Source organism: Cucumis melo, chromosome 10, assembly GCF_025177605.1.
Source record: "Cucumis melo cultivar AY chromosome 10, USDA_Cmelo_AY_1.0, whole genome shotgun sequence".
NCBI lineage: Eukaryota > Viridiplantae > Streptophyta > Magnoliopsida > Cucurbitales > Cucurbitaceae > Cucumis > Cucumis melo.
Window position 1 is genome coordinate 20621035 of NC_066866.1, and position 72089 is coordinate 20693123.

The following is a 72089-nucleotide window of genomic DNA, read 5'->3' on the forward strand; positions in this document are numbered from 1 at the left end:
GTAAAGGCATTACACTCTGGCCAAGCCCTTCCATTAAATAGGGAATAATCGCAAATCATCTTGAATCACTATAGACAAGCATGCTCCAATCATGCCAGCAAAAAGAAGCAAGCTCATCCTAGTATATCAACTTAACATTCCACTCCCTCCTTGCTTGATGCTGAGGCATGGTACTCCAACCAAGAACAATCATACTCAAACTACGCCAACAACGGGTGCAAGCATTATCTAAGCAAACTCATCTAAGTACGTCAACTCAACTCAACATTCTACTCAGTCCCTGCCCAACATAAGAACATGACACTCCTCACCCAATCAAGCATATGTGCCCATGATGGTGTTATTGAAAAATTAGGGTACAAATATAGGGTAAAAATGAATAAAAGATTAACCGTCCTTGTACTTGCTAAAAAGTTTTGTAGCATAAGCATGATAATATGTTATTTCCATACATAATTTATATAAATTACATCCATTCAAAATGCTCGTAATAAATATTATTATTTGATCATTGAATAATTTTGTTTCAAAATTTCGAACTAGGTTTATTGTTTATCCATTAATCTATTAAAATTTAATAGAATTTTCATGATTAATTTACAAATGAAATAAAAAAATAATTTATTCTCATACATTCTTAGCAACATTATCATAATATATTTAATTTTCAGCCATCTTATTTCCAAACATAATCTCCGATAATCCTACTCTCTCGAAATAACTTGTTTCTCTACAGACCCTAAAAAACTACTTATTTCAAGAAGCAAATGTGAGGTAAAAGGTAGAATTATAGGGAATATATACCCATAAATCAAAATTAAAAGAATGAACAAAACAATGGCACAACAATAGTCACTCAACTAACTTCAGGAAAAGACAGTGGGGAAGGGGAAAAAAGTGATTTTCTTACGTTTAGAAGGAAGTGTGATAAAATGAACAACTTTTGGGGAGGGTGAATGAAGAAAGAAAAAAAGAAGAAAAGAAGAAAAACAAGAGTGCAGTAAAAGAAAGATTGTTATCTACAATCGGAGGATAGTTCTAAGTGTATCACAAAGATTTTGAATGGTTTGTTGTTCTTGAGTTGCCTGCAACTCTTGAAGTGGCATATCTTCGTAACACCTGCAACAAATTTAAATTCAAATTCAAATTCCCCTCTAAAATTATAAGAAAAAGCAGATGAAGGGACTGTTTTTGACCACCTCGTTGAAACCTTAAGAAAAGATCAGATACATGCAAAACAATGAAGCATAAAGGACCTTCTTTAACTTCAACAATCAACCTCCCTTTTAATATTTAGTTTTTTAAACGTGTTGTTTTTGGAATTTGGCTTAGAATTCAACTCGAGTACTTAAGAAGATGCAAATCATGGTAAGAAATGAAGAGAACAAGTTTAATTTTTAAAAAACAATAATTAATTAAAACGAAATGGTTAACAAATGAATTCATTGGGATCAATGAGTGCACGCCGATGTAGCAACAGGTCAGGACTGAGGTGAAAGAACTAAAGGAGTGATAAACAGCAAAAAGGAGAGACAGCAGGTGGATATTTCTTCTGAGTGCTTCAATTGTTAGGAGACCAGATCACCAAATATTTGGTAATTCTTCAAGTTTATACTTGTAAAACAGAAATAATAACAATAACAATAAATATGATGACGTACATTCTGTGGTAAGCTAAAGCCTGGGCGAGGTTCAATAGTGTTGGACTTGAAGTAAGTCTTTGATAAACACTGGGTGGAAGAGGCATCTGCAGTGCGAAAAACGAAAAGAACAAATGTTTTAGGAGTTCAGGAGATAAATGAACACGGAATCAGAGAAGTGCATGAAGAGGGAACCTCATTTTGTCCTCTACGACCCTTTTTTGATTGTCCATCACCGGTGAAAAGTTCCTGAAGCGTTTCTACAGCTACAGTACCCCTATTGTCGTGCTGCACGCCTCCAAGGACGTTGTCAGATAACAAAGCAATGGGGGATATGTCAGTAGCCCTCAAGAACGGAATGGGCACAGTATTACCCGCTGCATAAATGGACCAGAGCTGCAAAGACAAAAGGTCCACTTATTTATTTACTAACGAAATTGTAATAGCGCCAAAGGAGCAAAACAGCTTAGGGGCTAGGGTAAAAGGCTCATTTGAATAACAAGAAAAACCCTAAAAAATATAACTAAGAGATTATATGATAAACGAAGGCTTATGATTGTGTTAGGATCTTCCTAACCAGGAAATACTCAAAGAACACACGAGGAACACTAAAGAAGATTATATTGCAATATTAAGAAGAAACTACAATATACTTCGAGCACAATCAAGAGGGCTGAGAATCCTCTCCCAAATTCCCCAATAAGGAAATCTCTCGTTCTTGGGAAATTTGCACACTTAGCCTAAAATAAAAGACCCAAATGAAAAGTAGGTACTTTTTCTAAAACCAATGAAGGCATCCTACTGTACACTTCAACCTTAAATGTTGTCTTCTTCTCTTTTCTTTTTTTTCCTTTCTTCTTTTGTTACGATTCTTTTCTTTGCTTTTCTTTTTTGCAGTTCTTCCATTTTATTTCTTTTCTTTTGTGTCTTTTTCTGGTTCCATTTTTCTGCATTTCTACTCTTTCTTTTCTTTTTTCCCTTTTTAATTTTTTGTGTTTCTTTTAAGTATTGAACATCAAATGGAAAATATATATAACATAAATAAAACGTCAAGCATCAAGCATCTAGTATGGAGGATGTAACATAGAGCATTTAAGCATAGAGCATAGAGCATCAAGTATCGTGCATCTAGCAGCGTTTCTCAATTGCAAGTGTGCGGGTGATTTTGAGAGACGAATTAGTAAATTCACAAGGTGCTGACCCAAGCAAGAAACCACTTTCTATTCACTTTTCAAAATTGGACCATTTTTCATTTGGGCCTCTAACTAAAACTCTAACCGACTAGCTAATTATTTACTAATTTGTCCCCTCTAATTAACATACTCATATTCTACTAGTAACTCCCATACATCTCTAATTAGCTCCCCTATATTACTCACCCTTTGAAAACACACCTTGTCCTCAAGGTGTGGGTACCAAACAAAGAAATACAATTTTCTTTTACTGAACCAGATCAGCTACCCGCATTTTCTTCAACCTTGGATAAAATTTTTTCCAATCTGCTGCTGTGGACATACATGGGCTTCAATTAATTCATCAAATAAAATATTAGGCCCATTTTCCAACCCATTAAGCAGACGAACAACATAAAAAAAAAGCAACTTAATTTTAATGCGGACCCACTGTCCATGTATTGGAGAATTAACATATTGAGCCCCTTCTTATTGGGTTGGCAATCTTTACTCAACCTCATAAAACCCTAATCGTATGCCATACTTCCCAGTTTCTTACATATCCCTCCCTCTCCTCCTAAGAACATTGCTCCTCTTGAACGAAAGGAAATAGGTGAGCCTGCAATCCCAGCCCAAAGACCCTCACAAAAATTAGGGTGGTTTGTTTTCCAACTGGAACTGGTCCCACTGTCTACGACTTCACGTGGGCATGGACATTTTTTTCTTTTCACGTAAATTTCCTCTTCTCCAAGCCTCCTCCCATTTTATTCTCCATCGACAGCTGCCCCCATTGTTTGACATCATTAGCACATCCAACCTCTCGCGTCTTCCCCCTTACTTCACCCACGGCCACCAGTGTTTCTGTCCCTTGTCGTTTCTCCTTTGCTGGTCTCCTTTCCCTCCCAATCAGTGAATCGTGGGTGTCTTCTCTCTCCATTGAGGCCAACTGTCCTTTGATCTTTGGGAAACAATATTTTCTTCATGCTGACTGCTGATGACCAACTTTTTTTAACAGTATTTTCTCTTTCTTACATTCCTTTTCTCTCCAATTTCTTTGTTCTTCCTTCAATTATTTTCCCACACTTATCACTTTGTCTCATTGTTGATACTACTCTATTTGATCGATGTTTCCACTTCCATCTCGCCCTTCGCCGCTGGCCATGGACACCAACGATCAGGTTTTTTGTTCTTTGACTTCTCCTTCTTTGAGTCAACATTTATTCTCTTTTTCTCCCCTGCTGCTGTGGATCCCCCAATCACTTCCCTCCTTTTCTTCCACCGATGGCATCTTTTTGTCGTTCATTTCACCTTCTCTTCATTCAACGAAGCTTTCTGTAACAAACATCATTTCTCCTACATCGATGCATTTCAGCATTTGTCCACATTAGTCTACGGATGAAATTTTGATCATAAGCTCAATGGACTTTTCTGAACCGGCTAACACCACCTGCTTTGCTTGTTTTTCCTTACGTTTTTTTTTGTAATTTCTTCTCTCTGTTTTCATAACTACTATTCTTCTCTATTCTCTTTCTCTATCTCTTGGATAGAATCCTTGATCCTTTGTTGCAATGCTCTCGTATCTCTCTGTATGTCCTAGACTGTTTCATTCTCATCTAGTGATCTTCTCCTTCAGTCTTTTGCAACTTCTCTCAGATTTGTCTTTCAATTCTTCACACTTGCAATCTCCCATCCAATTCTACATTTGCTCTGACGTCCATGGAGTTTCTCCTCATGCGACCACCTTACATTTGCAATCAGCCATCCATTTATGCATCCACTCATGTCTGTGGTTCTTACCTTGATAAACAGAACATACGCAAGAAAGAAAAGCTCCAGTACCAATTTGTACCAATTTGTTAGGATCCCACCTAACAAAGAAACACTCAAGAACAGGGCACACCAGTAACACTAAAAGATAGATTTATATTGCAATATCAAGAAGAAACTACAAAGTACCTCGCACATTGAAGAGGACTAAGAATCCTCTACCAAACTCCCCAATTAGGAAATCCCTCACAAAATTCTTCACCTCTCCTTCTCAACCCACTCCTTCCATTTATAATTAAAACCCTAACCCACTAGCTAGCTGTTTACTAATTTTCCCCCTTTAATTAACATACTAATATTTCACTAATAACTCCCATATATATCTAATTAGGTCCCTTGCAGATTGTTTTCCAAGAACTGTTATTCAAAAAGTACCGTGAGTGGGTGGTAGTGGTGCAGTACAATACCAACCCCAAGAAGACAAAGGATTAGTACTCAAATAATTAAAAGCCAAAGGATTATAGAAGGTTTTTCCAACTTGCATTGACCAAACGAGAATTATTACTTTTTATTTGGAAACAGAACAAAACGAGAATTATAATTGGCAAGATACACACACACACAACTCATAGACACAGTTGTACTACCTACCAAGATCTTTACCGTCAGGAAAAATATAGTAATAAGATGAAGCTAAAAGGGGAAACCTTGGAATGAAAAATCTCCCACTTCATTGCTTTATCTAGAGTTATCAACATGAAACTTGAGAAACAATGTAGAGAAAACGCACTTGTAATTAAAGTTAACGTTACCTTGTCCTGCAGAGCAAATGACTTCCGGCTGACAGTTTCACTCTTCAATGTGCTAAGCTCATGAATACCCAAAAATGAAGGTATAGATGCAGGCACGGTGAGATCCGATCTTCCATCAAGAATATTATTTACAATTCCTCCTGTACGCACACTACAGAAGATTCACAAACATTAGATTTCAAATGATACAAGAGGTAGCAGAATTATGAGATAAAGCGATAATACATTGTTTCTTATAACCGATAGCAAAATCATTGAGAGTGAAGACAATTAATCTACAAAAAAAGAAATGATACAACACATCAGCAAGATCAGAAAGAGAGTACCTAGAGTCAACTCTAGTTACGTTAATGGATAGGCTCTCATTGCGTAAGGAACCAGTTGGTGGTTCAGCAACGCCTATATCCAGTTGAGAGGTCACCTTATCATTCTCATCTCCATCATGGACTATTACAGTGCCAAAAGTACCTACAAATACACATAATATGCATACCTTAGAGGTGTCAATTTCAAAAGACCTATTGGGAAATGCTAACTTATTACTAAAATCAAATGTTTCAGGCCCATCGAGGTGATAGCTTTCTTAATAAACCTTCATTCTTTTAAATTAAGCTTATAAACACTAATTCTACCATTTCTTTATTTTTCTATCTAATTTTCAGGAGTGCTTTCATAATTCAAGGCATGTTTTAGAAACAGTAAAAAAAAAAAAGAAATTTTGAATTTTGTTTCAAGAATTTGGCTAAAAATTATTCTTTTGCATCTTTCGCAGTCAAAGTGTCTATGGTACCAGTTCATACTTGGTTACCCAAAGCTCATGTAGAGGCAGCTATGACACTATCTGTCATCTTGGCAGGAATTCTTTAAAATTGGGAACCCAAAATTTAAATACTTCTTAGGAAATATGAAAACCAAGATATGAAAATGGTGAGAAAACATAGTTCCAAATAACAAAAAACAAAATACAGATTAACTCTCAGAATAGCTTGATTTAAGGGAAGAATTACTTTAGGTGCTAATACGAAAAAGTTGAACTTAATCTTTGATGTATGCACTCTTTTGGGGTTGCTGAAGGGGATGGGTAAGCTGATAACTAGAGCCAAGTAAAGGTTGGAAGCAGGGGGTGGCAAAATAAGAAGGAAACTTGACGAAGTCCAAGTAGGATGAGGAAAGAGATTAACTTGGCTTGATCATCTCACACATGATGGAAGTAGGAGGTGGAAAAGACTTATTAAACATGATTAAGACACTTCATATATACCGGGAGGTGCAGGGTTAAGCTTAGAGGGTAAGAACACCTCAAGGTGGAGCTGGAAAGTGGTTGCAGTCACGCCAAGAGGAAAAAAAGTAGGTGCTGGTGCTGTGTGAACCGTGTATAAAAGATAGAAAGTAACCTTTGGTTCTTCTAAACCACTTGTGCCATTCACATTTTAATGAAGAGGCTTGTTTCCTTTTTTGAAAAAAAAAAATTAGGGTTTTCTTGATATTTTACCCAAAATTTGATAATTTGGAAGTAAGGGTGATTTTAGATAATTTTGAAATAATTAAGGGGCTGTTTGGGGGGTTAGGGATATGATAAACCTAGTGTTATGATAAACCTAAGATTATGATAAGATGTGTTCGGGGGAAGAGTTATGGAGGAAGTGTTATGATAAGATGTGTTTGGGGAAAGGGTTATGAAGGAAGTGTTATGATAATGTTGTGATAAGATGTGTATGTGGGTAGGGTTATGATAGTATTATAATAAGATTTGTTTTGGGGAAGAGTTATGTAAGTAGTCTTATGAATTTTTTTTTAATATATATATATATATATATATATATATATATATATATATATATATATATATATATTTAATTCATATTATAAATCCAATACACAAATTTCATATATTAACTTACCAAATTGTCATAGTTTTCATAGACCAATTTGCCTTAATGTCTAACTACGACGTTCATTTTTAACCTTTTTCAAGTAATCGTTACGTGCGAATAATTTTTTTTTGTTTTTAAAATTCATATTCTAAATCCAATACACGAATTTCGTATATTTAATTTACCAAATCGTCCTAATTTTCATAAAACAATTTGCCTTAATTTATTTAACTACAATGTTTATTTTCAACATTTTTTAAATATACGTTACGTTTCAATAAATTGAATTTTATGAATATGACATGCACACAACCTGTAAACATGTAAATAAGTGCAAATAACAATTGGAAATACGAAATATTGGAAACAAAAAATAACAATCAACGCTTTTACCAACTATAGTTTTGTTTTCTAGTGAAAATTACAATAAATCTAGTTTTAGGTTTCTCTTCAATCTATTTTAGTCTACTTTTAAAATATTAAATTTAATTTTTATTCTTTTAACATTGATTTATATACTTTCAAAATATTTATTTCAGTCATTCTGAAACAATTATCGGGTAAAAAATTCACGATCCTACTGCCTCTATAACAAAATATTTGTTATGTTAATTTAAGTTTAATTTAATAACCAAAATAACATTATGAAAAATATAGACAAACCACCTCTAAATAATAGGATTGTTGAAATTACCACTAATTGTTAATTTAATCAAATAGTCCTTATAATTTTTTAATTGTTGTAATAAATTTATGGTAGTTTGTTAAAATGTTACCATTTTTTTTATTGAATGGACATTTCTTAGATATTTAAGTTAATTAACAAAACACATTGAGGTTGAGATTGATATTAAAATTTTAATTTCACAAGAAATTAAAATTTTAATAATGTAATTGTACCAAATTCATAACTTAAAAATAAGCAATGATTTTAAAATAAAAAGATTAAAATTAACAAAACTCATGAATATAAAAATTATAAATGAGAAAAAAATGGATTAAGGAAGAGTTGAAGAAGAGTCAAGGAAAAGTTGAAGAAGGGTTAAAAAGTGTTGAAGAAGGGTTAAGAAGTGTTGAAGAAGGGTTAAGGGGCTAAAACTAGGGTTACATAACCCTTCCCCAAACAAGGGTTAGATTACATAACCCTAACCCCTCATAACCCAACCCTTCCCGCAAACGCCCCCTAAGGGATTAATCTGCAAAAGCCTTAAGTTGGGGAGTTAAAGTTAAAAGGGGAATTAAGGTAGAATTGATTATCCTCGAGGATTATTGAAGGTAGATTGAGTTGTGATTGATTAGGGAAATAACCAAGTGACTACAAACCCAATTTCAAGTTAAGTGGTAACCAGAGGAACTTATATACCAAATAGCTATGAAGCACCAAAACCTCATTTTGGATGGAGTGTCAATGGCGGACATGTGTCCAACACTGACATGCTCCTAAATGTTTCAGATGTAATTATTGTGTCTTTTTTTTTAATCCAACATGCTAGAATACACAAGGACACATTTTTCTTTATTATTATTATTATTATTATTATTTTTAGAAATAAACAAGTCTCGTTTGTTAATTTTAATAATGAGACAAAAGCTCAAAGTACAAGAGGTTTATACAATGAGCATAAGAACCTAGGGATCCACCCAAACATCTCAACTAGGTTGACACCCCTTTAACGTACTCATCATATCCATATGAATTATTAAGAACATATAAAATGATGACAAATGAAGGCCTCTAGAGCACAAGCAAATCGAAAAAACCAAGATTCAAGATCTAATACAACTGTTGGAAAATTTTTAGTTAATTCATTCCTCTAAATAAAAAGCTGAAAAAGTCATTATGGAAATACAAAAGTCAACGCCTCGAATAGATATTCTAATTTCAAAAATGGTTTTTGGAGTTCTAAACAAATTAGAGTTAAAAAAGGAAGATGTATACTCACTGTTTGTCTCTCTCAATTTGCACTATATGACTGCCGCAAGGGACTCTTCACGATATCTATTTGAATTGCTCATTTACAACTTGTTTGCATTATAGTTTGAATTGTGTTTGGAAAAAATCTAGAGAATTTTCTAGAGCAAACTTCTCAGCGGAAGACGCCGTTGGAGCCAGCAAAATTTTAGCCTCCTCGTGGTGCTCCCTTACCGAGGATTACGAGAATCACTCTGTTCGAGATATAAGCCTAATCTGTTGTCTTTTCTTCAAATGGATGCTTAGTCTTTTTATTTGTATTTCTTTGTACTTTTGTGTTTTGTTTTTGGTTACTTTAACTTGTTTGGATATGATGGAGGTGCTATTGGGGTGTCAACCTAGTTGAGATGCACAAGTGCATCTCCTGATCCATAGTTTACATGCTCATCATATAATTCTGTTGTACTACGAACTTTTGTCTCAGTATTAATATGTTAGTAAGGAGGTTGTTTCCTTTTCAGAAAAAGATAACCAAACTAGACCAACCAAAAGCACCCATACGTAAGAAAGGAGATCGAAAAACTCTAACCCTTGATTAGATTGCTGAAATGAAAGCACCCCAAATTCAAATTTAATTCAGAGATGCTGTACATGTCGAATTCCTTAGACATAATGCATCACAAGGAGGCATTTCAATGGACATTTTCAAAACGATCAAACCAACTGAGAGAATCAAACAAATAATAGGCCAATAAGGCATTGACTGCGTTGAACTAAAGAATCTGCAGTCTTATTAAAATGAGGCCCTCCTTTTAAGCTGTCTAACCGATTCTCTACTCTCAAAGTGAGACACTCGAGAAATTTTATTTATTTATTATTATTTTAATGCTAATAAAAGACCTTTTGAAAACTAAAACCCTAAAACTATTAGTTCATAACCCTTGATTTTTTCCTCCCTCACCATGCGTCAACCCTCTTCGAACGACACTGCTCGGACGATCACCACTAGTGATTTTTTAGGTTTTGTTCCTTTTTTTCCTAGACATTTCAGTTCTCTCTTTTAATCTCTAGATTTTTTTTTTATTAGGGGATTTCTTTTTACAGTAAGGATTGAAAAAACTGTAGGTCATTTTTTAACCAGTCCATTCAACTTTTTATACTAGTTGACATCTTCCTCCTCATTTACATCTACAGTAGTAGTCAATCATCCACAGCTTCACATCCTCAAGTGTTGAAGACGATTCAAATCCACTTTGGAAATACATGACCAATAATCAAAGATGGAACGAGGGAGTTGGAAACATTTCCCAGAAATGCAACTTTTGTCATTGCTAGAAAAAAAGAGTTCTTATACTAGGGTTAGAGTTCATTTATAAGGCTTAGATGGTTATGGAATTGGAGTGCCCAGTAAAGTCACCCCCAAGATAAGGCCGACATACAAAAATTACAAAATGAGGCAAAAGATTGTATGACTAAAAAGACTTCTAGAGACATTCATTTAGACTTTCATTTAAGAAATGAAAGAATACAAGGCGCACAAAAAATCAAGCCCACAAACAACAGGGACCCCACTACAGCAAGGGGGCCAACTAGAGGATAATTATTAAAATCTTCAAAACAGAAGCCTAAAGAGAAACATGATACCGAATAATCAACCAAATCTCCCCACTACACCATTCAACTCCCCTAAACACCCTCCTATTCATCTCATCCCATGAAACCCATAAGATGGCACAAACAAAAGCACGCCAAAGAAACCAGCCTCTTTCCCAACAAGGCAAATTGAAGAGGAACTCCCCGTTAATCCCTCTCTATGATGAGCATACGACATTCCTCTCCTTCAATTTTTGAGCAAAAGAAAAGGGAAACTGCTCCAAGTGCCATAGAAAGATCATTTAATATGGCCTCAAGAGACCAATTACATTCACTTGCACGGATGTTATATTCTTGAGGATTGTCTTTTTGCTTAGCAAGAAATTTATACTATATAAACTCATACACTTATGCTGCAAATAATTTATTGTTTGGATATTTACCTCTGAGTATAATTTGTTGGAAAAAGTTATTCTTAGAAAAAACAGAAAAATATCGAAAGATTATTGAAACCATGTATAGTACATACTCCTAATTTTGCCTTCAAGAATATACGTACAGTAAAAAATGTCGAAACAATGTGCTAGTCCAGTGTTTTAAGAAGCCCTCTCGGGTGAGCACCTAGACTCAAGGCACAGGTCTAGCGCCTTGCCTTCAAAGCGAGGCTCACAAAATAAGATGTACATTAGGTGCAAAAGGCGCCCCAAGGCTCAAAGCCCTGGGCTTTGGGGCTTTTCCATGTTTTTCAAAAATAGTAATGATTAAGGTGTTTTCTTCCTTCTTAACTAAAAGAATTAAATTCATTTTTTTAAAAAATAGTAATAATTAAGGGTTTTTCTTCTTTATTACCTACAAAAATCAAGTTTACTAAGCTTAAATGCAAAATTTCTTTTGTTTGTCTATTTTTTTTTTTTTTTCCATATTTCCACTTCAACTATGCTCTCTTTTTAATGTAATATTTTTATATGTAGTGTCTAAAAACAAAAAAACCCATACCTCTTTGTGCACCTTGGGCCTATGCTCCAGAGTATCACTGCACCTTAGTGCACCTTGGCATTTAAAGACATTGTGCTTGTCTACATTGTGCTTGTCTACGCCTATGGGAAATGTAGTTGGATTTCGGATATTGCTAGTGATGTAATCGTGGTGAAGAATTTTAAAGGTATAATTCAATGGGACTTACTATTTTTAATGAGTTCATATCTCTGAGATTACTTTACGTGGAAGAAACACGTTTTGCATTCGTCATTATCATGCTTAGAAGGTTAAAGCTTATAAAAGGTGGGTTGAAAGTTATGGCTGTTAATGAACATGCTATCGAGAGATGACATAGAAAAAGTGAAGGGATTGATCTTGGACAAAATTTGGAGCGATAAATTTAATAACATCCTATTCTTCACTAAGCCTATATACAACATGATTTCAATTTGTGATACGGATGCACCTACCCTTCATTTGGTTTATGACGTGGGATAGTATGATTGAAAAGGTGAAGATTGCAATACATAGGCATGAAAAAGAACATGGAGATTAAAACTCTTCATTTTATAAGGTCATCCATAATATTCTCATTGATTGTCGGAGCAACAATAATATTCTACTCCTTAATTTGGCTCATTCTTTGGCTCATCCTTTGAACCCATGGTACTTTATAATAATTATGTCTTTCTATTATAATCGTATTCTATTTGTCATATTTAAAAGAAAAAGTTCAACATTTGTTAACTTGTATTTAGGTACTATAATGAGCAATGGCTTTAGGAAGATCCTCATCGAGTATCTCTACATAAGGGCACTGAAGTAACTCGTGAGAGAATGAAATGTCACAAGTGATGTTTTCCTAAGGCAGAAGATAAGGCCAAAGTGAACTTGGACTTTCTTAGATTTTCAACAATTAATGATATTGATTCTATAATTGCTAGGTATAGTGAGGATGTATGATTGTAGTATGCATGGTGTCTTTGCACTTCAATCAATTGCCTCCAAGCTACTACATCAACATTCCTCATCTTCATGTTGCAATAGAAATTTGAGCACGTATTCGTATATTAATTCAATTATGTAAACAAGCTTCTGCCACAACGTGCACACGATCTAGTTTTTTTTATAAAAACACCCTGCCTAAAAGAAAGGGGTCCAACTAAATAAAATGTTACCAATTGAATAGTTACAAAAGGTCTTTGAAATCAAAACCCAAAGAGAAACGTGAAATCTAATCAAAGACCAAACCTCACTATGAATCTATGACCTCTTTCTCTACCATGAAACACCGATTATTTCTTCCCGCCCCGCCCCCCCCTTCCCCCCATGTCCCATAAAACATGCACCGCTACAAGCCATAAAAAACTGCCTCTCTCTCTAAAGGGCGGATGAAGAAGGAACTCCTCAATCATCACATGGATGCTCCAAAGGCCAGCATAGCTAACGCCAAACTCCTGCAGAAAAAATTCCACATGACCCGTGCATACTGGCAATCTCAAAAAAGATGATAAATGTCTCCATTCGCCTCCCGACAAGGCAAGCAACACAAGGCCCAACAATTGAAGTCCTCCTAACAAGCCTACCGACAATGGTAACCTAATCAAGCAAGACTAATGGGTCGAAACTCCTCAACCTTGTCGGCATTGTCCTTTTCAAGAATAAAAAAAAAGAAAGTTTACACCAACAAACTATTCAAGATTCCTCCTTCAAAGAATTCCTAAAACACCCCCTCCAAATCTCCTTTGATAAGATTCCAATTATATATAAAGAAAGTCACAGAGAAACCATCAACACCTGAAAATTTGTTCTCGTCACAATTGAATACAACCTTTTTAAGCTCGTCCAAAGTAAATGAAACCACCAAATCCCCATCCTCCCTTGTCAAGATAGGGCTCCAATCAATGCCCTCTAATAATGGCTTATCCCAAACTTTCGAGCTATAAAAATTGGAGAAAGACCTAATGATTTCTTCATCAATCTCCATTCCATCTCTTGTACTCTTTCCATTGTCTAGAAGCAAGAGGCCTAAATGATTCTTGTTCCTTCTATCATTCGCCGCTCTATGGAAAAAACTGTTATTACAATCTCCTTCCTTAGTCCACTTAATTTTAGACTTTTGGCTCCAACTAACATTTTCCTTCCTAATCATCTGAGCAAGGTCCCCTTTTGAACTAACCCTCTCCTCCTTAAGAGCACTATCCAAGGGTCCTTCCAACTCCAGGGCATCAATCTCATGAATCCTAGCAACAACTTCCTTCTTTTTAATTTGAATATCTCCAAAAACATCTCTATTCCACCATCTAAGCTGAGCGTTTAAAGCTCTCAACTTATCCATAAACCGATAGCCCTGCCACCTACCTTGGACGGGCACATTCCACCAAGAAGAAATATTAGCTTTGAAAGAAGGATGCTCAAGCCAAATATTCTTAAACCGAAAAGGATATGAACCCCATTTCAGATGATCAACCAATAAACCAAAGTTATTCTAGACCCTTTGACTGTCTTAGATTCCCAAACCTCCAACTATCTGTCAATTCTCATAGCTGCCCTAAAGTTAGCCAAGATCAATTTACCACCAACAAGAGAAGGATCAAATAAGCCACTATGAATGATGAACTTATTGAACATTCTCATGGATCTAGTAATTCTCCCACCAGAAGCCTTCTCATCGAGGAAACAAAAGACATTAAAGTCTCCAACCACACCACCTCGGCCACAATAACCATAAAGATCCCCAAGCTCCTTCCATAACAACTCTCTTCCTCTTATCCTCAGAGGACCCTAAACCCTACGCAAAACTCTTCACCACCACTATCCAAGAAAGCAGTAGCAATGGAATGTCTACCCATAACCACACCAATTGCAACACACAAACTCGAGTTCCACATGATAAGAACCCTGCCAAACAACCCCTTAGCATCCAAAACCCCTTACTCCACCCTCTTGCATTTCCAAATGTTGGCAATTCTCCTACTATAAAACTTACTTCTTTTAGTTTCAAACAATAGAACAATATTTGAAAAGTCTTGGCTGAGCACCTCTTTAACCATCCTTTTAATTTGACCCTTCAGGCCCCTAACATTCCAAGAGACAATTTTAAACATTTTGTCGAAGATGCCCTTACCTCCTTAAAGGCTTTCTTGCTCCCGTAATTCACAAAATTATCCAATTTCTTTAACTCCCTAGATAGCTTAGCACTACGCTTACGTTTTCTCTTATCCCCTCCTTCCTTCACCACCAACCCCTAATTCCCTTTCCAAATTTGTCTCCCTTGACCTCCACTTTGTTAATACCAGAAAAAGCCAACGCCTCCCACCTTAACCTCTTTATTCATATAGTATGGAACACTAATTACAAAGAGGGATTTGATGGCCTATAGAATTCCTAACAGAACCGTCATTGGGAAGAAGCACCCCACCTACACCTGATCTGACACCCATGGCATGAAACAATATGTTAAACACCAACAACCTCTTTCCCAAAGAGTACACAGACGATAAGGGTAAGGCACAACCCAAGTATCCCTGATAAGAATAAAGATTCAAGAAGACAAAGGAAGAAAAATAACTCAAAATTCCAGCTGGCTTGACTCGCCCACCCAAATTGTACTGAACCGAAGACACGATATTAGGTGAAAAAACACCCACTCTGCTCTTGGACACACCCAAACCAACTCTACCCTTAAACATACCTAGACCAGATGGATGACAAGGAACCAAAGAAAGGGGACTTACTTGATCTGTCGAGCCAGCCAGACATACCTCCAGATAGGGGTTGGGAGATGTCCCCTTTGCCTAACCTTTAAGAGAATTTTTGTTCATAGGCGAAGTTACCTTGCTTCCGGTAATTAAACTATGCGATTCTAGATTCTCCATTGTGCTATCAACAAGCTTCAAAGAATCTACTCGAAAAGTAGTGTTTTCAAAACAACCCTCTGAACGCAGCTCTTTAGCACTCATCAGCAAGTGAGACTCCTTTGCAGATGCCGACGAATAGAAACCCTCGCTAATTTCTTCTTCTTCCTTGAATAATTCTCCCAATTCCACCTCCAAAGACTTCCTTACGACCGAAGTTGACAAAAAGTACTCATCTTCAGAGTAGCTAACTATCAATGGATTTGATCCCAAAGGCCCATCTCCACTCTCCATCTCCACTCTCCATCTCCCAATGCATCCCCAGAGTAGCTGACTATCAACGGATTTGATCCCAAAGGCCCATCTCCATTCTCCATCTCCCAATGCATCCCCAAGTGCTCGTCAAAATCTAGAGAAGAAAGGTTTTCAAGCCCAGAGGTGTTATGAAACGAAGGAGGGTCCAACATTTTTTGACATGACCCTACTCTTTGGCCTCCATTTTTGACGTCAGCGGCCCACTTTTATATTTCCTAGACAACAAGGAATTTCTGAAAGATCCCGATAGATGTTCTAAAGAACCACTGCTGCTTGATCCAACATGGCCCACATTTGAATTACTCTCACAGCCCGCATCCTTTAAACTCCCTTTTTTACCCTTGACCTCTTCAACCCACTGTGGGCCTTAACCCCCTCAAGCCCAACGCTTCTAGAGGTATTCAAATTGATCACGTGACTCCCCTTTTCATCCCTATTTTGACTTAACGACAGACTAAAGGACCAACGAACAGCTATGGCCCCTTCTGAGTCTCTGACTTTTTCTGATCATCACCTTTTCCACTCCAACCAACATAGAACCTCCCTGTAGTATATATTCATAGTAATTTGCATCTTTTGTCAGGAAGAATTTCAGAATATTTACAACGAGATACAAAATTTATGATATGTTGCTGGAGATTCTTTTGATTCTTTTGAAGATGTTGGGATGCTTAAAATGGCTAATCTATCGTTAGATGAACCAGATTTAGAGGCAGTGAATACAGATGATGATGGTGGAAATGGGGCTAACAATTGCGAGGATGAAGATGTTATGGAAGTTTGAGAATGGTGTTTTAAGCTTCTAATTTTTGTTTTGGATGAAAGATGTGATCTCTATTTTGGATTTTGTATTTGTATTGTAATTTGTAACCTTTTAATTGAACTTCAACTAATGTTCTCTTTGTCTATGTTTTAAAGAAGTATTGTCATGTTCAACATGTATGATAAATTTATCTACAAGTATTATCCCATATTATATTTTATAAAAATAAAAAATATAATGTATCCCGGGTGTTTTAAAAGGCTCAAGGCGCACTAAGGTGCAAGACGCACAAAAAGGTGCGGGCATTTTTTCCTACGCACAATATATAAAAAATATAAATATATCCAAGTGCTGTCAGCTGTGATCGTGATTTGTGTGAAGAAGGGTGGTCGGTGGCCCTAGTCGGTGTCAATGACACATGACAGAGCTCCATTGAAGGCAGAAAAGGAACAGAAACAAGAGAGCAACGTTGAAAACACTTCAGCTTCGCTTGGTTTAAATGGCAGAGAAGACTAAGAGAACGGAAACGAAATGACAATCTTTTCTTTTCTTAACTTTGAAGCCATGCAATTAGGTCTAAAAAAAGATAATAATATTTTCTTTTTAATTAATAAAGCCCAACCCACACATGCCATAAAAGCCCGGGCCTAGACGTTTTCTTTTTGCTCCTTCACGCCTCAAGGAAGGCATGCGCCTAAGCCGCGACTTAGGCAGCTCACCTCACCTGTCTAAGGAGAATCCTCCACCACGCGACTTGGAACTAGGCGCGTGCCTTTCAAAACACTGTGTATCCCTCACATGTTGTGTCCTACATTTCCAAAAATTGGCATATCGCAGTGCCGTATCATGTCACATGTTGGTGTTCGTGCTTCTTAACCGAAAAGGAGTTGGTATACTGGGGTGGTTTACTTTCAATTGTTTTGAGTTATTAATCATCTATATAGTGCTATAGCAAGTATGCTTTGTGAAGAAAACCTGGCATGATCTATTTTATCTGTATCTTTGCAACTTTGAACTATTTTGGATTTCCTTTCGTTGTTTTATATATGATTTCTATAAAATGGATTTGGATGGAATTGTAATCTTTGAGTTCAGTTTCGGAAACTCATATTTAGTGGATTTGATGGAAATGAATTTCAAACCATTGAATTATGTATCTGAGTAATGTTGGTGTCCCTCTTGTTCTGGCTGGAATTGTCGATGCTGTGTATGTATAAACCAGCGGGGTAATGGGTTCAAGGTTTGGAGTCTTTGGACTTGGAAGTGATTTATACTCTGATATGTTCTAAATGTCATTTTATTGATTTAATATGTTTCAAAAGTTATTTTACTGTGGTCATATTTTGGAACTGGTTTGGATATCTTAATAACTTCTTGTTTATTTATATTTGTTTAAAAAAGAGTTATAAAAGGGTTTTCAAAGGTAAAACCCTATGTTTCAAATGCACCGATTCCCAATGATTATGAAAATCTACAGCAATTATTTACACATGAATTAAAAAACCTTACATTCGGAAATGAGAAATTTCCAAAAGGAGGAAAGAAAAGCTTCAGAATTGGGCTAAGGATGTTACAGAAAACAATTTATGGAAAGCCTACGCAAGTCCAGTTAGCCATTGAACTTGTAACATGACAATACCGCAGTTTCAACCACTCAAATTTTCAAATTTAAACTATTGGAAAAATAATAGCAGTCTTAAGCATATGAATTACATACCTTCTGCTACAAGTTCAGCGCCTGATTGCTCTTGCTTTCTCCAAGTGCCCCCAGCTGCCATTTCACTAGCTACCTGAAGTCCAATATTCTGAGGCTTTGAAGGAACAGTATCTCCATAATCTTGATTCAAATTTGCAGCTACTATTGTCTGTTTTAAATAAAAACATTACTGAATGAGGAAATTCTTAACCAAACAATATACATGCACAGCAACCAAAAACCGGAGGGAGAGTGGAGAGAGTTTAAGCCCTTACACCATCTCCTGATGCAATTGGAGCAATACTATGTGCTTGTTGAGCCATTAAAGTCCTGATTTTCCTAGCTTTTTCAATCTTGGGCAACATTGCCGATGCCCCACATCTGCATTTCTCAATGAATTTGTGCTGTGCGTGCAAAACAAAAACTAGTTATTAAAGAGAAATAGAATACAAGAAAATTTAACTAGATATTTCAACTATAATATACACAAAACCCATGGAAGTGAAAAAAATAACTCAAGCAATGTAGGAAATAACAATTCTAATCCAATTTTTTACAAGCAAGAATGTACAATAATTTTAGGTTACGCTCCTGCAATTTGGACATAAGTGACATCTTTTTTCTTTTTATTTTGGGTAATTGTTTTAATTGACAAAATTGTTGGAAGAGTTCTCAAATATAGAAAAATGAAATTGGGTAATTATTTTAAATGACAAAATTGTTGAATGTAGTTTCTAAGTATAGCAAAATATCATAGTCTATCAATTAATAGATGATAGTAGTCTATCAATGTCTACTACATCCTATCATTAATAAATAGTGATATTTTGCTACATTTGTAAATATTTTGGTCCATTTCGCTATATTTGAAAACAACATTTTTTTTTCTCTCGAAAAGAATATCGTGTTCTCCATTAAGAAAATGAAAAGAGACTATTGTTTCAAAATACAAAATAAATTGAGAAAAGGAAACCTAAAAATCATAGAGGTAACAACAAACAATAAACACAAAGTAAACAAATACCCAGTGTTTTAAAAGGCGCGCCGAGGCGCGCGCCTAGGTGCAAGGCGCACACCTTGCGCTTAATTGTGGAGAGGCGAGGCGCAGATGAAGAGGCGCGGCTGAGGCGCGCGCCTCCCTCTAGGCGCAGTAGGCGCAAAAGCCCCAAAGGCGCGGGCTTTATTATTTGAGCTAGGCTGTAATTAAAAAAAAAAAACTATTATACCTATTACGTGTTTTACATATGGCTATAAGTCCAACGAAGAAGATACCGATGGCTATAAGTCCAACGAAGGAGTGAATGAAGATGAGGATCAATTTAGTGATGATGAGTATGATCTTTAGGAATGAACTTTTATTTCGATTGTTGTTGAATTCTGACTAGTTTTCTATTGTGTTTTGTTTTTTGGGTAGAAAACTAATATTATAATATTTTATACATTAGAGTTAATTCTCATTTCCACATTGGTTATTTACTTATATTTTATACATTGTTGTTCTTTCAATTTTGTATGTATGTATGTATATATATATATATTTCTTTTTTTTTTATACAGTGCGCCTCATGAAGAAAAGTCTGCGCCTTTTTGTGCGCCTTGCGCTTAGGCCCCAAAGGACCATTGCGCCTTAGTGCACCTTGAGCCTTTAAAAACACTGCAAATACCAAGGGAGAAACTATTAGAAAGGAACCAAAATTTATTTCTCCATGACTGGCAATGAAGAGAGATTACTGAATAAAACCACCTCTGTAAAGCTCCAATGGAATTGATGACCACTTTTTTTTAAAGGAAAAGGACTCTTTATTAATGAGTAAAGACTAAGGAAATCAATGACCACTTAATAGTATATTATCTAAGAACTTGATTTTGACAAGCCACCTCCGTAAGACTAGAGGCACCAAAAGGTACCTAATCATTAGCCAAGTTCTGACCAATAGACTCTGAAGAAGGTAAAATTTTCTGTTGAACCATTGCCTTCACATTAACATAGCTGATATTATAAAGGAGACACCCATATAGCAGCTCAGCCTATTGGTTGGTGTATTTGTAAGACCCCCTATCGTAAATACTTATAAACGTAGGGGAAGGAAATCCAATATCCATATAGACAGCCCGGCCGAAGACAAAAACGAATAATGAATAGGCTGAGAGAAGGGGAGGGACCCACTGGAGAAAAGGGTAATATTTAAGGAATGTTTAGGGATTGCTGAGGGTATGTCTTTTTTAGAGAAAAGGCTGCTGTGGAGGCTGAAGGGAGACACCAGCATCTCAAATTGCTGGAATTCTGCTACCGTTTATTTTGTTATTATTTTTCCTTTTGTTAGCTAGCTCTCTGTTTGTGTTGTTTAAGCTTTTGTTGTGAATTTTTCTCCCTTTATATAAATAAAGAATCCACATAGTGCTGCCTCTGTTTATTGCAGTTTGTTGGGTTTTTCTGAGTGCAGGGAAAGGTTTTTAAGTGGAAAGTGAAAAAGAAGAGGAATGGGAGGAATCCAATCTGCCTATGATCAGAAACCTGTTGGCAAAAAACAGAACCATATTTAAGTTGCCCAAGGGATTACCTCCGAAGAGAGCAGTGGACCATCGAATACTAATTCCAGAAGGACAAAACCCAATCAACGTTCGGCCCTACAAATATGGATATATACAGAAAGGGGAGATAGAAAGATTGGTATCAGAAATGCTTCAAGCGGGAATTATCGACCCAGTCGAAGCCCATACTCCAGCCCAGTGTTATTGGTCAAAAAACAAGTCGGAGGATGGCGATTCTGTGTTGATTATCGCAAGTTGAATCAGGTTACTGTCGCCGATAAGTTTCCCATCCCCGTCATCGAAGAACTGTTAGATGAGCTACACGGAGCGGAAGTTTTTTCAAAACTGGACCTACGCTCCGGTTACCATCAAATTCGGATGAAGGAGGAAGACATCGAAAAAACGGCTTTTTGCACCCATGAGGGACATTATGAGTTCTTGGTAATGCCATTCGGGTTGACCAACGCGCCAGCCACTTTCCAATCCTTAATGAATCAGATTTTTCAGCCATTCTTGCGGAGATTCGTACTGGTATTTTTCGACGACATACTGATTTACAGTAAGGATATTACAAAACATGAGAAGCACCTGGGAGTAGTTTTTAATGTGATGAAGGACAATCAGTTATTTGCCAACGAGAAGAAGTGTGTGATCGGGCATTCAAGAATTAATTATCTGGGTCACTGGATATCAAAAAAGGGGTAGAAGCCGATGGCGAGAAGGTGAAAACCATGGTGAATTGGCCTCAGCCCACTAATGTCTCGGAACTGAGAGGGTTCCTTGGGTTGACGGGATTTCATCGAGGGTTTACCTAAGGCTAGAGGTTATGACAGTATCATGGTTATAGTGGACCGGTTGAGTAAGATGGCCCATTTCATTACCTTGAAACACCCCTTTTCAGCTAAGCAAGTGGCAGAAAAATTTGTTGAGGAGATCATTAGTAAACATGGGATACCGAATTCAATAGTAACTGATCGAGATAAGATTTTCTCAAGTCATTTTCGGAAAGAACTGTTTACAGCCATGGGGACATCTTTAAAAAGAAGTACGGCTTTCCACCCGTAGACCGACGGACAAACGGAAAGGGTAAATCGCTGCCTAGAAACCTACCTACGGTGCTTTTGTAACGAGCAACCCACGAAATGGCATAAATGTATCCCTTGGGCAGAGTTGTGGTATAATACCATTTTCCACGCATCGGCCAAGACAACACCATTCCAGGTAGTATATGGCCGACCACCCCCGCCGCTGGTACGTTATGGAGACATAAAATCTAACAACAACAGTGTCGAACAGCTGCTGAAGGAAAGGGATCTGGTAATCAGCGCCTTGAAGGAAAATCTGATGATGGTGCAAAATAGAATGAAAAAACAGGCGGATTTACACCGCAGAGAACTGAAATTCCAAGTAGGAGATGAGGTTTATCTGAAGTTGTGACCCTATAGGCAGCGATCATTAGCTCGGAAACGTTGTGAAAAATTAGCCCCAAAGTTCTATGGACCTTACCGGATTGTTAAAGAGATTGGAGAAGTAGCTTACCGCCTAAACCTTCCACCCGAGGCCATAATCCACAATGTATTTCATGTATCACAACTTAAATTGAAGCTGGAAAATTCACACCAAGTGCAGCATGTGCCACCCGCGCTGACCGAAGAATTTGAGTTACAAGTCGAACTTGAAGCAGTTTTGGGAATCCGTTGGAATACAGATATTGGAGCTAACGAATGGCTAATTAAATGGAAGGGGTTACCGGACAGTGAAGCGACGTGGGAATCCGTTGAGGCAATGAACCAACAATATCCTTCTTTTCACCTTGAGGACAAGGTGAATTTTGAACCCACCGGTATTGTAAGACCCCCTATCATAAATACTTATAACATAGGGGAAGGAAATCCAATATCCATATAGACAGCCCGGCCGAAGACAAAAACGAATAATGAATAGGCTGAGAGAAGGGGAGGGACCCACTGGAGAAAAGGGTAATATTTAAGGAATGTTTAGGGATTGCTGAGGGTATGTTTTTTTTAGAGAAAAGGCTGCTGTGGAGGCTGAAGGGAGGCACCAGCATCTCAAATTGCTGGAATTCTGCTACTGTTTATTTTGTTATTATTTTTCCTTTCGTTAGCTAGCTCTCTGTTTGTGTTGTTTAAGCTTTCGTTGTGAACTTTTCTCCCTTTATATAAATAAAGAATCCACGGAGTGCTGCCTCTGTTTCTTGCAGTTTGTTGGGTTTTTCTGAGTGCAGGGAAAGGTTTTTAAAAGTATTCTACATGAAAACAACCTAGCACACAGCACCACCTCTAATGTCATAGGTTAAGGCCATCTCTATGTTCGACCTCCAATTGTGTTTCAATATAGCAAAAGAAAGAAGAAAGAAAATGCACATGTCATCCCACCCTAGATTTAGAAGATAGAAGCAGTTCACTCGAGATTGTCTCGAGCCCACCTCGAGATTTAGAAGATAGGAGCAGTTCGCCCGAGACTGTTTCGAGTTATTGAGCGTGAGTGGCTGCTGGGGAGAACGGACGAGGACAGCCAAAGAGGCTAACCGATGCTGAATTCCAATCTAGAAGGGAGAAGGAACTTTGTTTTGGTTGTGAAGAAAAGTACCACGCTGGCCATCGTTGTAAGGTGAAGGAACAGAAGGAATTGAGAGTATTGGTGGTGCAAGAAAATGGAGAGGAAGTAGAAATAATAGAGGAAGACTATCATGACAAAGAAGCAGAAATGACAGCCATTGAAGTGGGAAAAGGAGACAAACCCAATATAGAGTTATCTATCAATTCTGTGGTGGGTTTGACCAATCCGGGAACTATAAAGGTTAAAGGGAAAATCATGAAACAGTGATTATCTTTAATTGATTGTGGAGCAACACACAATTTCATTTCTGAAAAATTAGTTCACTCACTGAATTTACCAACCAGAGATACATCAAACTAATTATGGGGTGATCCTAGGCTCGGGTGCAGCCATTAAAGGAAAGGGTATTTGTGGGAAGGTTAAATTGATGGTGGGAGATTGGAAGATCAGTGATAGCTTCTTACCAATAAAATTGGGAGGTGAAGATGCAATTTTGGGGATGCAGTGGCTCCGCTCACTAGGAGCGACTGGGGTAGACTGGAAGAAATTGATCATGATATTCCAACATGAAGGTAGAAAGGTAGTGATAAAGGGGGATACGAGCTTGACGAAGGCCAGAGTAAGCTTAGAAAGTACGATGAGAACTTGGTCCCAAAATGATCAAGGCTTTTTGATGAATGTAGAGCTCTGGAAAGAGTTACCACCACACGAAGCCACATGGGAAAATTGTGATGATTTTGTACAACAGTTTCCAAATTTCCACCTTGAGGACAAGGTGATTTTGGAGGAGGAATGCAATGTTAGACCTCCAATTATGTTTCAGTATAGCAAAAGAAAGAAGAAAGAAAATGCATGTCATCCCACCCCGAGATTTAGAAGATAAAGCAATTCACCCAAGATTGTCACAATCCTGCCCCGAGATTTAGAAGATAGGAGCAGTTCACCCAAAACTGCCCCAATTATTGAGGGTGAGGGCATATTATGTGTTATTAAGGGGGAAGTTACAGCAGGTTAGTAGATAGGAGCAGATAAATAGGAGGGGAGTGGAGAAAGAGGGGGTTGTTCAGTTTTTTTTGGGTAGTTTTTGGTTTCTGCACTCTTCCTTGAGAGACAGGATAGACAGAGAAGGTTAGGTGTCTTTTACTTTTACTCTTCATTTTCTGTATGTTCGAATTCAGAATTGTTGTTCAACAATTCTACTTTGTAAACTTTGAAGTAATTCTCAATTAAATTAGAACACAACTACTTGGTGTTCTATCAACCTCCTCCAAAAAACATGGATTCAAATTCCCATCCCATCACAAAACAGTCTAAGCAGACAGCAAGCACCTCCACTTTTACCTATTGTCTGAACAAATTCTTAATACTTATACACATATGAGATTCATTACCAAAACTACAATATGTCGAACGCAATAAGTGAATCAAAACTAGTTTTCTAACCCCCCACCAAAAAAAAAATCCCAATGATTGAATAAATATGAATGGTATTAGCTAATGGGACATGTCCTCATCTACTTTGGCACACATAATTGGAATGCATTACCTTCAACATTTCAGAAGCAGCAGGACGTGAACGGGGATCTTTTGTCAGACACTTTGCAACAAAGTCATGGAACAGCAAGGACCTGAAAGGAAGATTCACCAAATGGTATAAGCTGACGTAGCAACATATCTCAAAAACAATAAAAATGAGAACTAGAGATCAATTCAGCGACAATGATATACAAGAACATGAAAATTTAGAAACACACTTAAGAAAAACAGTAAACATAATTCCAATCCTTAAGAGGGTGTGGCCCACCAACCTCATAATTTAGTATTAAATAACTCTAAATAACTCAACTTTAATAGTGTTCATTATTGAGTTTGCACGTTTATTCGAGGAACTTAATCTTACAACGCTACATCCCAAACGCAAATTTCTTAACTTCAAAATTCAACTCAAACGACCCCTAACAGAAAACCAAGTTTACACATGAACAAAATAACATGGCCCCCCTACCAACTTAACCACCATGACAGAATGAGTGAAGCACATCAAGCTGTGAACTCCTTTGGTACAGGTTACAAATATTAGGTAAATCAATTTTTTAAGAGACAACTTTAATAATGCAAACGGAAGTAAATTTGTGACTACGAATCTGTTGATCCAGCCTTTGAATCTTTGGATCAATATCTATATCTTATGAAATACATCATCAAAGGGGCATAGACACTTTAATTTGGCTAGTATCAGATACTTGTCAAACACTGGACACTCTGATACTTAATGGACATGTATCAGATACTTGTCACCCTAATAAATACGTGTAAGACAGTAGCTATACAATTTTGTGAGTGAAAATACATCAAACTCATTCTTTTAACATATAAATGCATAAACTGATTTTTTTCCTTTTTCTTTTTTCTTTTTTTTTTTTTTTTTTGAAAGGGAAACAAACCTCTTTTATTAGATAAAAATAAGAATTAAGCTCATAGTACAAGAGAGTTATACAATGAGCAAAATAACCTAAGGATCAGTAGACGTACCAGAACATTTCAACTAAGTTAACACCCTATAGCGCCCTCATCGTATCCAAAATAAGTAATAACAATCATGACTAAAAGGGCCAAACAAACAGTTCTACAACATAAGATATTAATACGACACGACACAGACATGGGGACACCATATTTTAAAAATCTCAGGTACGACACAAGGACACATTTATTAAAATAGTCATTTTAAAAAATATATATCATTTTTATAGACCAAGAAAGTTCATAGTAAATGAATTGATGCATTTATAGGCTTAAAAGACTTAGCTATTAAAATATTCATTTTTAAAATATATATATATATCATTTTTATAGACCAAGAAAGTTCATAGTAAATGAATTTATGCATTTATATGCTTAAAAGACGTAGCTTAATGTACTCCATGCTAAAAAATTATTATTATTCATATATATGTCTTTTTAGTCCACTCAATAAGTGTTCTAGGCATGGCTAACAAGCGTCCAATAGGTGTCCACCAAGTGTCAGAGTGTCCAAGTGTCCGACACGTGTCCGACATAGGACACGCTATCCAAACTGAAGTGTCCGTGCTTCTTAAGTTGACACCCCCATAGTGCCCTCATCATATCCAAAATAAGAAATAACAAGCATGACTAAAAGGGCAAAACAAATAGTCTCCACAACATAAGATATTAATACATGGAAAACAAAGAGACAATCTTTGATAAAACAAAAATTTATCAAAACTGGTAAAGGGCAATCAAAAAGCAAGCGAGACGACCCATCTACACCAATTCATGGTTAAGCTTAGGATCAAAAGGGCTCCAATTCAGATTGAAATCTGAGATGTAGTAGCTGTCAAAATCTTTAGAAAGGATGCACCACGATGAAGCATGTCCGTGAGCAACTTCGTAACGATCTAGCCATTTGAGGGATTTGTCATGAAAAACCCTTTGATTTCTTTCAAACTATAATTCCACCAAAAATGCTTTTACCGTATTAAATCAAATTCATCGTTAGGTCTTATTGAAACAAGAACCTCCTAGAAGTTGCCTTACAGAATCTCTACAATCTTGTTTAAACACCTAGGACATATTGAAAACAGAGAATAGAGTTTGCCAACACTTAGCATAGTACAGGCATAAGAAAAAGAGATGAATCAAATCTTCTCCATGTTGATGAAAAAATGGACAAATCGAGGGAGAAAGGCAGCTGAACAATAATTTGTGCTGCAAAACTAAAGATGTATTCAAGTGACCAACCAGCAAAATCCAAACAAGAATGTTAACTTTTCTTAGGCTGCTAGTCCTCCATAAAGCCATATGCAGCACCTTATTCAGTGGGGAGGATGGGGAAAGATGAGTTGTGAAAGATTTTACCGAAAATCTTCCACTAGTCCCTAAGAACCAAACTCTTTTATCAAAATCCTCCGAGATTCTTCTTGCTGAACTTTTACCAATCAGATTCAATTCGGCTATCTCCTCTTCCTTTAGAAGTCGACAGAAATTAATAGCCCAAGAATTTAACTGAGAATCCCAATGCTTTGCAATTGAACCTTTCGGAAGTAAAGCAATTATAAACAGTCTTAGAAACTGAATATTAAAAGGAGTTGCATTCTCCCAAGTGCCTAACCAAAATGCAATCCGACTCCCTTTTCCAAATTGAATTTGGCCAAAGCTACCACTTTCAACCAAGTTTGGGAAATACTCAAGGGCTTCATAAACTCTTTCCACCTTTTCCAATTGTGTGCCAATTATACATATCCATTCCATGAACGCTACTGACCACCTTGTGCCACAATGAATCCTCTTCCTCTAAGAACCGCCACCCCCATTTAGCAAGAAGGGCCAGGTTTTTTTTCTTTCAAACCACCTAACCCAAGCCCATCATCCGTAGTAGATTTATTAACTATTTCCCACTTAACTAAGTGGGAAATATTACTACCATTATGACTTTTCATTTCGAATGTTGAGATGACATCTTCGGGCATTAGGTTGGAAGGTTGGATAGGACCAATTTACATAATGTGGTTCTTCCTCCTCCGGAAAGGTTGAATCTCATCCATTTAGCAAGTTTGGCTTGCACCTTATCAGTCACTGGTTGCCAAAAGAGATTTGTTTTGGGCACCCCAATGGTAAGCCAAGATACAGAAAAGGCACGTGTTAGATACCTAGATTAGTATACATGGGTTTATCTTGTATAAGGGTAATTAGATTAGTATAGGACTAGGGGTATAAGGGTAATTCGATATTTAGGAAGTTACTAGTAGTTATTGTGTAAGTATGGTTACTAGTAGTTATTATGTAAGTGTCGTTACTAGGGTGGTTACATCTTGTTATAAATAGAGGGAGGGTAAGTGAGAGAGGGAGGTTATTCTGTAGAGTGATTTAGGGCTTGGTTGAAAGTACTCAAAAGGGAGGTTCCAAGTGTCTTATACTTGGGTTTATCTTGTATTTTCTTATAGTTCATTATAATAAATTAAGATCTTGTTCTTGTTGTTGTTAGTAAGTGTTCTAACAGTAATCTTTCAGCCTCATTGCAAACTTGCAGCAATGGCAGCAAGCTCATTTTCCTCAATATTAATGCTGCACAATGCCAATTTGTCCAAGTTCACCTTCTGACTCGATACCACTCATAAAATTCTATAACTTGCTTGAGCTTGGTGAGCATGACAGTCATACTTACAAAATAAAAGGGTGTCGTCTGCAAACTAGAGAATGAGAACGTGAGTTCTTTCTTCACCGACTGTGAATCCTTCATATAATCCATTTTGATGAAGTTCGTCCACTACCGCACTCACAAGGAGGAAAAGAAATGGGGATAGAGGATCTCCTTGTCGGATTTCTCTAGTTGCCAAAACTCTCCCTCTCAGCTTACCATTAATGAAAATGGAGTACCTTGGATTCTTTAAGCAACCCAATATACACTTAATCCGTTTTTGCTCGAACTGTTTTTCACATGATTTTTTCTAGAAAATCCCGATCAACACGATCGAATGCTTTTTCAAGGTCGAGCTTTAGTATCCAACCCTTCTTCTCTTTAGCCCTATACTCCTCTACCATCTCATTGGCAATTAGGAATGGATCCAATATTTGCATTCCTTCGATAGATGCACTCTGAGTCAGAGCAATGATGGATGGCATTACTTTTTTCAGTCTCTTGGCTAGATCCTTGACAATAACTTTGTAAGACAAAGAAGTTAAGCTGATGGGTCAGAAATCCTTCACAACAACTGCTAATTCCTTCTTTTGAGTTAAACAAATAAAGTTCTCTTGGACACACGCGTTCAATCTCCCATTCTTATAAAACTCTTCGAAAAGAGAAAGGAAGTTTGGCTTCGTAAGATCCCAAAATTTCAATAGAAACTCAACTGTAAACCCGTCTAGACCTGGGGTTTGCTTTTACCAAGCGTCTTGATCACCTTCTAAAAACTGTCCTGCGCGTGCAGAATTCTGCCTTGGTGAAACACCAATCCATTCGACATTCAAAGGAAGGTGTCTTGAACCCAGACTTTTGGTGTAAAGATTTCTGTAGAAATCCAGGATTAAACCTTCAATTTCTCTAAATGATTTTTTTTTCTTTTGAAACGGAAACAAGCATAATGAGACTAAAGCTCAAAGTACAAGAGTATTATACTAAAAGCAAAAAGAATTAATGGAGAATACAAACTAAAACTTAAACAAAGACTATACTCGGTTTAACATAAATATGAGGGAAACCTAAAAATGAACCCGAACACAAAACGAGCTAAACAAAGCCTATCAAAGACAATACACCAATATAAAGCTAAATACAAAGAAAAACTTAAACTCTCTCTCAAAATTAGCCCACTCAAATCTAAAATCTTGCACACCCAAATCTTCAAGATGAAAGGAGAAAGAGAAAGCTAAGAAGATGCAACCAGCTGCCTCAAATATGTCCTGCCAATGCAATCCAATGTCAAAGAGAAATCTGCTTTAGCAATGTTACTCTCTGAAAAAACCTTCATCCTACCTTGTAAAAAGCCCCCGAAACTCTTTAAAGCTTCCAACAAAAGTCCAGCCAACATCTTTTCATATCTGAATGCTTTATCGAAGCTGTCTCTTCTAAATTCTTGAATCAGTACAATGTCCGGATTAATTCTTTTGTAAACTTTTAAGAATCAGCCACATTGATTTTTGTCCAAGTCCTCACCTAATTCAAAAGCGAATCTTCATTTTTCAACCCTGAAGGATATCTACTGAATTCTCTAAATCATTTAGTTTGCACACCTTGTTCATTAACCAATTAAGTGATCAAATTCTTTCTTTTCCTTGCTGCCAGAAGTCTACGAAAGAAAGAAACTAGCGTCTTCAAAGTTCTTAAATCATTTTCATATTCTGAAATTTGCCTCAATTCTGCAAGAGAATCCCACCTTTCAATTTCATCAAGCAGCTCCTTTCACTTTTTTTTTTCTCCTGAAAATCAACAAACCAAATCTTAATTGCTTCTTTCACCTTTCTCAACTTGGCAATAAGAGCAAATCCAGCCAACCATCAGCAACACTACTCCTCCGTGTTCTTTCAATCAATTTAACAAATGTTTTATCCAACAGCCAACTGTCGCAAAATCTAAAAGGTGAAGGGCCCCAATTGAAAGATCCAGCTTCTAGTAATAGGGGGAAATGATCAGAAAAAATCCTTGGCTGTCTGTTAACCCTTCAGCTATCAAACACCTCATCCCAACCTTAGTGATGGAAAATCTAACAAAGATCTTGCAACCGAGCTTCCTTCACAAGACCAAGTAAATCTTGCCATTACAAAGAGGAATTTCCAATAGGTTAGCTTGATCAATGAAATCATTAAACTTCCTCATACCTCTGGTGGTTATCCCCACGGGAAACCTTTCATGAACCCATCTTGTGATGTTAAAATCTCCCCCAATACACCAAACTAGTGAACAACAGCTTGAAAGAAAAATTAGCTCAGGCCAAACAAATTTCCTCTCCTTGTAGCCATTGGGACCATACACATCTGTAACCCAACAACTATTTTTACAGAATGTAACTGATTGACTTTAAATTTCATTGCATGGAAATGATATAGAATTATAAAAATGTATATTATAAATAAGTACTTGTCGGGTTTATTTCCTAAATATTCAAAATATGATTTTAAAGTCTCATTTTGTGAACTTTCTTTTTCGTCTATTTTTTATATTCTTTTTCTTCTTTTTCTTTTTTTTTTTTCTCTCTCTCTCTCTCTCTTTATTTTCAATTTTTATGAAAGCTCAATTTCTTACCCAAAGACATCATATTGTGTCATATTCATGCTTCCTTTCCTAGTAGGATACAAATGTGAGAAGAGATAAGAAACCAAGCCAGTTGAGTTGGGTGGTCTAGAGATTGGAAGCGTGAGATTACTTAACTTGGGTTTGTTGGTGAAATGGTTGTGGTAGTTCTTCATGGAGCACTGTGCTACTTTGTAGTATAAAATAATTGTAAGTCGGCATGGCTCATGCCTTTTCAAAAGGGTTGTAAAAGGTGGTGCCAAAGGGTGTAATATAAAACTCTAGAAACCAATTACTTGGCTTCCCATCATTTTCCTCATTTGTTAAATGCTATGTTGGGGAGGCCTAGGATGTTTAGTTCCAGGAGAACTATTAGGTGGCCTTTTGACCTCTTCATGAGTTTTTCTTGCATTTATATCATCTTTTAAGCAAGAAGTCGCATTTTGTCTGTCCTTCGCCTTTTTGTTGTTAGGTTTCATAAATGAGGGTTAAATATTGCAATTAGCAAGTCTTCTTTCAAGGACTTCTCATGCAAATCTTTCTTTTCAATGGTATTTCTCTCTTCCACATTCCAAACTGCCTTTGTTTCTCCTCTATATAGAAGGTTAAAACCCCTAGGAAGATAAAAAATTCTGAGGCAGATTTAACAAGAAAAAGTCACAACTATGGATCGTGTTCAGAGACAGTTTCCTCTCTGTTGCACTTGTAGTGGTATATTCTCTGTAGGTGTCTGCTACAGAACTTACATCACTTGTGGCTAATCAGTTTCTCCAGGCTCTCAGGCTTCGTTGGATGGGAATAAGCCTTTAGCTTATCTCTGGCTTGGAATCGCAACATGATATGAGCCATGAGCCAAATGAGTTGCCACTGGCCATTGATAAACTTAAGTTGTGTTTAATTAATTTCCAGCTTGTAAGTGTTAAGTTTAAGCTAGAATTTATAATTTTAGGGGATACAAAACTTGATAATTATTTTTTTTTTTATTTTAATGAAAATAGACAACTTTCATTGACAATACTTGGTAATTATGAGCATGACTTTGGTATCTAGATCTTGAACATTTCAAGGGCTGGGAGGTTCTTTTTACCGAAAATAACCAATTGAAAAAAAAATGAAAGAATACATGGGTAAAAAATCAAGCAAACAAAAAATGGAGACTCCCCTTTACAAGAAGGAATTCCAACTATCTATAAAGTAATTACAAAATGTCTTTGAAATCAAAACCCACAGGAAAAAATGAAAACGAAAACGAACAAGCAACTAAAACTCCCTAGGATCCCTCTCCACTCCCCTAAACACCCTATTGTTCCGCTCACCCACAAAACCTACAAAGTCACACACTTCAGCAAGCCAAAGAAATAGCATTTCTCCCAAAACGCAGATTGAGGAGGCTCAATCATAGCACTAACACTATGACAAACACTCATCATACCAGACATCTGGAAAAAAGATTCCCAGACACCACTAGCTAAGCTACAGCGCCAAAGAACATGCTCCAGGTCTTCCACCGCATTCTGACAAGGAATACAGCAAAAAGGCCTAACAAGCAAAGGCAACTTGCTAACAAGCCTGTCCAATGTGTTAGTGTCTCCTTTTGACAGATACCTATACAAAGCTTTGTGGAAATCTAAACGCCCAAGGAGAGTAAACATCATCATATGGGCTATGATTTTTGGACTCCTGAACTGCTCCAGTCATGCAAAGAAAGTTACCAAACAGTTGCTTATCACCCTCAATATGCCCACTGTGCAAGCAAGAAGGAGAAGATTTACAGCATTTGATTTTTACTTGTTCCTACTCTGCAAATTGTCTGTGGAAGTTCTCAATTTTTGAAGTTGTTTGGGTTTTTGGAGAATCTCTTAGCCTAAATGTACATCAAGTTTTGTTGGGGCCCTTATTAAAAAAACCGAGACTAATTTGGGCAAACTTATCAAAGGTTGTGTTTGCAGATATTTGGTTTGAACAGAACCAAAGAATCTTCCATGGTAAGGAGATGTTTTGGTTAGACTGCCTTGAGATAGCTAACAGAAACGTGCAGCTTGGTGTACTCTACACAAAGATTTTGAAGCATTCTCCATCCAAGGAATCAGTCTCAATTGGCAGGCCCTCATTTTTCCAGAGCATTAGAAGCCATCATTTTCTTCATGACTCATGTTTTGCAGATATCACTGAAAGATTCTTCTCTACACTTCTTCAGGCCATTCATACCTCTTTTGTGCTGCTGTTTTTTCCTTGTTTCTTAGTTTATTGGCTTTACAGCCCATGCTTGTTGTATTCTTGTAAGACTTCATTTTGTATCTTGGCCTGTATTTTTTTTTTTTTTTTTGGATATGATGAGAGCATTAAGGGGGTGTCGACCTAATTAAGATGTCTAGGTGCACCAACTAATCCTATGGTCTCTTTTTGTTTAGCTCTTTGTATAAAATTTTTGTAATTTGAGCTTGATTATTATCAACAAAGAGGCTAGTTTACTTTTCAAAAAAAAAAAAGTACGACCATGAAGAACCTGCCAAGTAAAGAACCTCACCTTTCTAGGGACCTTATTCCTCCAAAGCAACAAAAAGACCGACTCACCTAAGGGGGAAAGATCAACCAAACAAAGAAATAAAGACTTGCACAAGAACCCTTCCAAAGGATTGGGGGTCCAAAATCTAACATCCCTTCTCTCTAGTCTAAAGGGGTGGCCCTCGAGTAAAGAAAGAAGACCAGCCACATCCATTGTTTCCCTATCAGAAAGAGAATGAACCTTGAGAGACTTCAAGTGATACAATCAAGGAAACATAACACAGAGAGGTCTCTGCCCCACCCAATGATCTTCTGAAAGTAAGTATCTCTCCCTTGACTCACCACCCAACGAGCCAAGTGGACGAAAGAAGGAAGTTCTTACAAAATATCTTCCCACAAAATTCGATGAGTACCTTTAAAGGGTTGGGAGTTACCTCACGTAATGGCTATACAAGGCCAAGAAACTGAGTGTTAAATGAAAACTTTTTGGATCTCAATGAAATATATTTCTCATGTTTGAGACCCTTTACCTTAGAATTCAGCTACTAACTTTGCTTTATCTAAATTATTCTAGCAATTCTTGAGAAAGAATGCACATGAGCCAACCAAGCCTTTATCAAGTTTGATAGTGGAGGGACTCAATCTAGAATAAGATTCCAAATCTGAATTTTAAATCTTTGATCGAAGAGGTAATCTAATTCGAGACTTTTTTTTCCTCTAGGTTAATCTGAATTTTGTATAAGGAGGTGTTGGTTTCCTAGATTCAGAGGTTTTTGCTTCAACAAAAGCTTGGATCTTTGGGTTGAGGATTAGGGTTGCCTTACCACAACAATTATGCTTTTATTAAGGAGGTCCTCTTGAGTTTAGGGCAATATTTTGCTACGGACAAGTTTCTTCTCTCCCTTCTAGACATCAACAACTATGCCTTTACGTAACTATAATCTTAGTGTTTTTTTTTTTTATGAACCAAACAGCTTTCGTTGGGAAGGAATGAAAGAATGCAAGCGCATACAAAAAACCCAGCCCACCAAAACACCCTACTAACGGAAGGGAGACCAACTAAGAAAAATGTTACAAATTGAGTAATTACAAAATGCTTCGAAATCAAAGCCCAAAAGGAAACATGAATCTAGCCAAAGACCAAATCTCACTGTGCTCCCTTTCCCTACCCCAAAAGATCCAATTCCTCTCACCCTAAATGTTCCAAATAACAGCACACACCCCGGCCAACCATAAAAAACCCCCTTTGTCTTTGAAAGGCTGATGGAGGAGGAACTCCTCGATCGTCGCTCTAACACACGAAGAGCCAGCAAAACTAACACCAAACTCTTGAAGGAAAAAACTTCACACTGCCCTTGCATAATTGCAGTCCCAAAATAGATTATCAAGATCTTCCTCTGCTTTCTGACAAAGCATGTAGCAAAAAGGTCTGACAAGAAAAGTCCGCTTCCTAACAAGCCGATCCATGGTGTTAACACGACCAAGCAAGACTAGCCAGAAAATGAACCTAACTTTCTTAGGAACCTTAGCCCTTTAGACCACGTCAAAAACCTAACTTTCTCAGTTCGATGTTATTGGATTTTTTTTTAAATGGAAACAAGCCTCCTCACTAATAAGAGCTAGAATTACAAAGGAACAAAAGATTAGGAATGCACCCAAACATCTCGACTAGGTTGACATCTCCTTAGCACCCTCATCATACCTGAAACTACTAAAATCGATGAAATAAGCATGCCCTACATAAGACCAAGACTCCCATCTATCCGTACAAGTGAGTAAACGAATACAAACACAAAAAGAGACAAACAAGTTGAGATGCTTGGGTCAAAGTAAAAAGAACTTCAAAAACTCCAACAAAGAAAAAGAAACAATGGTCTAACTGGAAATAAAACAAATTAAACAAAAGTGTTGCAAAAGTCCAGAGCCATAGAAAGTAGTATCCCCTAAACTCCAAAAAGGAAGAGCCAAAGTTTTACAGACATGAAGATTTCCCTTGTTTTGTAGCAGTTTTTGTTGGAAGGTAGATCATCATATTTTATGGAGATTGGACTAGTGAATTTGCAAGATTTGTTCGAAGTTGCTTCATCCAAAGTCCAAACACTTGGTTTCATGCTCACCTGTCATAGAGATACCAGCGAAATGATTAGGGTGTTCGTCCTCCATCCACTTCTAGCGAAAAGGATTGATGTTTATGGCTTGTCAAGGTGTGTTATTTTGGGGGATATTCGAAACCAGAAGAATAATAGAGTATTCAGATGTTTGGAGAGTGGTCCTTCAAATCTTTGGTCCCTCATTAGATTCTGTATTTCTCTTTGGGCTTCAACGTCGAAGAACTTTTGTAATTAGTTTATAGGTTTCTATTTTGGACAGCTGATGCCCTTTCCTAAAGAGGGCTTCCTTTCAGAGGCCTGTCTTTTTGTTCCTCATATTCTTTCATATATTCTCAATGTAAAGTTGCTTTATATGTATGGTTGTATTAAGATACCAAAATTGATATGCAGTGTGATTGAGAATAAGCAAATGACTCTAATAGATGATAACAATCAAGTTTCAGTTCAAAAGAGATTATGATGAAAGAGTAGATGGTGTAAAACAGTTAATAAAACCATTTTTCTTTGTCTTCAAGCATTGGAGCTGGCTCAATTGATATCATGAATAAAACCTGTTACACATGAGAAACCCCTCATAAAAAATCAACCTGGAAAAAAGTTAAAAAAAAGCGAAAGAAACACAACCATTCCAAAATTTAATGCAAATCATACAGATTTAAGTTTTAGTCTATTTAGAAAATATATATATTCTACCACAATTTCTTGATCTACTTTTCATCTTGGTTAAAAGTAGGCAAAAGACAAGTTTAGTCTCTACAAGGAATATGTTTTTGTATAAGAAGGCAAAACTTGGTGCAATGTGTCTATTTCATCACCTATGTGTCTAATAGGTTCTAGGTCCCCGAAGTTTCACTATTGTGACTAATAGTTTCATGAAAAATTTTGATCTCTTTTAGCGAAACCATTAGTCATGAAACTATAAGAAGACAAAACTTGGTGCAATGTGTCTATTTCATCACCTATGTGCAATGTGTCTATTTCATCACCTATGTGTCTATTTCATCACCTAAGGAAGCAAACATTGTCTTTTTCATGAAACCATTCAACACAACATTGAAATTACAATCTATTAGATATAAATTTAAATACTGTCCAAAGGAACTCTGAACTTTCAATTTCTGTATAGGAGATTAATGAATTTAAAAAATTAATTGATGCACTATATATAAAAATTTGAAAATTCAAAGATTAAGTTTGTAATATTGAAAGTTTAGGATCTAAAATGACACAAACTTCAATGTTAAGGGATTAATTTGTAACTTAACCTTAAAAACACTTTGGATTAATTAGTCAAATTTCAGAAAATAAAGGACAAGCTTATGAAATAACTGTTTAGAAAAAATCGGCTAATTAGAAAGGACAACTGAAAGTAGTAAAACACAAAAAAAAAGTTAATAAATATTTTTGTTAAGAATAGTAGGCTAGGTTGCCCAAGGGTAGTCGTGATTTACTTTGCCCTAATTTTTTATTATTTTAATTAGGCTCGTAATACCTATAATTATTTTCCCCTTTGTACCTTTATCATCATAAGAAAATAATAAGGAATATTAAAATCGTGGTTTTTCTCCCTGTACTAAGGTTTCCATGTAAATATGTGTTTGTTCTACATCTCTACTTTCAATATGGTATCGGAACAGGATATCGAAGAAACCCTAGACAATCAAACACTTGACGAAACCCTAGCAAAATGGACAGTCGTCGACATTAGTGGAGCCATCAACACAATAGTTGATGCCCGAATCCACGCTGCAATGGATGAGTGGTTTTGACGTCTTCAAAACCCACCGGCCATCCTTCCTGCCCAACCGCAACCTTCCGACAACCAAAAACCTTTACCTGTGACCCTGTTGGAACTCCAACTTCACGTATGAATTTCCTTCTTTATTGATTCAATTTCAGTAAGATATTAAGGATTGAGAACAATGCTCAGTACAATCTAATTTTTGTTCTTCTCTCTCTCCAGAAGAATGCAGAAAAACATGTTCTAACCACAAAAAAACACACAATGTTCCCGCCCAAAAGACAACACTCTTATATCACTTTTCCCGTTCACCGACCTACTTATATCCCACGTGCTTTTATTAAAGAAAAAATCTATTTCTTCCTTCTACTGTACACTTGCCTAATAAGGGGTCTAACATTACTTTCCCCTTTAAATTCACCTTGTCCTCAAGGTGAAAAGTTGGGTACTTTAACTGCATTTCATCATAAGACTCCCAAGTAGCTTCATGCTTAGGTAAACCTTCCCAGCACACCAAAACTTCCCATTGCCCAGCCACGGTCTTACGATATTCAACAGCCTCTTCCGGAATAGATTTCCACACATAATTCTCATCAACAAACTGAATAGTTGGTTGTGAATCCTCATGCTGTCCGACTACTTTTCTCATGAAAAACAGGATGAATTTTGGAACTTTCTGGTAACGGAAGACGGTAAGCAACAGGCCCAACCTTCTCTACAATTTTATATGGCCCAAAAAACCGAGGAGCAAGCATTTCATTTCGTCTACTACGTACAGTAACCTGTCGGTAGGGACGAATACGCAGAAACACATAATCACCCACACAAAATTCTACATTTCTCCTTTTACGATCCGCATACACTTTCATTTGCTCTTGTGCTAAGCGCAAATGTTCACGCAAAGAAATCAAAACAACATCCCTTTCCTGCAACATTTCTTCAGCAGTTGAATTCTTAGAAAGCGAGCTTCCATAAGACAAAATAGTAGGAGGCTGTCGTCCATAAACAATCTGAAACGGAGTCATGCCGATAGACCGTTGGAAGGTGGTATTATACCAATATTCCGCCCATGGCAGCCACTTAACCCACTCCTTAGGTTTCTCATTACAAAAGCACCGTAAGTAAGTTTCCACTCCTCTGTTGACAACCTCAGTTTGGCCGTCTGATTGAGGGTGATAGGCTGTACTTTTATTCAGTTTAGTGCCTGATAATCGAAACAATTCAGTCCAGAAATGACTAAGAAATATCTTGTCTCTATCCGACACAATGGACAAGGGAAATCCATGCAACCTTACTACTTCTTGCACAAACAACTCTGCCACCAGCTTAGCAGTAAATGGATGTTTCAGGGGTAAGAAATGTCCATATTTACTCAATCTGTCTACCACAACCAAAATCACTTCAAATCCACTAGATTTTGGAAGGCCTTCCACAAAATCCATTGAGATATCACTCCATATGGACTGAGGAATTTCCAACGGCACCAACAAACCAGCCGGAGATAAAGCCAATGATTTACTTCTTTGGCATGTTAAGCACTCTTCACAGTGTTTTTTAATATCAGCCTTCATCCCATCCCAATACAATTCAGCAGCTACTCGTTTATAGGTTCTCAAAAATCCAAAGTGACCCCCAACCACAGAATTATGGAAGGTGTCTAAAATTACAGGTATTAAAGAAGAATGCTTTAAAATTACCAGTCGGTTCTTGTACATCAACAAGCCATTCTGCAATGAATATTTGCTCTCAGTCGGTTCCTCAATTTGCTTAATTTGCTCTACAATCTTCTCATACTTTGGATCTTGAGATACTTCCTTTTTAATCACTTCCAGATCGATAGTAACTGGTACAGACAACCCAAACAATTGTGCTTCATCTGGTTTTCTGGACAATGGCATCAGCTGCTCTATTTTCAGCTCCCGGCTTATAAACTACTTCAAATGAATAACCCAAAAGTTTGGCTATCCATTTTTGATATTGAGGTTGTATTATCCTCTGATCTAACAAAAATTTCAGTGCCTTCTGATCTGTTTTCACTTTAAATTTTCCTATCAACAAATAAGGCCGCCATCTTTGTACCGCCAATACAACAGCCATAAGCTCCCTTTCATACACTGGTCGGGCCCTGTCTCTCAAAGCTAACGTATGGCTATAATATGCTATCGGCCTTCTGTCTTGAACTAAGATAGCTCCAATTCCATAACCAGACGCATCAGTTTCTATCCCAAACGGCTTATTGAAATCTGGAAGAGCTAATACCGACAAGGATAGCATCGCTGATTTCAACTTGTCAAAAGCCAAGGTTGCTTCTTCAGTCCATCTAAACCCTCCCTTCTTTAACAACTAAGTTAAAGGAGCAACAATAGCTCCATAATTGCGCACAAAACGACGGTAATACCCGGTTAAGCCCAGGAATCCTCTGATTTCTTTTATATTCGTGGGTTGTGGCCAGTCGGATATAGCTCTAATCTTTTCTTGGTCCACTGCCACACCTTCTCCAGAAATCACATGACCCAGATACTCTATTCTTTTCTGTGCAAAATGACACTTCTTCTGGTTAGCATATAGTTCATGCTGCTGTAAAATTGACAACACTTTTCCCATGTGCACTACATGATCAGCCTCATTTTTACTATAAACTAGTATATCATCAAAAGAAACCAATACAAACTTTCTTAGGAATGGCTTGAAGATAGTATTCATCAAGGCTTGAAAGGTAGCCGGTGCATTGGTCAACCCGAAAGGCATTACTAAAAATTCATAATGTCCTTCGTGTGTTCGGAAAGCCGTTTTCTCTACATCCTCATCGGCCATTCCGATTTGATGATATCCGGACTTCAAATCAATCTTGGAAAACAGAGTTGCTCCACAAAGCTCATCAAATAATTCTTCTACTACCGGAATAGGAAATTTATCCGGAATCGTGGCGTTATTGACTGCTCTATAATCTACACAAAAACGCCAGCTACCATCCTTTTTCTTGACCAATAAAACAGGGCTAGAATAAGGACTGGTGCTCGGTCTTATTACCCCAGAATTCAACATTTCTTTCACCAACTTCTCCATCTCTTCTTTTTTATGAAAACCATATCGATACGGACGAACATTAATGGGATTGGCTCCCTCCTTCATGTGGATATGATGTTCTATCTCCCTTCGTGGTGGTATTTTTTCCGGCCACTCAAAAACATCTTGGAACTAACTAATGACAGAATTGATCGGACCACTGCTCAAAACTTCTGCATTTTGCAAACAGCAATCATAACTCTCTACAGCTTTCACTTCTAATGATCGACATTCAATCAAGCACCCGGCATCCTTATCTCCCCAGTTTTTCATCATATTTTTAAGGCTGATCCTTGCTTTCGTTAGGCTGGAATCTCCTTTAATATTCACAAATTTCCCATCAACAGAAAAAGTCAATGACAGATTTTTCCAGTCTACTGTAGTCACTCCTAGAGAATATAGCCATTGCATACCCAAAATTACATCAACACCACCAAGTTCTACGGGCAGAAAATCCTCTACTATTTTCCAGTTGTTCAACTGCACCTCCAATTTTTCACAGATTCCCTTACCTTGTACTGCAGCCCCAGATCCTAAGATCACTCCATAATGTGAGGTTTCTTTGATGGGTAAAATAAGCTTCTTCACCAGCTTTTCCGACACAAAGTTGTGCGTCGCTCCACAATCGATCAATATAATCACATCCTCTCCCAACAATTTACCTCTCACTTTCATAGTTCCGGGATCATTTAGTCCAACTACCGAGTTGATTGATAATTCAACCACAGTTGTAATATCCTCATTGATTTCTATGCGGCCCAACTCTTTTTTTTCTTCTTTTTCTTCTACAATTTCATATTCTTCTTTACCTTCTGTCACCACGAACATTCTCAATTCATGTTGTTCTTTCATTTTACATTTGTGGTCGGCAGAATACTTCTCATTGCAACGAAAACACAATCCTTTCTCTTTCCTGGCCTGAAACTCAGCATCGAGCAGCCTTTTATAGGACCCTTCCCTTCGATTTTCATTTGAACCGAAACTTCTCAAAGTAATGGTGCGGATCGGAAATGAAGTATTTCCTTTACTCTCCCCTGCTACACTACTGGAAGCAACTTTTCCATTTCCATTAACCTGCCCAGTCAACTTTCCTCCTGAATAACCACTCAATTTGGCTTCAATTCTTACAATCTCTCTGTTTTCTACCATCTGTGCTACTTCCATCATCTCTGGCAATCCTTTCGATCGACAGAAAACTACCTCAGATCTCACCCATGGTAATAAACCATTCATAAAAGTATCTTCAACTACTCTCTCAGGCACATCATATAACGGCGCTACCATTTTATCAAACAGATTTATGTACTCTTCTACTGTACTTTCTTGTTTAATTCTCAAAAACTGCCCGCAAATCGTTCCATCCTTATTAGATCGAAATCGTACTAATAGTCTCTTTCATATTAGACCAACTGGTGAATTTATCTCTCTCCTCTTGAGATCTATACCAATTTAACGCCGGACCATCGAAACTAACTGTGGACACTAACATTTTTTCAGACTCAGTTAGTTTATGGATTTGAAAATACCTATCGGCTCGAAATAACCAAGAATCAGAATCCTCCCCTGTGAACACCGGCATCTCGATCTTTTTGAACTTGTTTCGATCATGGGAACCATCGCCGGGGTCTATCTTTCGCTCGTTTCTGTCATATCCAAAATTTCGATCTGATTCTGCCATCTTACTAGAAGACGCATCGATTTCCTTCCCTTTAGCCTTCTCAGTCTCCTTCGCGACGGATTCCGTTACTTGTCCACTCATCGTCGACCGCTCTCTCGAACTCGTCTCTATAATCGTGAATAACAACTACTGTTGTTTTTCCGATTGAAGTCGCATCAAATCGATGCTCTTCGCAATCTCATTCAGACTCACCTCTATCGCCGGCACTTTGCTCAATTCCTTCTTCATTCCGGCAATTTCTTAGTCGATAAATTCCAACCGTTCTTCAATCCGAGTTTGAACCATGATTCCTCTGTCCTTCAGATCTTCGCTCTGATACCAAAATGTTAGAACTCCAACTTCACATATGAATTTCCTTCTTTATTGATTCAATTTCAGTAAGATATTAAGGATTGAGAATGTCTCAATCCTCAGTACAATCTAATTTCTGTTCTTCTCTCTCTCCAGGAGAATGCAGAAAAACATGTTCTAACTACAAAAAAACACACAATGTTCCCACCCAAAAGACAACACTCTTATATCACTTTTCCCGCCCACCGACCTACTTATATCCCACGTGCTTTTATTAAAGAAAAATTTATTTCTTCCTTCTACTGTACACTTGCCTAATAAGGGGTCTAACAGACCCTTAGGATATTTTCTAAGGGAGAAATTGAATGGTCCAAACTATTTTTTGTGGTCCAAGTCTATTAAAATGATCCTCGAAGGGCACCACAAGTTTGGGTCCTTGACAGAGGATATACCTCGTTCTACACCAGGAGACCCTCAAGAACGATACCAGAAAGAGAAGGACTCTCTTATTCGGTCCAACCTGTTCAACGGAACCACAGATGGACAAGCCCTTACTGTGTGCTGCAACCGCTAAAGACATTTGGGATACAACTCAATAATTGCATTCCAAACATCAGAACGTCTCTCGTTTATATACTCTGAAAAACAAGTTCATGAATGCCAATGGATGTAACATCTTTCTTTAACAGACTTTCCCTTATCTGGCAAGAAATGGACCTATGTAGAGAAATTGTATGGAACTATCCCAGCGATAGCATATATTACTCCAGAATCGAGGAGGTCGACAAAATACATGTTTTTCTTGCAGGTCTCAACCCTAGGTTCGATTTTGTTCGCGGACATATACTAGGCCAAAGACCTATATCGTCCCTGATGGAGGTTTGTTCTGAAGTTCGCCTTAAGGAAGACCGTACCATGCTATGAGTAGTCTGACAAACCCCACTAGTGATTCTACTGCCTTCAGTGTGAGGTCTCCTAATCATGACAATGAGAAGCACAGTGGAAACCAATCGCTCTTTTTGAATACTACAAGAAATAGTGGCATATCAAGGTGCAGTGTTGGAAATTACATGGTGATCACTTAGGAGGTAAGAAGCGCCCTTCCAACGACAAACAGAACACGGGGCAAGTTTATGTGAGTGAGCCTGCTACCCTTCTCAACTACCTGGGGATCCCAGTCTAACTACATTATGAGCTATTACCCAGTCAGGTATACCTCAGTCCTTCCGTCTTATTGGTGTTGATGGGAAGAATCCCTGGATTGTAAACTCTAGCACCACTGATCATTTGACAGAATCCTCGGAACATTTTGTGTCCTATATTCCATGAGCTGGTAATGAGAAGATACGAATAGCAGATGGTTCCTTGGCTCCAATTGTCAGAAAGGGGCTGATTTTTCCTTTTGAAGGATTGACTTTACATAATGTGTTGCATGTGCCCCGAATTCACTATAATCTACTATGTATAAGCAAGCTTGCTCGTGAATTAAACTGCAAAGCGAAATTCTTACTTAATTCTGTTTCATTTCAGAACTTGTGCTCGGGGAGGATGATTAGCACTGTCTGGCAAAGTAAGGGACTCTAACTACTTGATGATGACGCCTCTGCTAGTAGCATTTATAGGACTAGTCTTGTATCTTCATATTTTAATATGTCAGAAAAAGACACGTGTTATTGCATTTCCGTTTAGGCCACCCCAACTTTCAATATATGAAATACTCATTTCCTATCTTTTTTCTTGTTCATATTTCTACCTTGTCTTGTGATGTGTGTACTCACAGCATCGAGTCTCCTTTCCCTCACAACCATATAAGTCAACCCAACCTTTCACTCTTGTCCATAATGATGTTTGGAGACCATCCAAGGTCACTACCTCCTCTGGCAAAGGGTGGTCTGTTACCTTCATTGATAACCAAACCCGCCTTAATTGGGTTTTCCTCATCTCCGACAAATCCGAAGTCACCTCCACATTCTGGAACTTCTATCACATCATAGAAACGCAATTCAATGCAAAGATTGCAGTCCTATACAATGATAATGGTCGCAAGTTTCAAAACCACACCCTTAACGAAATTTTGTCCTCTAAGGGAATTGTCCACCAGATTTCCTGTGCTTACACCCCTCACCAAAATGGGGTTGCTGAGAGAAAAAACCGTCACCTTTTGGAAGTTTTCTGTTCACTTATGTTGTCTACTTCTACATCCTTTAATGGGGTGATGTTGTTCTCACTGCAACTCATCTCATCAATCGAATGTCTTCTCTTATCCCACACCTCCAAACCCCCTAAGAATATCCCAAAGAATTCTATCCCTCCAATTCTATCCCTCCACCCGTCTCATTTTTTATGTCCCCCTTCGGGTGTTCAAGTGCATAACCCATGTTCATAGTCATGGTCCTAACCAAACTAAATTCACCCCTTGGGCTCAGGCTTGTGTGTTTGATGGATACTCTCTGCACCAACAAGGCTATAAATGCTTTCAACCATCCTCATGTAAATACTGTCTCCATGGATATCACCTTTCAGAGTCTATCTATCCTACTTTAGTTACCTTATCTAACCCGAATTCTCACATCACAATCCTACCTACAGATCAATTTCCCTAGAAAACCTACTATAGGAGGAATCTCATAAAGGAAGTCAGGTCTCTTGTTGTTTAGCCAGCTACGATCCAGAATTCTAAATTTCTACGAGATCAAGGTATGACTAATTTCATTGACTCACATACTAATAACAGAATGAGTGAGAATGACAGGTTCGAGACGAATTCTGTTAGATTTTGTATTTATGGAAAACTTACCATAAATATTTCTTTTCCTTTTTTTTTCTCCTTTGCATTCTATTTAAGTTCCTCAATTGCACCTCTGTAATTACAAGAAAATAATAAAATAAAATATTGTGGTTTTTCTCCCGATTCTCAGATTTCCACGTAAACCGGTGTGTGCTCTTTGTCTCTACTTTCAACAAATTCCACTAATGCACATACTAGTATTAAGGTGGGTGAGAATGACGAGTCTGAAAATAATGGGTCCAAAACAGTTGTCCCTAAGGATATGGTTGAGAAGGGCAGTGTTGATGTGATCATTACAGATAGAGAGGGCAAGGTTGATGAGAATGAGGTCATTGCAGAATCTACTGAAAACAAAACCAAGCAGGACCATCCAGGAAACATAAGTAAGTATAATCTTCTCTAGATCTTCCTATTACGCTGAGGAAAGGTACCAGGTCATGTACAAAGCACTCCATTTCTAACTACGTTTCGTACAAAAACCTCTCCCCCTAGTTCAAGCCTTCACTGCCAGCCTTGATTCTACTACGATACCCAAATATATCCACCTTGCCTTCGAGTGCCTTGAGTGGAAGACTGTTGTCATGGAAGAAATGAGAGCCCCGGAAAAGAACAAGACTTGAGATCTATGCACACTCTCCCAAGGGACACAAGACTGTGGAATGCAAATGGGTGTTTCCACTCGAGTATAGAGTAGATGGTATCTTCGACAGATATAACGCCAAGTTAGTTGCAAAATGGTTCACTCAGACTTATGAAGTTGACTATTCTAAGACATTTTCCACTGTTGCAAAGTTAAGCATTGTTAGAGTCTTGTTGTCAGTTACTTTAAATAAAGACGGGCCCTATATCAACTTGACATTAAGAATGTGTTTTGAATGGAGATTTAGAAGAGGAAGTGTATATGGTCCTCCTCCAGGATTTGAAGCTAAGTTTGATAATCAGGTTTACAAGCTTCGGAAGTCTTTATACAGGTTGAAACAGTCACCAAAAGCTTGGTTTGATAAGCTAACCACCTTCGTCAAGTCTTAGAGATACAATCAAGGGCACTCTAATCACACTTTGTTCACAAAAGTCTCCAAGACTGGGAAAATAGCAATGTTGATCGTCTATGTTAATGACATTGTGCTATCTGAGGATGACACTGTTGAGATTATCCAACTAAAAAAGAAGATGGGGGATGAGTTTGAAATTAAAGACTTGGGGAATCTTATGTACTTCCTTGAGATGGAGGTTGCTAGGTCCAAAGAGGGCATCATCGTGTCCCAGAGAAAATACACCCTCGATTTATTAGCTGAAACAGGTATGATGGGACTGAGTTCAATGCCAAACTCAAAAATGCAGGTGATAGGATTCCTGTTGATAAAGAGAAATATCAGTATCTTATAGGAAAGTTGATTTACTTGTCTCACACTAGGCCTGACATCTCCTATGTTGTGAGTAGTGCTAGTAGTTCATGCAAGCTCCTTATGAAAACCACATGGAGGCAGTTAACAAAGTTCTGAGGTATTTAAAAGCAACTCCTGCTAAAGGGTTGAGGTTCAGGAAGACTGACTGGAGGTGCATTGGGGCATATACCGACTCTGACTGGGCAGGGCCTATTGTTGATAGAATATCCACCTTAGGATACTACACCTTTGTGTAAGGCAATCTTGTTACTTGGAGAAGTAAGAAGCAAGGAGTTGTGGCTCGAAGCAGCGCTGAAGCCAAATACAGGGCTATGAGTTTGAGAATATGTGAGGAAATCTGGCTCCAGAAGGTGTTGTCTGATCTTCGTCAAAACTATCATGTGCCTATAAAACTATTCCACGATAACAAGGCAGCTATTAGCATTGCAAATAACCCAGTCCAACATGACAGAACCAAACAGTTGGAGATTGACACACTTTATCAAAGAGAGACTGGACAGTGTTAGCATCTGCGTCTCTTACATATCTTCGAACCAACAAATTGCTGATATACTCACAAATGGGCTCCTCAGACAAAACTTTGATTCATGTGTTAGTAAGTTAGGTCTTTCCGACATTTACGTCTCGTGGTTTTTCTCCCTATGCCAAGGTTTCCACGTAAATTTGTGTTTATTCTACATCTCTATTTTCAATAATTTTAACAAATCATAACCAACTTTCAATAATTTTAACAAAATCATAACCAACTATCAAATGGGAAGAAAGAATTCTAAGTAGGAAGCAATATCGATTTCAGATGCAGTTCATTACGAAGTACAACCAGAACACAGTTACTCAAAGATAAAAACAGCACCACTACTCAATGTGACCAGGATTAGAAAGATGGAAATTCTCATGCAAATGAATGAAATAATTTCCTTTATGGAGTTTCTAATTCTTCAAAATTTTAAACACACCCTCATTGGATGCACTGCAGATCTTGGAGGAAGCCCCTGAAATCAGATACAAAATGATTGCAGTATGTCAAACTATCACCAAAATACTTTTAAATTCAAAATAAACTGGAACAGCATCAGTAGTAAAGCATTTTTTAGTAAGATTAAGAAAATTGTAGAGCAGGTTTCATGAGGTGACATTTTTACCTCAGCCATTTCAATAGCAGAAACACCAAGGGCCCACACATCCACCTAAAAGTAAAACAAAATTGTTGCAAAAAGATTACTGTCGCTGCAACCTAGAAACTGCAAATATCACATAAAAGACCATATATAATACAATGACAGAATATTGCGTAGTCACTTGATCATTAACTATGATGAAATTTTAGATGCTGCTCTTTGCACAGAATCAATTCTTGCAGGAAATAGCAATCTTAACTGCTTTACAGTAGGAAAGGTCAGTAAGGTTAAGCACAACACCACTGAAATTTCAATGCCATATTTTTCTTTTAAATTAGACTGTGATGAAAAAGTGAAATGTAATCTGCTACAGAAGATTACTGAATGATCGATTAATGTTATATGTATTATCAATGTCTGGCTATGTAAATATCAGGAATTTCTAAAACTAAAAGATGTCGCTTGTACATGGTATACCACATTATTAGACTTCCTATGAAAGCTTCTGCAATTCTCCATTTCTTTGCTCCAGCTGGTTTAGACATCATAAAGATTACTGCAGCCTATGCAGGTTCCAATTTCAGTTTACAAACATGTTGTGACACCTATATCCTGATTAATATGCACGATATTCCTATTCAACTTCGTCTAAACTCTAAAAAACAGAAAATATATAGCATCCTGAATCAATGACAAAAATATATACATAATCTTGTAACTTTATACTAGAGAACTGGAACTTCCATAGCATTGCAAATATTAAACCAAATCCACTCCTCCAAACTTAATACACACTCTTACTGCAACATCAATTGCAGAGGAAGAAGTACCAAATGAGTAAAAAGTTAAATCCCAAGATATAAATGCATTATCGAATTCAAAACTACTTTCCTAACTCATTCATAATTTAGATTTTACAGGATGGAAATACCGAGAAGATAACAATATTAATCTGTATTTGAGTACCTTCCCATCGTATCGACTTTCCTGAATAACTTCTGGAGCCATCCAATGTGGAGTGCCAATGAACTGAAAAATATATAAAATATCACAAGAAACAATGACCAAATATAAAGATATACTATTCTAAGATCTCGAAATCTAAAAGAAACTAACGTAAAAGTGCATGTGGCTTAGTGCGTGTCATTGAGGACACTTCACTTAAGCTAGTTACTACATGGCTTAGTGCGTGTCATTGAGGGCACCTCACTTAAGCTTACTAGGTAGTCCCACTTTCTAAAACACTGGCTGAAGCCAGAAACACTAAATACATTGTATGCGTACAAAAATCAGGATAAGGTGTACATCAAGGAGAGTTGAGCCATCAAGTTACAGCCTTAAAAATTGCCCTATTAGCAAGTTATGAATGTCAAGTATGCTTTTTACCAACATGTTATTTTTACTATTATCAATGCAGTTAACATACTGTATTGCGCTTTGACATGGTCCTAGTTAGCTGGGCAGCAACTCCAAAATCACCTGCAAACATTTTCTTAACAAAATTATTGCATGCTTGATTAGTTTGTTACTATAGAAATAAATGAAATCAAAGAAAGAAAATGAACTTGAACAATAAAGTTTCAGTTTAACCTCTACCAACCAGAATGTAGAGCACTCACCCAACTTGACATCTCCTTGCTCAGTTAACAAGATATTACCACCCTTGATGTCTCTGTGAACTTTGAATATTGAATGAAGATAAGTGAGACCCTGCAATAAAATTAGCCCGTAAGGCCAACTATTTGCAAGAACGAGAGAGAGAGAGAGAGAGAGAGAGAGAGAGCCAAGCAAAATTTTATTGCATTTAAATGGTTTTCTCCAAGTGAGCTTGATTTAAGAAAGCCAAGCAAAATTTTTCCTTACGCAAACACAAACAAAAAGATACCAGTACTGGAGTCCATATCAAATAGTAAATAAACGTGTTTCTGCAAGCACAATGTCTTAAGGCAGCCAAGGGTTTGAAAATCTCACCTTCAGTGCCTCCCTACAGATATATGCAATCTGATATTCCTCTAAAGCTTCCTCGGTAACATTCATCAAGTCAGCAACACTGCCACCCCCACAGTACTCCATTACTATCTGCCAAGAAATAAAGACTTGTAAATCTGAAAAGATATCAGAAAGATGCAATTAATTATATTCACTTTAATCTAATGAATTCCAACTCATGGAAATGGTTTCATAAGTTTCTAAGGACAACTAATTTGTTGTACCCATAGATACTCTTCTCCTTGATAGCTCCCAAGATAGCGGACAACATTTGGATGGCTGCATTGCTGCAACATCTCAATTTCACCTCGAATTTCTTCATATCCTTCCTCCTACAAAGTAACTCAAAATAAATTTCCACTAAAAACAATTCAGATATCAATGACTAAACATAAGTGAATGAAATCAGAAAGGCATACCCCTTCACACAAAGAAATAACCTTGATAGCAACCAGCTCAGATGTCTTAATATCTCTTGCTTTATATACAGCCCCATAGGACCCCTTTCCTGCAAAACAATTAACGTGAGCCAGCATTATTTAACATCTCCAGCACCATTCACGTTATAAGAATGCATTTCGTTGACAGCAAATATCATTATTTAGCATGTAAACAAAAGCTTACCAAGTTCATTGAGCAATTCATACTTCGTATGTGGATCTTCCCTGGTGATGCTTTCTGGAATCGAACTCGACGATACCTTACTGCGTATCCGACCACCGCCCTCCTCACTCCTCGGTGATCCATTCCCCTTCCTCTGTTTCCCAAACCCTAACTCTCCCATACCTTGCATACTCGCCACCGCTCTGCCCATCGTGGACCCATCAAGTCCTCCGCCTCCACCACTGCGACTACCACCAGTCCTTCGAACAACAGTCCCACTAACCGATTCTCTGTTCCGCGACCTCGCCGTCGACCTCACCACAAACGTAGAAAATCCATCACCAACATCTTCCTCCTCACTATCCTCGCCTTCTTCACTACCACCTCTCTTCCCGGGGCTCCCCTGCTGAAAGTTCACAAACGGTAACGGCGAAGTTCGAGGCTTGGTAGAAACTGAGGAAGACAGAGAGCGATTACGAGGACGATTCCTATCCGTCTTGACGATCATGGTACCGAAGTCTTCAGTATCGTGATCAAAATCAAAAGCATCGTCATCCTCGTAGTCAATTGGGGCTCCACCACCGAAATCCTTAGGAAGGCGTTTGAGGAGAGGAGGGAGAGAAGAATCATCGTCATCGTCTTCATCGCGAGGCTTATCAACATCCTTGTAGAGCATTGTGGCGTAAAGGTCTTGTCCTTCGGTCGGTGGCCTTGGTCGACGGTGAGGATTCCGATGGTCGGCGTTGTTGTCGGAGTCGGAATCGGAATTGGAATGAATGACCACTGTGGAGTAGAGGTCAGATTTGTTGGTGGTTCTGCGGCTACGGTAGGAGGTTGGGGGATCCATTGAAAAGTGATTGACAGGGTGGAAGCTAGAAAGCCATAGCTGCAATAACACAAATTCTCATCATTTTGGGACAACAGTTGGTATTCATTTTGGAAAAAAGACATCGACTCACTTAAATTTGTAAAATTGATTTTTAAATAATAAAATTTATATTTGATATCAAAGATTTTCGGGAAATTACCAAAAATAGGTTAAAAAAAGAGCTTTAAATGAATTTTGGGACAAGTTTTCAAAAAAAAGACTTTTAGGACAATTTGGGTGTGAATGGACAAAAATGCCCTTCATTAAATTTCTATCGCTCTATTGATTTTTCGCCTACCCACGTTCGTTTTCCCTTCTCTTTCGCATAGAACACCTGAAGTAAAAAAAAACATCTCCTTTCGTTGGCTTTTGAAATTTCCCGCTCTGCTCTTCGAAGATACTCCGACTGTTCGTCTGTCGTCGGTCCTCCAGTGCATTTCGTCACTTCTCCTTTTCGAACCTAAGAATCAACTTTGAGCGTGTTCTCTTATTTCAGTGAGTTTTATCTGTAACCCATTTTCAATATATTTGCTGGAATTTGTTCCTTTTTCTTCAGGTTTCAATCATGACATCGACTTCGACATCGACCGACAGACCCTTGTACAAGATTAATCCTTCCCATCATTTTTATTCCCTAGTAAGTTGTTTGTCTCATTTGGAAAAGACAACACATAATATTAAGGCCAAACTCAAACCCAATCAATTAGCCTTATTTAGAAAAACAAAGTTTGGGCACGTTTTGGACCTAAATATTGTCTTTAATGGGCCACTCATCCACTACTTACTGTTAATGGAGGTGGAAGATGAAGGAAAGGATTCTATAAGTTTCTTACTAGGGGGCGTTGTTTGTACTTTCGGTAGGAGAGAGTTTAACATCATAACTGGAATATGGGGTCCTAAAGAGGACTATATTCAGTTGGTTGGGAATAGTCGACTGTTGGAGAAGTTTTTCAAAGACAAGGAGTGTGTTTATGTTAGCGACTTAGAGGATATATTTTTGGAATACGAGGGTGATGACGATGATATTGTGAAATTAGCTTTAGTCTACTTTATAGAGATATCTTTGTTGGGAAAAGATAGGCGAACCAAAGTGGACATTGGTTTTTTCAAGATTGCTAATGATTGGAATACATTTAATAATTATGATTGGGGTCGGATTGTTTTTGTACACACGCTAAGTGCCTTGAAAAGAGCCTTGGACAAGCCATATGCCAAGGGAAAGAAGAAATCAACACAAACAAAAAAATATACTATCAATGGATTTCCGCATGCATTACAGGTATGTGACTTCTTACTTCTTACTTCAAAACTTTAAAACGATCGTTTAGTTATTTTAAACGATCGTTTAGTTATGTTAAACGATCGTATAGTTGTTTTTTTAACGATCGTTTAGTTATGTTAAATAATCGTATAGTTGTTTTCAAACGATTGTATAAACACTTGTTTATATATCTATATATATCTTGTGGCACTTCCTAAACTTGTTTGTCAAATGTCGAATAGGTATGGACATATGAGTCTATACCAACCATCATTGGATGTGGTGTAGATAAAGTAAACGATCATGCCATACCACGAATGCTGAGGTGGGTGTGCCAACAATCACCAAAGTCCCAAACTATAAGCCAGGTGTTTGACTTGCCAATGGTAAGTAGCAAGCAATAGTAACTTACTTAAGGATCGCATGATTTTGTGCTTATTTCTTTGTCCTAAATACATTTGCCTTTTTCTATTTGCAGTTTATAATTAAGGCGGTCATTGAGATGACACCTGAAGAGGAGCAGTTGAAAATTGTTTCAGGTGAACTTTTTGAAAACTTCCGCTCATCTACCATTATTCAGTCGAAGAATGGTGGTTCAAAAAGAGTAAGAGAAGTTGTTAATGATGAAGATGACTTCAAAAAAAGTAAGAAACAGAAGTCCAAGATTAAGATGAAAAAGGTTATTCGGAATCTCCAAGATCGAGTAGCGGTTGTTGAAGGGCAACTTAATAGTATAAAATCAGATATTGACGAATTGAAGGGCATGATGTCAACCATATTGAAGCACATTGGACTTCAAAGAAAGGTTAGGAATGAAACTGTTAAGTGTATTGACGTTAGTTATTTCATATTTGGTAATTACTCATACGTTAAGTTGCATGTTCTCGCTAATTCATTTTGAGGTTCCATAGGGTGACGAAGGGGACCACAAGGTGTCCGAAGGCTTAGTAGATCATACATTAGAAATTAAAGAAGTGGATAATGCTAAGACCGAAGATGTTGACACAGGCGGTACCCCTAATTGGTTGAGGATGCCAAAGGAGGATGAACACATTGAAGTTAAAAAGAAGGTTTGGTTCCATGTTCTTGCTAATATTGATGTTTAATTTCTATCATTATCCACACTAATGCATTATGAGGTTCCATAGGGCGACGAAGATGTGTTGGAGAAGAAGGTTGATATTGGTTTAGAGGAGCCAATAGATGTCGTTGACGATGAGGACGTCACAGAGATAGAACCATTTCTCACTCAACGACCACACGTTCGGCCCGCCCGTAGAAAGCGTGCAAGTGTTTACCTATCAACCCCATTCACAACTCTACCTAAACGGTCTGTGACATCAACCACCAGCACCTCTCAGTATGAACCAATTGTTTATGATCCTATGCACAAAATACTTGACGTCCATTTAGATAGACTTCGAGCTTGGATTACAGACAAGCGTACAGACGATGAGCTGCGTGAAACCTTTCATGGGAAAAAATCGAAGGCTTTTTTCAGAGACTTGTTTATGTGTCGCCGGTGGTTGGCGGATGAGGTATGGGATTATCTTATCATTTATGCAATTATAATTTTTTCATTGTTATGGTTCTATACATTTACTGCTTACTTTTGTTTCTATTAGCATTTGGATGCACTTTTTCTTTTCATTCGCTTAAAGATTAAGGCAGCCGGGATACCTTCTTCTCAGAACTTCACAACTGCAGACACAATCTTTATGGTTTGGAATCGTCGCGTTACTTTATGTATGTATTTGCGTTTGATATTTGTCTTTCGGTCTGATATTTGCGTTTGTATGTTTTTCTTTGCAGCGTATTTTAGTTTCGAAGTGGCCCCTATACAAAGAATGTATTAAAGAGAATCGCCCGTTTGACTGGGACGAAGAGTATAGGTTGGTTGACTATGTTGTCGGGTCAAAAGAGGACTTCCAAGATCCTTGGGCAAGTGTTAATTACGTTTACTCTCCATTCAATGTCCATGGCAACCATTGGGTTCTATTATGCTTGGATTTGGTAAGTTGTCAAGTGAAGGTATGGGATTCGCTTCCGTCACTTACAACTGCCGAAGAGATGACAAACATATTACTGCCCATTCGACAGTTGGTGCCAAAGTTGTTAGATAGTACTGGCTTCTTTGATAGGAGAGGTAGATCATCGACATACAAGGAACCTTGGCCAGTTGTCATTGTTGACTCAATTCCACTTCAACGAAATAATAGTGATTGTGGCGTATTCACAATTAAGTATTTTGAGTACATAGCTGCTGGTGTTGGTTTAGATACATTATGTCAAGAAAAATGTCATACTTTAGAAAACAATTAGCATTTCAATTATGGACCAACACTCCTATGTATTGAAATATTTATATAAATCACAAGTATCAATTGGCTGTTCGATTATGTTCTATGTTTCATTTCAATTAGTAGTATCGATTATTCTCTATGTTGCAAAACTACTTGTAGCTAAACGATCGCTTAATTTTTTTATGATTTTAAGAAGATCGTTTAGACTTTACCAAACGATCGTTTAGACTTTACTAAACGATCGCTTAATATTTTAACGTTTATTAAGAAGATCGTTTAGACATCGTTTATTAAGAAGATCGTTTATACTTTACCAAACGATCGTTTAGACTTTACTAAACGATCGCTTAATATTTTGACGTTTATTAAGAAGATCGTTTAGACATCGTTTATTAAGAAGATCGTTTATACATATGTGCGCGATGAGTATTTTTCTACACGAATATTTTGTGATATGTATCTAAATGAATACAAATATTAACTCAAATATTCTTTCTCAATTTTGGCCGCGTTTAATTGAAAATATCACAAAGTATTTATTTTATAACAAAGTTTAAAATTATAATATGTTATTCTCTCTATAAAAATTACATAAAAAAATTATATAAACGAATACAAATATTAACTCAAAAGTACAAGAACGAAATATATATTTTTTTATTTAGCAAAAGTATTTATTGGCTCAAAGTTCCAGCACATATTGTTGTCTAAACAGTTTCATGTTTGGCACAATTAGACAACCAAGGTCACTAGCAGTTATAAGGCATTCAACAAATTTAGCACAGAAAATTCCACAATCCAATGAACGCCCTTTCTGTAATGTGGCCTTCGATCTGCGTATTGGCCAAGGGCCATATGTGAAATGATCTGAATGGAGGTTGACTCCAATTGCAATCGCGAGTGAGGGGATGCATCGTGCAGGCATTTGAAGAGCTTCATCAACAAGTTTCTGCTCAACATAATTTGGCATTGAGTCAAACACGTAGATCCTGGATTTTCTCATATCAGCTGCAATAGCCAACCAGTGTTCTTTTATGTTGATGCAGGTAATCACGTAGTTGACATCTTCCCACCCTGGTATGTGGTTGTAATCACCAACAGCAATGTTGAAATAGTATTCCACATCTTTTTCTGTCCATATAGTTAGGTGTGCTGTTGGGTCTGTCCATTCAGCTTTCGTATTATCTGGTGTCACCAGATGAGTATCGAAAATATGGTTCCAAACAATGCAGTCTGGTTTATTGATTCCAAGCTTCAAGAACAAGTCAAAAAATTTAGTCAGAATATAATGATGCAGTTTAACTTTTATACAAAAAAAAATTAAAGAATAACAACTTACTAGAAACGAGGAATGTAATATTCTAAAAGAACGCTTGCAATGGTGCTTGAGATGCAACATTTTATTCTGCAAGTGGGATAATAGCAAATCCAATGTCTATAAAGAAAAAATAAACGATCGTTTAGTGAATGAAAGGAGAGTATAAGCGATCGCTTAAGAAATGTACATGTGATCGTTTACTTAGTAAGCGATCGTGTAATATTAACTTAACGATCGTTTAGTTAATAGAAGCGATCGTTTAGTTAATAGAAGCGATCATTTAGTTAATATAAGCGATCGTTTGGGAAGAGTACTTACGTCTCCATGTACCCATGTGTTTTCTTCAAGCTGTCTGAAAAAGTCTTTCTTTCTGGTTTTGGAGACTACTTTCCTTTGTTCATGAGTTGTTTTTCTTGATCTTTTCCATTGTAAGTATTCCTTCCATAATTTTGGATCCACTTTCCACATCAGATTATATGTATCTACTTCTCTGATTTCCACATCTGGGACAGGTGTTGTAGATTCTGATATGATCTGAGCAGATGTTGTGGGTGGATTACCTTGTTCATCTTCATCTTGCACCTCTTTATTTTCTATTTTACATAGCTTTCTTCTCTTTATTGGTTTTTCTTGTTCATCTTTATCAGGCACAGTTACTGGTTCTTTTTCAACCAAAGTAACTGCTTCATCATTTTTTTTAATCTCAACCTGTTTTTTTGTTGTTTCCTGCAATGTAATCGTATTAAACAAGTAACAAACTATTCTTTCAAACGACTACAAATTTGTTGTGTATACATACCAGTTGAGATTCTTCATTTACAATTTGTACAGTTTGATCCAATGGAGCCAATTCACAAAGTGCAAGAGGTTGGCTTACAAATGGAAGGGTAGTAATCATTTGTGGCAGGTCTGTTTCTTTCTGAATTTGATGACTTAGACTATCCGATATATCTCTTATAGTCATTAGCAAGTCTGCATCCCTACCGTCTATGCTTATATCACTACCACATTCCTCTTGATGTTCCCTAAACAAAATGAGAAAAAACATGAGAATAAGAAAAAAAATACAATTGTTAGGTATTTATAAACTAGTAAACAATGAATGAAATGTTAACCTTTGGGTTTCCTCTTGATGTTCAGTATGTTGTTCTTCAGTAGGTTGTTGTTCAGTATGTTGTTCTTGAACAACATACTCATTGTCATTCTGATTAGTATGATCGTTCCCTTGATTTTCAATTTGATTCTAATAAACATCAAACGAACATAAAATTAAAAAAATAATGCATTGTTAAACCATCGTGTATATAAAAGTAAACGATCGCTTAACTTTGATAAACGATTGTCTATCAAAGTTAAACGATCGAGTAACTTTGATAAACGATCGTCTATCAAAGTTATACGATTGTGTAACTAATGTATTATGAAAACAAATTTTACCTGGACCAATATCTCTAGTATCTGCTTCATTTCATACAGCTCCAATGACTGCTTTGTGATTGTGTCATCCATCCTACAGACTATAGAAGCCAGTGTGGATAAATCCTTACGAACTTCTTTTATTTCCTTCTTCAGTTTCTTGTAGGATTTTGAATGACTTTGTTCTTCTTTGTCATTGGACTTCTTTGATCTGAAATGTTTCTTCTTGGTGATTGGATGCATTTCAGACTCGTCAGCCACTATTTGACTTTGTTCTCTTTGGGGTGACAGTTGTTCTCTTTGTGGAGATGAGTCTGATTGCTCCAATGATTTGTTGTTCATTGCTCCAATGGATTCATCGTCCTCCATTTGCATGTTATCATCCCCTCGAATTCGACTCTCCATGAAAGCCTTCTCTTGGGTTGACATCTTCAGTTTAGGTTGAACAACAGTCTGCAATGTAATTGTATTAAACGATCGTGTAATTATATTAAACGATGACTGACAAGTTTTACTTACATTTTTGTTATCGAATATGTTCTTCTGTAGCATTTTGTAAGATGGAGCTTGTGTACAATTCCATCTCAATATCCTAGGGATTAATCCCTTACTGTTTCTTGTGGCCAGGTGCTCATTTGCAGTTGAGCGTACTTCATAAGCCCACACCTACAACATTTAAACAAATATGTTAAACTTTGATGTTCAATTGGCATTTACTTAAAGTGTATGAACAAATAAAAATCACCTAAAAAGCAAGCACGTAGCCTTTGATGTTGTAGTATGATACTGCTTTGGAACTTCGTGTCTTCTTCAGCTCGTATGCTTCTTTTTTTCCTTGGAGACTTGTCTTTAAACTGTTGAGCAGACGAGTGTAGAAGAAAGTTGACCAATCGAAGCTTTTAAATGCTTCTTCATCATCAACTCTTCCCAAAATATCCATGTTAAACTGTGTTTTCTTATCCTTCCCGACCATCACAGTTTCTATAAAGACGGCCAAGGCGACCTTCACAGCATCGTCATCATTTGTAAACTCAAAATTATTGAAAATTTCCTAAATTTCCAAGCATGTTATTAGTTTCTTATTTTCTGATCCGAATAGAAGACTTTGTAGGCGCTTGCTATCGCAATCTTTCTCCAATGGATTGTTTGTTGGCCACAATCCAGTTATGATGTTGAATTCCTTTTGGGTAAAACGGATGTTCTTCCCTAAAACTGAGAAACAGATTCCATCTGCGTTACCGTCTTCAGGTATCCGCCTCAGCAAGAAATGATGGATCAACTGATCGTTGAAGACCATGTTCACATTCAGCAATGGACCAAAAATTGTTTTTTCGAACATTTGCAGCTGGTCCTTGGTCAGTTTATCCTTAATAAGACTGTCGATCTTATGCACTTGGCATGACACAGTGGCAGGGAAATACTTGTCGCTAGGTACAGCCATCATGAAATGATAGTTAATCGAAAAGTAATAAATTTAACAATCTGGAGAACTATATTGAAGACAGAAGTCGAATCTGATACCCTAAACGCTTCACAATAATAATTTAAGAACACAATGATAGTTTTTAAAGACAGAAGTCGAAACGTTTGAAATATAAAGAAAGGAAAAGTGTAACGTTATAGTAGGAAAAGTTCGGGAAAATACCTTTTGACGTTGACGAAAAATATGGACTGAGACAAAAATGGTCTGAGAGAACAATGGACTGAGAGAAAACGAAAGTGAGTGATTAGTGCGGTTGTGTATTGCGTAGTGACGAAAAACGAACGAAGAAGGTGGAACGTATATATCGGTTGTTTTTACCAAAGGGGCAATATTGTAAATTCGCGTACTTTTTTTGAAATGTTGAATCGCGGTTGTAAACAATTCGCGGGTGTCTTTCGTTGTTTTAAAAGATCGTTTAGTTTTTGTAAACGATCGTTTAGTTTTTTATAATCGATCGTTTAGTTAATTTCAAACGATCGATTGGTTGTTTTAAACGATCGTTTAGTTTTGTTTGACCAATCGTTTAGTTTTGTTTAACTGATCGTTTAGTTTTTTTCAAACGATCGTTTGGCTGTTTTTACACGATGTTTTGCTTGTTTTTAATCGATCGTTTAGTTTTGTTTAACCTATCGTTAAGTTGTTTTCAAACGATCATTTGGTTGTTGTTAACCGATCATTTAGTTATTTTTAAACGATCATTTAGATATTTTTAAACGAACATTTAGTTATTTTTAAACGATCCTAAAACCAGTTTTTGCGTTCTTAAATGAATAAGTCAATTGTTATTTTCGTCTTCTTCATCCATCTGGAAGCACAGAAAGTAAGAATGTTGGGACAAATCATTAAGAAAACACATCATTAACACACATTCATTAATTAGTGTAATACTTAGTACATTGGTAGAGAAATTTCTAATCTTGTATGCTCGACTTGTCGGTATATGAAATTGGATTGGTACACGTTAATCTGTTGTGACCTATTTGTTTACACCGACCACACTTATGCAATTTCGGAGCTTCACCAACACTTGGAATCCTCTTTTTCTTCGGTCGACCAACTCTTTTGACTACTTTTGGAGGTAAAACAGTCATATGTACGTAGTCTTCGCCTGTCTTCCAATCTGACTGATTCCCAACTGGGTAGACGGCCTCCGCATATGCAGCCAACAAACATTCATTAGTGTAATAATTAGCACATAAACTATAAACATTTATATTACGATCCCGTGCTGCAGCAATGGCATGTGAGCATGGTAGTTGCTCAGCTTGAAACTCCTTGCAAGTGCATTCTTTAGTCTGAAGGTTTACGACCTCCTCCTTATCTAAATCTTTGACATGAAATTGGTAACAGTCAATTGGGTTGACCTTCATTGTCAAAGCTCCTTCTTGTTTCTTTTGAATAACTAACTCTGCCCATTTGGTCAATGTAGACGTCACTTTAATGCCTTCTTCTCGACGCTCCCAAAACCAACGTTGTAGCAAAGCTCGAACATTTTCAAGGAATGAAGCAATAGGCAAATCTCTAGGTTCTTTCAGTATAGAATTCATGGACTCTGCTATATTTGTTGTCATCATGTTATACCGTCTTCCTGGGTAGTGAACACGAGACCACCGTGCTATTCCAACATCATTTAAATATTTCCCTGAACCATTAGGAAATGCAAGAAGATGTCTCCACGCTTCTACAAACGTTGATTCACGATATGTTCTCGATGCATTATAAAACAAATTAGCAACCGTGTCATTCTTATATTTATCATGCAAATTTTGACTCAAATGTTGGACACAAAGGCCGTGGTATGCAGAGGGGAAAACTGATGAAATACCCTTGGTGAAGCATGTTTTTCGATCTGTCACAAAGCCTAGATTAGGCACCTCCACTATTGCACCTTTCAATTTTTCTAAAAACCACTGTATTGAGTCATCTGTTTCTCTATCAACTACTCCAAAGGCTAGAGGATAGATCTGATTGTTACCATCTAAACAAATGGCCACTATCAACTGACCCCGATATTTGTTCTTAAGAAATGTTCCGTCCATGACTATGACCGGTCTAATGCAATTTAAGAATCCTCTAACACATGCACCAACAGCCATAAAAAGATATTTAAAGAAACGATCATCTTCGAGTTCCATGTGAAATATTGTACCTGGATTTGTAAATTTGAGTGCTTCACCATATCTGCACAAAAGATTATATGACTCTTCAAGAGACCCTCGCACTCGTTCATATGCATTTTCTCTGGCACGCCATGCTTTCTCATAACTCATATTTATGCCATAGTCTTGCCTCATGTCTTCTATGATATCACGTGGTTTGTATATGCGACCGGGTCCCTTGAATTTGGACTTTATTAATTCTCCAACAACCCAAGATTTTGCTTGCCTATGGTCACGATTCAAAAACTCAAGAGAACATGAATGAACTTTCACATACTTTTTAATCTTGAATATATTTGAATCCTTCAGTCTAACCGCTCGCAATCTCCAACCACACTTGTTGTCGATGCATCTAACGAAGAGAACCTCTTTTGTAGACTTTTTTACTACAAACTGAAATTTTTTTTCATTGCCAACACACTTAATCTCATTGACAAATCTCTCTTGCAAAAAAAGATTTGTCCTACATCCAACTCTTCACTTGTAGAGCTTTCTTCCGACCAACCACTTCCTTTTGTCTTCAACTTCCGACTAGAGGAGCTGTAGTCAACTTTACCTTTTCCTTTGCAATCTTTTGTAGGAGCATCTCTTTGTTCTGGGATGTCAAACAATTCATTGTACATCTCAACTGACTCCTATGTAAAAGTATCATCTTTTGAATGATATGACTCATATGATTCCCATATAGCCGAATTGGTCCCTATCATGTTATCACACAAGCCAACCTGAACTTCACCAATATCAACTTCATTCTCATCTAATGTATCCATTCCAATTGGAGGATGATGGTTTAAATTTTGAACTTAGTTGCTCTCAGATACTGAATTGTAATCTTTGTTTAACACTTTCATGCTTCGATTGCTTGTAGGCTCAAAAGATAGGTATAGGGGGACCTCCAATGGATTTTCACTAAGAATATAAAACTTCAAATCACGATCATTGCTTAACTCAAATGGAGGAGCTTCCTTTTCCCCTTTGATCTCATATATACATCTTATCTTTATGTCGAACTTTGTAGGGTCAACTTCTGCAAGGTCATATAGTTCAGGTTGTAAATCTTTGTGCGTTATTTCTTTAGGGACAACAATGCCTTTTAACACTCCTCCTTCATATTTTCTTCGTCCCTCATCCCATGCACCACCGTGACGCACTAAAATCCGAACATGTGCCATCCTTAAACTACATTAAGTAGTTTTGTATCTTCAAAAATTGATTTGAACTTAAGAACCTACAAGATGCGTGCAAGATGTAAAGAAATAAAAAAAATAACTGCAAGATGTGTGCGGGCTTAAGAGAGTTACTAAACATGCAAAGAATAGATCTACATGGATTAGGAGGTGTACCAATTTGATTTTGAAATAAATAGTGGAAGTTTAGAACGTGCGAGATACGTGCGAGATAAAGCATGAGGGCCTAAGAGAGTTACTAAACATGCAAAGAATAGCTCTAAATGGATTAGAAGGTGTACCAAGTTGATTTTGAAATAAATAGTGAAAGTTTGGAACGTGCGAGATACGTGCGAGATGTGTGCGAGATGTGTGCGAGATACGTACGAGATACGTGCGAGATAAAGCATGAGGGCCTAAGAGAGTTACTAAACATGCAAAGAATAGCTCTAAATGGATTAGGAGGTGTACCAAGTTGATTTTGAAATAAATAGTGAAAGTTTGGAACGTGCGAGATACGTGCGAGATGTGTGCGAGATACGTGCGAGATAAAGCATGAGGGCCTAAGAGAGTTACTAAACATGCAAAGAATAGCTCTAAATGGATTAGGAGGTGTACCAAGTTAATTTTGAAATAAATAGTGAAAGTTTGGAACGTGCGAGATAGGTGCGAGATAAAAAAAAACGTGCGAGATAAAAAAAAACTTCATTCCTTCTATTCCTATTGCTTACTCCTCCTCTATTTGATCCAACTAAATCCTCATCCTCTAGTTCAATTCATTTTTCACTACCCATTGAACTTTCTAAGAACCTAAAACCAAACTTTGACTAAACTAATTTACGGCAAATAAGTCCAATTCCAAAAACCAGACAATCACGGATGAAAATAGCACCAAATACCCCAATCAAACATTTACTTACAGCAGATAAATTGAAAATCGGTTAGACATGAAACTCACCCAAATAAGAGAAAATGCTCGAAGTTGATTGAATGGTCCGAATAGGAGCGACGAAATGCACTAGACAACGACCGACGAAGGGCAAGCGTTGAAGGGCAAACGGCGATGGGCAAGCGACGATAGGCAAGTGATGATAGGCAAGAGACGATGGCCGGAGTAGGTTCAGGTGTTCTACGCGAAAGAAAAGACAAGGGAAAGGGAACTATACGCGAAAGAGAAGGAATCGATCATGGAGAGAAGGGAAAGCAAACGTGGAAGAGGGAAAGGAAAGGAAGGGCATTTTTGTCCATTCACACCCAAATTGTCTTAAAAGTCTTTCTTTTGAAAACTTGTCCCAAAATTCATTTAAATCTCTTTTTTTAACCTATTTTTGGCAATTTCCCAAGATTTTCACATGTTTAGGGTTAGGATTTTCACAGTGTTGTAAACAACATGGAACTCGAGGTTTTCTTATCATCTGAGTTAGTGATGAGGGAATATCTTGATATTTTTCCTGGAGCTTCCAAGACTATTACCTCACATACAAATTGATTTTTCCATTGATTAGAGCCAGGTATTGTTTCAATATCGAGAGCTCAGTCCATAATGAAGGGAAAAACATCAAAAAGCATACAACAGCGGAAGAAAATGATCATGTTTTACTCTATATGCATCTAAACGATTTAGAAATTAATATACATCTACTAAACGATGGACCTAAACAAAGAATGTAAAAAGTAAACGATGAGCTTAACTTTTGTAGTTCTCAACTCCTTCTTCGATCCAAAGCTTCTTCTCTACTTGAAGATCACGAGCTAGGACAACCACTATGTTGACCTACTAATCTCAGAACTAAGAACTGAGATGTGGGACTCGTTTTTGTGAAGTAAAACTTTAGAAAGAAAGGGTGGAGGTAGGTGTATCGTTTAGTTATTTTTTTTTAGAAAACATCAATGATTCTGTAATGAGAAGTTTTTATATAAGATTTACATGCAAATTGCATGTAAATTATTTCATACAATCTCTAACACCTAATTAATCCATTAACTATTTAATGGAATTAGTGGCTTCTAATTCACAATAAGCTGGCACATTTCCCACTAACTTTTAGTTAATTAAGAAATTAGTCAAAGGGGCAATTTGGTCATTTGACCAATTAAGTCAAAGTCAAACTTTGACTTTTCTTAGTCAAAAGTCAACTTTTTACTTTTTGCTATTTTATCCGTCTTGACTAATTCTAACCACCCGAGTATGAATCCACATTCATTTTTCTAAAATTCAAATCATATTTGAATATAAATTTCGGTCAAAGTTTTGATTTTTAAAGTCAAAAGTCAACATGTTAACTTTTACAACTTTGACCATTTCAAAACTTTTCAAGCTTCTAAATATGAATCTATATTCATACTTATTTAAATCATGTTTAAACACAAAACTTAAAGTTTATATCTACCGACTTATTTGTCGATTTCTCTCTCTTTTCTTAGTTCGAACAATTCAAGTTACTTTAACATTCTTGTTCTTAATTGAATCCATATGAGCTAGTAGGAGAACCTAATGGACCTATAGATCATGGGTTCCTACGATTCGAGATTAATTGGCTAAACTCTTTTAAACCAAGCTTAATCAACATTCATTAACTAAAGAGTCATTCCACTAATGACTTTTAGTTGCACTCCCCTCACTATAGATATATTTCTGTCCACCTGATATAACCATGATGAGTAAGTTGATCCTTCACAGGTTGTTCGTAATCTTGGCTGGGTCATCTTGCTCTGTAAGACCCACTGATCCACTATTGAACAATTGGTTTAAGGTCTAACCTATAAACCTGAATCCTTCTCGGGCCAATGAGAAAGTGAGGCCCCTTGTTTAAGACTTGGATTCAGTCCTTAAAGGAACAACCTATCTACTATCTCAGAAGTAGGTAGGAGTGAATTTCGTCTTGCACCCTATGTCCCTAGCTATCCACTTGGTCTTATCCCTGAAATTGGAGGCTTATTGGGCCAGCGGTGATGAGCTGTTCTCATTTATGCAGATCTAAGGATACTACCGAATGAACAAAAGTTCATAGTTAGCTCAGGATTAAGATCAAGTTACCTAGGTCATCATAATTGAAATAGTCAGTTTATATAGTTTACGGTGTTATAACTAAAAGTGACTATTTCGTGGTTCCAGTCTTATGCAAACCATTTACATAGGATGCCCTCACTCCCATGTCTCTACATGAACGATTCAGGATTACATCGTTTGTACTAACTACGGAGTAGGCTGCATCCATAGTGTTTTTCCAAAATAAGGCGCCCAACCTTATTCATACACTATAGACTATTTGAGCTATTAACTCGAACTTAATCCAGGTTTATGTCTCTACATAAAGTTTAAGTGTATTGACAAACTCAGTAAAATAGCCTCGAAAACTTAATTTATTGGTTTTAAGATTATAGCATTCAATAATAAATTTTATTGAATCAAATAACAAAGTACGAGTTTTAGGACATAAATTCCAACATATAATGGTCCCAACTAAGTTTAAAGAACTAAAGGTCCAGTTGCAATAATTACTTGACAAAGGTTGCATCCGACCTAATATGTTACCTTGGGGAGCACTAGTATTGTTTGTCAAGAAGAATGATGGGCATGGGCTTGTGCATTGACTATAGAGAGCTGAACAAGGTGATAGTCAAGAACAAGTATCCACTGCCTAGAATTGGTGATTTGTTTGACCAGCTGTAAGGAGCCATTGCATTCTGTAAGATTGATTTATGCTTAGGCTACCACAAGTTAAGAATTAGAGACAATGACATTCCTAAGGCTGCCTTTCGTTCCAGATATGGACATTTTGAGTTCATTGTGATGTTTTTTTGGTTGACAAATGCACCTGTTATATTCATGGATTTGATGAACATGCTGTTTAAGGATTTCTTTGACACTTTTGTGATAGTTTTTATTGATGATATCTTAGTTATTCTTGTTGGGTTTTATGTCCTAAAACTCGTAGATAGTAAATATATAATCAATTGACCGTTATTAATAAAGTGTTTTATTATTATAATTTTAATAAGTGTTATTGATTATATTATTAGTTTTGTCTTAATAACCTAAATCCAATAAACTAACATCCTAAGATGTTTGATGAGTCTTGAACAGTATGTAGAGACATACGGGGATCAATGTTCAAGATCAGCTTAAAGTGTCTATAGTATAAGGTTAAGGTTGGGTACCTTATCCTGTTAACACTATGGATATGGCTCACTTTGTATTTGATACAAACACATTGATCCAATGCGTTCATGCATGTGACATGCGAGTGAGGGTATCCTATGCAATGAGTTTGCATAAGACTGGACCATGAAATAGTAATCACTAGATGTAACTCTGTTAACTAGTTGGATTTCTATTTCATTATGATGACCTAGGTAACTTAATCTTAATCTCGAATGTATTATGAACTCCTGCTTGTGAGGGATTGTCCTTTGATTTGTACGGGTGAGAGTGGCTAGATTGCCGACTCAATATGCTTATCATTTTGAGGATAAGACCGAGTGGGGAGTTGGGAACATAATCACACAAGATGGAATTCACTCCTTCCCACTTTTAGGGAAAGTAGATAAGTGTTCCCTTAAATAGTGTCTCTGGGACTTGAACAAAGGACCCTACCCTCTTTATGGCACGAGAGGGGTTTTATGTTTAGTGGTTGGACCATAAACAGGTTGTTCATTAGAGGAACACTGGTATTTAAGAACTAGAAGTAACCTAGGGGTAAAACAGTAATTTGACTCAGCTGGTGTTACGAACACTTGTGAAGGACTAACTTACTGGTATTGGTCTATATCCGTGGACGCAGAAATATATCTACAGTGAGAAGAGTTCAGGTTTGAGTCTTTAGTGGAGTGTACACATAGTTAACGAATATTGATTAATGTGGTTAATGAGTTTAGCTAATTAATCTCATATCGTTGTAGGTTCTGATCTGTAGGTCCATTAGGTCCTCTTCCTAGCTCATAAAGAGTAATGAGATTTATTTATATTGGTTGTAATTTGAAATGTTCAAATTTATTTTGGGAATTAATATAATGTATATTGATACATTATAATATAAAGTTTATATTTTAATTAGACTTTATTATATAAATTTAATTTTGGATATGATTCAAAATTAAATTACGAGAGAATAAAATATTTGAATGAGTTCAAATATTAGTTTAATTTGAATTAGATTCATATTAAAACTATAGGTTAAAATTTAATGTGTATGTGATACATATTAAAACTATAGGTTATGAGAGAAATTTATATTTGAATATGATTCAAATTTTGGATTAAATTAAATATAAGATATTTAATTTAGAAATTAATTAATTGGAGAGTTAATTAATAGTTTAGTTTAATTTAGTTTAATTAAATTTGTTTTAATTACATTAATTAAATTAAAACTATAGATTATGCAAGAGATATTCATTTAAATATTAAATGAAATATTAATTAAATATGATTTAATTAATTAATTATTTAATAGAATTAATTAATTATTTTAATATATACTAATTTAATATTTATTTATTAAATTAATAAGTAACGTGGCTGGTTTTCTCACGTTCCCATTTATTCTTTCTAATTTTCCTCTTCTTTTGTCTGAAGAGGGATTTTTTTGCGTAAGAAAAACACAAAAGGTGTTATGTGATTTTTTTTAAGAAAAAAAGATCATCGCATTCTCTCTAGAAAAATTTTTCTTTCTAAAAAAAATTCCCTCAATCCAATTTTGGTTCCCACAAACCATCTCAATCAGAGAATAGGAAGGTTTCCTAGTGGTGGTGCCCTAAGTTGGTGTTTGGTAGATTTAGAGTCATCAACGTGAGTAAGTTCTTCTTCTCTGTTTTTTCTTCACAGCATGTTTAACCATAAAAAATTAGTTTTGTAATTTTTGCCAACGTATTAGTATTTTTTTAAGGTTCCAATTAAAATTGGGTGCTGTAATTCTTCCGCTGTAAAGGGCTTTCATCCCTTCAAATGGTATCAGAGCCATCTCAATTTTAATTGAGAATTTTAAAAAATTTGCATTCGTTAAGTGGGATCTCTGCATTATGAATGTGGTTTTGCAATTGAACGTTTCTGTAATTTTGGCCATAGATTTACTGTTTTGATAAGATCAAAGTGTAAAGGTCCCTGCGTTTTTGGGCATTTTAATTTGTAAATTTGTATTATAGAGTCCAGTTTTTGGATTCGAGGTGTTTTTCTAAGTTTTTCGACACCAACTTTGTCCAAAACGGACAATTGGAAGGCCATCAACGAGGTTTTTTTGAAACTGTACGAATACCGAAGTAAAAAAAATGCAGCTGGAGGTTGATGAAGGGATGACGTCAGCGTGATGTCATCATGACGTCATCAACTTACTGTTGTGCTTAGTGCGGCTCAGCGGCTCAGTGGGCGCGGCTCGACTCGGCTTGTACAGACGGCGCGTGTTCGGCTCGACTTGTACGGACGACTCATGACTCGGCTTGGTTCTGTACGGACGACACGACTCAACACTTTACGGATGGTTAGCCTTCAGCTCAGCTTGTGTGGATGGCTGGATGCGGTTGGCTGGCGGTCGACTCTGGTTCTTCATCTAGCACCAGTTCATGCTGGTTTTGTGCCAGTTCAAGCATTTTTTGGCCGTTTTGGAGCGGTTTTTGACTGGTTCAAGGTATTTGGACCCGGTTTGAAGCTTTTTGAAGGTTTTGAGACCGGTTATGGAGCTTTGGAAGCATTTTTAGGATAAATTTAAGGCTTTATTATTGTAATTTTTGCTTTATTTTATCCTAGGGGCCAATTTTACAGGTTCAATTGTTATTTAAATGCTTTATGGATGTCATTTAGATAAATCTCACCTTAGGTTAAGCATGTTCATGCATTTTTATATATTATAAATGTTATAATGTATGATTTTAATGCATGATTATGAATTTCATGAGTAATTTAAACTAGATCCTTCAAGCAGCTTGAGGAGAGTGAGATGACATTCAAGGTTGGAACGGGAATAGTCATTTCAACTCGTGCAGTGGAAGATGCTACATTGCTTTTCGAAAATAAATTCATGTTTTTGGAAAACTTGTACATAGTTCCTAAAATTAAAAGGAACTTAGTTTTTGTTTCTTGTCTTATTGAAAATAAATTCATGTACTCAATTAATTTTTCTGAATGAAGCGTTCATTTCTAAGAATGGTGTACATATTTGTTCGGCTGTATTAAGACCTAATGAAGAAAAAACAGTTTTAAATCATGAGATGTTTAGAACTGCTAATACTCAAAATAAAAGGCAAAGAATTTCTCCAAATAACAATACCTATCTTTGGCATTTAAGATTAGGTCACATAAATCTCGATCAGATCGGGAGATTGGTAAAGAATGGACTTCTAAACGAGTTTAAAGATGATTCATTACCTCCATGTGAATCTTGTCTTGAAGGAAAAATGACAAAGAGACCTTTTACTGGAAAAGGATATAGAGCCAAAGAACCTTTAGAACTTATACATTCAGACCTCTGTGGTCCGATGAATGTAAAAGCTAGAGGGGGTTTTGAATACTTCGTCTCTTTTATAGATGATTATTCAAGGTATGGTTATTTATACTTAATGGAGCATAAGTCTGAAGCTCTTGATAAGTTCAAGGAGTATAAAGCTGAAGTTGAAAATCTATTAAGTAAAAAGATTAAAATACTTCAATCTGATCGAGGTGGAGAGTACATGGATTTGAGATTCCAGGATTATATGATAAAACATGGAATCGAATCTCAACTCTCAGCACCTGGTACACCTCAACAAAATAGTGTATCAGAAATGAGAAATAGAACCTTGTTAGACATGGTTCGTTCAATGATGAGTTATGCTCAATTGCCTAGCTTGTTTTGGGGGTATGCAGTAGAGACTACTGTTCATATCTTGAACAATGTTCCCTCGAAGAGTGTTTCTGAAACACCTTTCGAGTTATAGAGAGGACATAAACCTAGTTTAATTCACTTTATAATCTGGGGTTATCCAACACACATGTTAGTGACAAATCCCAAGAAGTTGGAACCTCGTTCAAGGTTATGCCAATTTGTTGGTTGCCTTAAAGAGACGAGAGGTGGTCTATTCTTCGATCCACAAGAAAATAGAGTGTTTGTATCGATAAATGCTACTTTCTTGGAAGAAGACCACATGAGAGATCATAAACCACGAAGAAAATTAGTATTAAATGAAGCTACTGATGAATCAACAAGGGATGTTGATGAAGTTGGTCCCTCATCAAAAGTTGATGAAACCACCACATCGGGTCAATCTCATCCTTCTCAATCATTGAGAATGCCTCGACGCAGTGGGAGGATTGTATCACAACCTAACCGTTATTTGGGTTTAACTGAAACTCATGTTGTCATACTAGATAATGGTGTTGAGGATCCATTGTCCTATAAACAGGCAATGAATGATGTAGATAAGGACCAATGGGTCAAAGCCATGGATCTTGAAATTGAGTCTATGTACTTCAATTCAGTGTGGGAGGTTGTAGATCTATCTGAAGGGGTAAAACCTATAGGGTGTAAATGGATCTATAAGAGAAAGAGAGATTCAGCTGGGAAGGTATAGACCTTCAAAGCTAGACTTGTAGCAAAAGTGTATACCCAAAGGGAAGGGGTTGACTATGAGGAAACTTTTTCCCCTGTTGCTATGTTAAAGTCTATAAGGATTCTTTTGTCCATCGCCGCATTTTATAATTATGAAATATGGAAAATGGATGTCAAGACTGCTTTTCTGAATGACAATCTTGAAGAGATTATCTTTATATCTCAGCCCGAGGGGTTCATAACCCAAGGTCAAGAGCAAAAAGTTTGCAAGCTGAATCGATCCATTTATGGGTTCAAACAAGCATCTAGATCTTGGAACATTAGGTTTGATACTGCGATCAAATCCTACGGTTTTGACCAAAACGTTGATGAACCTTGTGTATATAAGAAAAACAATAAAGGAAAAGTAGCTTTCTTAGTACTTTATGTAGACGATATCCTCCTCATTGAGAATGATGTGGGATACCTTACTGACGTTAAAGCTTGGCTAGTAGCCCAATTCCAAATAAAAGATTTAGGAGAGGCACAATATGTTCTTGGAATCCAAATCATAAGGGATCGTAAGAAAAAAATGCTAGCACTGTCTCAAGCAACCTATATTGACAAAATGTTGGTCCGATATTTGATGCAGAACTCTAAGAAGGGTTTATTACCTTTCAGGCATGGGGTTCACTTGTCTAAGGAACAGTGTCCTAAGACACCTCAAGAAGTTGAATATATGAGACGTATTCTCTATGCCTTAGCTGTGGGCAGCTTAATGTATGTCATGCTCTGTATTAAGCCAGACATTTGTTATGCAGTGGGAATAGTCAGTAGGTATCAGTCTAACCTAGGGTTAGACCATTGGACGACAGTTAAAATTATTCTAAGTATCTTAGGAGAATGAGAGACTACATGCTTGTGTATGGAGCTAAGGATTTGATCCTTACAGGATACACTGATTCTGATTTCCAAACCGATGAGGATTCTAGGAAATCCACATCGGGATTAGTGTTCACCCTAAATGGGAGAGCTGTAGTATGTCGGAGCATCATGCAAAGATGCATTGCAGACTCTATAATG

The 72089-nt window shown here is 37.0% G+C and overlaps 1 protein-coding gene and 1 long non-coding RNA gene across 2 annotated transcripts; both read right to left on the reverse strand.

Annotated features, from left to right (window-relative positions):
• Positions 1-770: 770 nt before the first annotated feature.
• Positions 771-51471, reverse strand: LOC103491895 (serine/threonine-protein kinase 1). Its single transcript, XM_008452008.3, has 18 exons — positions 50556-51471; positions 50351-50439; positions 50156-50263; positions 49914-50021; positions 49562-49652; positions 49369-49421; positions 48909-48971; positions 47967-48011; positions 47781-47816; positions 36350-36405; positions 25038-25119; positions 18655-18783; positions 18401-18548; positions 5718-5859; positions 5392-5542; positions 1836-2036; positions 1662-1747; positions 771-1119 (listed from the first exon to the last, which is right to left on the reverse strand). The coding sequence occupies exons 1-18, from the start codon at positions 51379-51381 to the stop codon at positions 1020-1022; spliced, it is 2514 nt and encodes an 837-aa protein (XP_008450230.2). The 5' UTR covers positions 51382-51471; the 3' UTR covers positions 771-1019.
• On the reverse strand, positions 25277-35711 carry LOC127151473 (uncharacterized). The gene is made up of 2 exons (XR_007824462.1): positions 30242-35711; positions 25277-30164 (listed from the first exon to the last, which is right to left on the reverse strand). It is a non-coding gene; the product is annotated as an uncharacterized LOC127151473 (long non-coding RNA).
• Positions 51472-72089: the final 20618 nt, after the last annotated feature.

What these genes read in the sequence shown, in the direction of transcription:
- LOC103491895 (XM_008452008.3), bottom strand. Translation starts at nt 51,381, where the DNA reads ATGGATCCCCCAACCTCCTACCGTAGCCGCAGAACCACCAACAAATCT. An exon ending in CTGCAGTGCATCCAATGAGG is followed by an intron (nt 36,406 to 47,780) that starts GTGTGTTTAAAA and finishes CATGTGTAACAG; the next exon opens with GTTTTATTCATGATATCAAT. An exon ending in GCTTTAGCTTACCACAGAAT is followed by an intron (nt 1,120 to 1,661) that starts GTACGTCATCAT and finishes AATTTGTTGCAG; the next exon opens with GTGTTACGAAGATATGCCAC.